This window comes from Cupressus sempervirens, chromosome 3 (assembly GCF_028749045.1).
Source record: "Cupressus sempervirens isolate cs-2001-9-10 chromosome 3, ASM2874904v1, whole genome shotgun sequence".
NCBI classification, from domain to species: Eukaryota; Viridiplantae; Streptophyta; class Pinopsida; order Cupressales; family Cupressaceae; genus Cupressus; species Cupressus sempervirens.
In genome coordinates this window covers 339,621,159-339,693,247 of record NC_143120.1, presented here as the reverse complement: position 1 = coordinate 339,693,247, position 72,089 = coordinate 339,621,159, and the positions used below count along the sequence as shown (strand labels likewise).

At 34.5% G+C, this 72,089-nt stretch overlaps 1 protein-coding gene across 1 annotated transcript; it reads right to left on the bottom strand.

Annotated features, from left to right (window-relative positions):
• Nucleotides 1-24,076: 24,076 nt before the first annotated feature.
• ASP1 (aspartate aminotransferase 1) lies at nucleotides 24,077-53,278 on the bottom strand. Its single transcript, XM_089819750.1, has 10 exons — nucleotides 53,017-53,278; nucleotides 49,746-49,831; nucleotides 49,166-49,372; nucleotides 48,319-48,424; nucleotides 48,076-48,180; nucleotides 47,805-47,977; nucleotides 25,222-25,381; nucleotides 24,953-25,048; nucleotides 24,664-24,758; nucleotides 24,077-24,540 (listed from the first exon to the last, which is right to left on the bottom strand). Exons 1-10 carry the CDS (start codon nucleotides 53,182-53,184, stop codon nucleotides 24,468-24,470), a joined length of 1,269 nt encoding a protein of 422 aa, XP_089675876.1. The 5' UTR covers nucleotides 53,185-53,278; the 3' UTR covers nucleotides 24,077-24,467.
• Nucleotides 53,279-72,089: the final 18,811 nt, after the last annotated feature.

The following is a 72,089-nucleotide window of genomic DNA, read 5'->3' as shown; positions in this document are numbered from 1 at the left end:
CTATGGCCTCAAGATTTATCTTATGATTTGCTTCACACCTTCTTTCCTGTATTGCAGAGACTCTAGTTGCATAAATGGGAAGCAAGGTTCTGAGAACTTTTCTTACAACTGTTTCTCCTTTGATGTCACCTCCAGCTGCCCTGATTGCACTTACACATGCTTTAACTCTTTCAACATACTTTGCAATGTTTTCATCCTCTCTCATCCTCATTTGATCAAATTGTCCTCTTAGACTTTCTACTTTTTCTCTTCTCACATTATCATCCCCTCCATAGATCTCCTTTAGCTTGTTCCAAATGTCTAAGGCAGTTTTGCAGTCCTTAATGTCATTAAATTTTTCATAGCTGAGAGCAGATGCTATTTCTATCATCATATTGTTGTGAGTCTTCTTTTCAGCAATATCATTAACTAACAATGTGCCAGAAGGTTCTTCATATTTTTCTTCAAGGTATTTTAGTCCAGTATCACCAATAGTAGCCAGATGAAGTTTCATCAATTCTTGCCATGCTGAGAAGTTATCTCTGTTAAGTTTTAGAATTTCTCTTTTGTAAGACATCTTGATCTTTGTCTTAGAACCTTGAAATCCTTTCCTGCAAGCACCAAAAAGCTCTGATACCAATTGTTGGAAATGAGAATGGAGTAACTGAGAGGGGGAGGGGGTGAATCAGTTACCACAAAAACATTTCACAGTCCCTTAGATGTCTAAAATCTTGATCTTAGTTACAGATTACTGAAACTTGATAATGCAGCAAATACTAATAATTATTAAGAACTGATAACCAAAACAATTCAGCAATCATGAACACTAGAGACACCAGATTTAATGTGGAAACCCAATATGGGAAAAACCACCAATGTAACTAGTTACTATTTTTCACTCTTCTGAAGTGAGCCCTGTTAAGAACCAACCCTGTTAAAGGTTACAAAACACATTGTTAGGTGTGACCCTATTAGAGGATTTAATCACCCTGTTAGGAGTGGCCTTGCTAGAGGTCTTTAGAACAATTCAACTAAACTATCACCTTGTTAGAGGATTTATAGTATGGCTGTTAAACCAACTCTGTTAAGAGATTTTGAGTTCACTGTTACAATGGTTAGAAAGCAACAATGAAATGACCTGATATAGTGTGCAACTTATCTTTGTTGATTGCAGATCTCTGTTATGCTTGACTGGATCCTTACTGATCAAATACGACTTTTGCAGCTCCTTTAACACATTTGATCCTCCATCAGACTTTTCTCAACATTCGCCTCTTCATACTATAATTCGCATTCATAACTTTTTCATAATCACACTTCTTTGTTTTTTATTTGCAACTTGAGTGGCCATATATACCTTCCAGATTGTCTTAGTCAGCTCAAATCACTGACCAATAATCAAACAATATACAATAGTCGGCTAGAAATAATTAAAATTACAAACTAGCAAATCCCTTTACTGGCCGACCCTGCTCAGTTAATATTGTTAATCGACTGAGCTCGGTTAATACAGCGAACTCCGTGACAACCCTTCAATCGTCGGGAGAACTCAGTAAGTACTGAGTTTTCATAGATGACCGAGTGAGCTCGGTGGAAATTGTCTTGGTAATCACTGAAACCTTCATTTACCTTCCTGACTCGGTAAACACTAAATCCTTCATTTACCTTCCTGACTCGGTAAATACTAAATCCTTTGTTTACCTTCTTGATTCGGTAAATACTAAATCCTTTGTTTACCTTCCTAACTCGGTAAATACTAAATCCTTCGTTTACCTTCCCAGCCTGGTAAACACTAACTTTTCTTCGCTTACCTTCCCAGCTCGGTAAACACTAACTTTTCTTTGCTTACCTTCCTAGCTTGGTAAATACTCTGTCACAGTTTCCTTCAATCACCGAGTGAGCTCGGTAAGTACTGAACTTCCTTCGTTAACCAAGTTAGCTCGGTAGAAGCTATCTTTATAGTGTAATATACAGCAATGCTCGGTAGACTCTGTAAACTACTATGCTTACCTTCTGAGCTCGGTAGACTCTATCTGATAACTAATATGAAATTTGTGTAACATCAAAGACAACACTCAATTAACCAATTGTATCCAACACCTCAATGGTGGGGAACTCTCGATAGGTGTCAAAGATAGAGAAGATCTAATACCATCCCCTCAACTTTGAGAGAATCAAAAAGATAAACTCATCATCTCTCTTGGTTTTCCCACATCCCTATAAAAGTGTACGCAAAGATTTGAACTTCATCAAGAAGTCCTCAATGGTGGGGAACTTTCGATAGGTGTCAACTCTACATCAAGATGAAGTGCCTGGAACTCATTCACTATGCCAAACGAACACTCAAATTTCATCCAAATAGCCCACAAAGTGGTCAAACCACCCAAGTGAAACAGAAGACTATCTGAGATGTTCAGTGCAATCAATCCCATGGCCTCATCCATTTTATTCCTATGTTAAAGAACCTCAAAAGAGCATGTTAGAGCAAGTTGGTTCTCATCTAGACATGACCATAAGCCTCTTGACATGAGAAGCCTTATCATTTGTGCCTTCTAGTTGTGATAGTTGTGTGGCATTAGCCAGGTCACAGAAGGATCTGACATTGAGAGAAGAAGATGGAAGTAGAAGGGTCTATTCTAAGGTAAATTGTAGAAAATAAAATGCTCCCCCCCATAATGTATAAAGATATCCCTTAAATACTAAAGAAACAACTATAGAAAGCACAAAAACTGAGAAAAGAACCTGGATTTTGGATGCAAAGAGGGAGGAAACTGAAGCCTTTACTTCAACACCAAAAATAAGAGCTTTATATTACTCCAAACTAATTCTAGATCTAAAAAGTAGACAATAAATTATGCACTTTAAAAAAAAAAAGCATTGCAATAGGCGTCCATATGAGCCCAAATGAAGCCTTTGAAGGTGCGAAAAATGAGATTTTTGAGTTGCAAAAAAATTCAAGAATAGAGATGTCAAACTTCCTGCACCAATGTGTAGATCATGAGATTCTACCCCAAAACAAAAAAAAATTCTCAAAAAAATGAGTCCGTGTGAGGGAGATATCATTGTTTGAAAATCACCTCTATAGTTATTTTTTCTGAATCGTCATCGTTGCACCTCCAAAAAAAAAAAAAAAAAGCCCAAAAAATGTCAGATCTATTATGTCAAACCCTCTTTCTCCTTTTTCTCCAAATACTGAACAAGCTACAATAGATCTGGCTCTGATACCATGTAGAAGTTGATGAAAGCCAACTTCATAGTGTGCTAAGATCACCTGCATGCAAATAACTTGTTGAAGGGAAACCAAAGAAGGAAGGAAAAAGAGCTTGAAGCAACAAAGAAAAATTATATTTCAACAATGTGAAAATGAGATTGTTGTACTTATGGTTTTGAGAGAGTCTCTTGAAACATTTCTGGTGGAAGTTGTCCTTGGGGGGTCTTGTTGAGGCCTTCCTTCCTTCCTTCATTTTTTCAGCATGTTTGTACTTACCTCTTTTTGGGGGAGGGTTTTTCCCATGAGGTTTTTCCTCTTTTCCCATTTTCAAAGTTTGCATTTCTTTGCATTGCACATGGCTAACTAACATAGCCTTGTTGTTTGAACCCATTCTGCATTTCATCTTAGTTTTTGTGAGCTTAAGGCATTTCCCTAAGTTGCACTTAAGGGGGGGTGTTAGAGTAAATAATTATTTATTAATTATTTATTCTTTTACTTAAGTTTACTTAGGTTAATGCATTTATTTAATAGTTGTAGTTGATGAGTTGTTGACAACACAGGAGTTTGTTCCTATCTAGTCATACTTATCCTCTCACCTTGATCAAGGATATTCCACCATTTGTGGCCGTATGCTTAGTTGTCAACCTTATCTTCTAGCACTTTCCAGCTTGTTCTACAAGCTTCCTTGAGGCCTTTATAGTTAGTCTCTCTTATTGTAAATTGATATCATATTGTACAACAATTTACATTTTATCTGAGAATACAATTTTCTTATTTTCAGACCAAACCCTTACCTCTTCTTGTCTTTTTCTTCTCTGTGACAGGTTTTCTACATGCAGGTGATTCAAGGGCTTGTGGATTTGATTTGCATATTTGCTCAAATCCAACATGTAAATCAACCTGAGAAACATGATGAACCAAAACAAATAGAGCAAGTTGAACCGCCTGAGGAGACTAGATATGAATTTAGACGTAGATTTTTTATATGTAATGAAGTTGGTCATATGAAGAGAGATTGCATAGGTAAGTCTTTTAAACCTATCCCTAATTTCTATTGATATAATTGTCATGGCTTTGGACATAAAGTAGTAGATTGTAAGAAACCTAATTTTGATAATAATAATAATGGAAAGAGTAGAATGTTTAGGGCTACTAACCATGTAGGTAATGAAAGGAGGAGGTTACAAAGTAGATCCAATGATGGAGAAAGACCTAATAGATTAAGGAACAAGATTGTATGTTACAAGTGTAACAACCTTGGACACATTACAAAGAATTGCAGAGAACAGATAATCAGAATGGAACAAATCAAAGAAAGAATGCACCTATATGTCAATTATGAAATAACTTTGGACATAGAAAGATTTTGTAGAATGGATAGAAGGGATTTCAATAGGAATCCTAACTACAGAAGGAAAAATAATAGAAATGGCAGAAGAAATGATAATTGTAGCAATAACAGTCAAAAGAAAGGACTTAAAGAGCATGTTGAAGAATTCAAGAAACTATTTGTAAGAGCAAACGATCTAGAAAGTTCACATATAGTTTTAGAAGAGCAATTTTTTATGCACCTGAAGAAAGAATTAAATCAGCCATAATGTGTAATTTATCTTATTTGAATTAAGCACCTTATATCAAAGAAAGAGTATTAGAAAGATTGAACAAAAGATTAAAGTTGGGTTGAGAGTTGCAAAGTTGACATGAGGTAGTAAAGATTATAAGGAAGCTTTAGTGAAGAGCGCAAGTCGTTTGGTAGTCAAATGAAGGATAACGAAGACAAAGAAGTTTGTTTTAAGAATTCTAGTAGATGCATTATTAATGTAAAGTTCAATTTGAAAGATTTAAAGGATGTGAACAAGATTTTGAGTATCATTCGATTGTGTGAAGATTTAAAGAGAAATTTAGAGTGATTTGACAGCAAGTAAAAGTGAAGTTGAAGCATTCATAGTGTGAAGTGGAAAAAGCCCTAGTTTTGTGAAATTCAGGTATTTTACAAAGCTATTAAGTGTTTGAATTAGCTGAAATGGAGAATCTCACTATCACTAATGTTAGTAAGAGGTCGAGATATGTGTTTAAGAAGCATCCCTTCATATATCAAGTAGATGATCCTTTAGGATAATTTTTGCAAGTTCCAAAGAATTTTCTTCACGTAGAAGATATCAGGTCATACATTCACTTTAAATTTGAGAACATTGGAAACAATGACATTCATAAGGACGTAGACCTAGTGTGCCAACAAGACTTGTCATTGAAACAAGAGTCCGCACACCTGAAGGAACTAAACATAGTAAATCATATGTTCTTTATGGATTTTGACAACCATGAATGGAGCAGAATTATCTTGGGTTGCATTCACGAAGGAATTTTTTGGGTTGGAGATGTACCTATTATGATTAAAAATGACATGATTCATAAGTTAACTGGTTTATGCAATAAGGGTAGAAATCTAGTTAATAAAAAGAATGTGAAGATGGTGGAAACCAGTCTGAAGATGCAAATCAGATGGTAGGAATATAAGGATTGTATTCATTAAGCAAATAGATGTGAGAGTTATCAGCAAGATCATTTTCTATAAAATGAATTATAGTTCAATATTGAACTCAGTACCTGTTGGTTTCCTGCATGCAGCATACCTAATGATAGCTAAGAAAGAAAAGATCAATATATGTGACATTCTGAGGCTTCAATTACTGGAAAACATAGAGAAACTAAAGAAGTCAAGATGTGTGGTGTCAGGTTTGAGTCACTACTGATTCTTCTATTCTTCCAAGTTATTAGGAAATTCCATGGTATGCCCAATAGGGAATGGGACAACAAGAATCAGTGCACCATGAACCTAGTGACATATCATTACAAAAGACAGCCTAAGGAGAAGATTGTTGAAGACATAAGCAGAATGATGAAAAGATTTCAAACTGCAATGAAGCAGAGATATAGGATACCACCCTTACTAGTGGAAAAGTACAAAGAAGACATGTGTTTCATTGTTGAAATAGAGGTAACATGCATGGAAGTAGTTGTGCCAAGAGTTAAGTTCATAGACCCTATGGGCTATGAGTTGAGAAAAGAAATTGAAGGATATGTGAAGATTTTACTAGAATCTAAGGAGGATAAGGATGCTCCTAGATGGGGAACTTATGTAGAAAAAAATAGAGAAGTAGAGAGCCAACTCTACAGTAAGGAAATTAAGAAGAATGTTGAGAAGAAAATTGAATCAATTCTCAAAGAATTTGGAATGACCAAATGAGAATTCAATGAGGTAAAAGGTATAGCCTTGGAGATGAAGACTAGTGGGCTAATAGGAGTATTGTAACCAATACCTATTACCATTTTAGGACTTTCAGAGGGAGTAACTGTAGTAGGATCTACTTCATAGATGCTTACGGTCCCTTATGTCGCAGTAGCACAAGTGCAACCCATTGTTGTGCATTCGCTGAAGAAGATTGATGAAGAGAAGGTACAAATAGTAGAAGGTAAATCATCCACTCCTCCAACCAAAAGGAAATCAAAGAGACTCACTGAATGGAAACAAGAGGTTAAGTCACCTAGCAAGAAAAGGACAAAGCAATTTTCAAGTGGCCCTGGAAAGAGAAGAAAGACATTGCAAATGGTTGAATTTGATGAATCTAAAGATGAAGAGGATAGAGCTACAGAGAAAGTATTTGGAGAAGCAAGGATAGCCACTAGGAAGAAGCCTTGGAAGCCAAAGGTAGAGAATTTAAATATGCAAATCATCAATGATAACAATTTCATTCAATTGAATAAGTTTTATAGTATGTATAGCAATATGGATAGAATCCAGTTAGAGAATTTAGTAGTAAGGAATATGATTTTAAAGAATAAAATATTTGAAGATGTACAAAGACATATACCAAAAGACCTATATAATAGGTTGATAAATAGGAGAAGAAGAGTTGTAGATGAGGATAACAAGATAAGAGAGAAAAATGATTAAGAAGCTTTGCGAAGTCAATAGTAATTAAGACATGCAACATATAATGAAGGGTATTGAGCCCTTACTAATAATGAGCTTAAAGGAAAGTGCATAGAGGTAGAAGTATTGGCAAATCAGTTAAGTCAATATGGTGTACAAATTGAAGCAATTGAACTACAACTTAGCAAGACATATGATGAGATAAGTTTGATGGAAGACATGAAGACAAGGATAAGAAAGAGGTCCTCACTTATAAGAGAGCACATATCTGTGAAATTCAGCACAATTGAGCGTCAATTAGAGGAATGCTTGTTCTATTAGTCTTTTGATAGTTTTTTTAACTCAGATTTGAATGCAATAGAGATAGCATCTTATGGATTGTGTGTTCTTATCAGCATTTTAGGAGTAAAGGATTAATGGGAAAAGAACATGAAGAGTCTTGCAATCAGTTTCGGTGACTATATTTCTTCCTTGTCAGCTTAAGAAGAGGTAATGAAACACAATTTTGACATGTAAATAAGTTTTGACACCTTTTTCATTAATGAAAAATGGGGAGAAGTATACAAAGAAATTTGTATAAAGTATAAAGTAATAGTATGTATAGAAAGGAAATAGTTATATGCTAAGGGGGAGCAATGTTACTTAGTATTATAGTGTATTAGGGGATATAAAGAAAGATGGTATAACTGTAATGATCCACATATTTTTCCAATTTTGAAATTTCATAAAGATTTGAAGGCCAATTTTGAAAAGTTCTTTTGTATAACATTTTGGGACTTAGCCAATTTTTCCATATGTTGCCATCAATGCAAAAGGGGGAGATTTTTGGCAATATGGCTAGGTAGGATGAGTTAGGGTTGTCATTTATGGAAACATATACGTCAAGATGAGATGGCAGAATATATAGCTGAAGATTCTACATTCAAAGATAGAAAATTGTCTAAGTGTTAGATAGATTCACTAGCAATGCAAAGATAATTTTTGTTTTTTTAGATTACAGTAAAAATAGGTTTTGAAGGGATGCCAAAACCCTTTAACAAAAGTAGAAAAGATAAAACATGAAGTACAACCAGGTTTTAGAAGGACCTGAAACCTACTGTTAAAATAGTATCAAAATCAGGTTTTACAAGGACCTAAAACCACAAAAAATATCCAAAAATGAACCCAGGGTTTACAAGGACCTGGAACCTAGTTTAAACAACTGATAAAATACAAGATATCACAACCATAAATAGAAACCAATTACAAGGACCAGTAACTAGGACCGAGACTAGAACAAAAACCAGAGACCAATGACCAAAAAAAGCTACTGTTGTAGCTCTTTGATCATTTTGACCACTTCTTTACCAATCTTCGCAGTACCTTGAATGGAATTAGCAGTCAATCCACAGCAACCTCCATAGCTCTCTTCCTAGAACTCTATCTGGTTCTCTTACTAGGACCCCCTAGTGACATAATTTCTTCATTGGTATGCTTTCCAAGACTTGCAGTAGCAGCACAGATATTGGATGTTACCTATTCCATTTTATTACCGCTTTTCTTGATAAGCAGCTGAAGGTTTTGTTCATAGTCCTTGAGTTTGTATGGTATGTTTCCCACTTGGATTTCCATTTGACTGAGCTTAACTCAGTCCATATCCTGATTTTGTTGCATATTTTCTACTTTCTTTTTTAGACTCATTAACTCATTATACATCCATGAGTTAGCTTGCAGCATGGTATCAGCTTTTAGTTTTGCAATGTGCAAAAAGGAGAGCATAGAATCTCTATGAGGTGAGCCATTTTTATCCTTCTCCACATCAACTCTGGCAGGAGGCACCACCTTATCAGTCTGTTCCTCTTCCCTCCTATTTACAAGGTCCTCCTTAGCCTGCTCCATCTCCTCTTTGTCATCCCCTACTTCTTTTGAATGGTCACTCTGGTTTCCCCCATCATCAACATTACCCATCTTTGTATTCTCCTCGCTATTCTCTTCCTCATCCTCCTTCCCGCTTTTTTCCTTGCCATCTGGGTAGCCTTCTAATTGGAGCTAAAATCTCCCTCATTCGTGTTTTCTCCTTCCTCCATGTTTTTGTCCTCCTTATTTTCTAAGTTCTCAAATTCCATGGCCTCTTCCACATTATGTTGAGGAGATTGTTAGGTTTCATTTTTTAGACTCCTCCTCTCACCCTTAACAATTTCATTACCCTTACTCTTCCTAGAGTAGATTTCAGTGGCAGAACCCTTCTTTTTATCTACCGAAGGAGAAGAAACAATGGCCACATTTTTACAGTGACCTTCTATGAGAAGAATCAACCCTTCATGCAATATAGGACATGACTCTTTCTTCCTATGAGCTTGCAAACTGTTTAGAAGAGAGAATCTCAAATAAAAAGGAAAAGAAAGTATATCCTTATGCCTAAAATGATTAAGGAAGATAAAATGAAACTTATGCACTCATTTATTTCTACCATCCAAGATAAAATACTCATGAGTACATGAAAGCACATCCTGCCATATGGTCTTTATCTGGTCCAGTTCATAGAAATCGCCATTTTTCTCCAAGTTTTCCTCCTCTTCTTTTGTTTTGGGAAATTTCTTGAACACAGCATTTGAGATACTTGTTTTTTTGCTAAACTTAATGCCTTTCATGGGTAAACTCATAATCTTCGCTATGAATTTCTCTGTCAATTGCACAGTGATGCCATGCAGAGTAACTGTGTCCTCTGTCCAATTTTTGAAGAAGGTTGTGGTAACATGGGGTTTAAACCCATGGAGGCACTCCAGGAAATTAGTCACCTTCCCCTTTTGCAGAATCTTCCATACATCCTCTTTGTCCTTCCAAGCTTTGCAATTTGGTGGTTCCTATTTTCGTGGCTCTCCTCCCATTTCCAAAAAACTCAAAATGCTATAACAAACCAAATTCAGCAAAAGGCAAAAAATAGAAGAGTTAAAAAAATGCAATTTGTTCATTAAAACCAATAAAACCCTCTTTATGCCAGATACGTGCATTGTCAGGATCGCAATCACATAAATGTACTTCCTTGGGGAAGGAATTTTGACAATCGTAGGCCCACTTCCAAAAATCATTAATTTGCCAATCTTGGCATATCTTTCCCACCATCGCATGAGTAGCATCATAATTAATGAGTGCTTTAAGATCCATATTTTTACTAAGGTCACCATTCCATGTCATCTTGTATCCCATTTGAATTGCATAGTTGGTAACCTAGTCAGCTACCCCATTACCTTCGTGGTAAGTGTGGGATATAATCATTTTTTCAAATTTGTTTTTTAAAGTTTTAATCTCCATAAAACTTGCCTCAATTGACCAAGTGATTGAGTTTTTATTATTAAGCATATTTATAATGTTTAATGAGTCACCTTCCAAACAGAGGTAAGGGTGGCCAGTTTCAGCTGCTAACCTTATAGTATATAAAGCAGCAATAGCCTCTGCTATGTGGCTATTTGAATTTCCTATAGGGATAGCAATGACATCAATTATATTACCTGTATGATCTCTTAAGACTCCTCCCCACCCTACTCTGCCCGGATTACCCTTAGTAGCACCATCGAAGTTTCCTTTGATCCAACCAATAGGAGGATCCATCCATCTGGTAGTCAATCGTGGGTTATCTTTTTTCAAATGAGAACCTTGTGATCGCATCAGAGTATCAATTTGGAAAGTTTGATCACTTTTCCTCTAAGACTTGAAATTTTCCTTTATGGCTCTAACAATATTTTGTCCAAGCACCCATCCTGCCAAATCTTTGTTTCTAAAGATTTTGTTATTTCTTTCTTTCCAGATACCCCACCAGAGATGGGGAAGAGTAATTTTCCATAGAAAATCCACATCAGGATCCTTTGAAGGACACCTCCAACTTTTAAAACAAAGTTCAATATTATTTTGATGGACCCAAGTTATATTCTAGAAGGTGAGAATGACATTTCACACTTGTTGACTATAAGGGCAATTCAAGAACAAGGGATGCATGTCTTCAAATCCATCTTTACATAGTGTGCATCTGTTAACTACATTAATACCTCTTTTTTGCAGATTATCCTGAGTGAGGATTTTATTTTGAAGCAAAATCCAATAGAAGATGTTTATTTTAGGAATAAGACCCTTTATCTAGGCTTGAGACCATAAAGGTTGGATACCTTTATCTTTTGAAGTAAATAAAGAGGAGACTTTAAACTGACCACTAGGATCAGCATTCCATATCATCTCATCCTCATGGTTAGGATATAAAGAAAAAGCATTCAGACTTAGCTGTATATTATTAAAACCTTGGTCAATATCAATCAAGTTCACCCAAGTGTTGTCATGCCAGTAATGTCCTACTAAAGTACCAAACATTTGCTTACATCCATCTACTTGAGTGGTGTCTTGAAATTCATCAATTAGAGGATGATCCAGTAACCAAACATCTTCCGAAAATCTCACTTTTTGCCCATTTCCAATTTTCTAAGAATAGCCCTTACCAAGAATGTTCTTAGTTCCCTGAACAGCTCCCTATATAGCAGATGGAGAAAGAACATCTAGAGATGAAAGAAAATCAGCTAAAGAATTAGCATTAAAAAGGTATTTATGTTTCCAAATAGTGCTCCATTCCTTATCATCATGATAAGTTCTCCAACCTTGTTTTTCCAAAAGAGCTCTATTCATACTTCTTATAGACTTGATTCCCAATCCACCATCTCTAATAGGATTACAGATTTGATCTCATGCAATAAGAGCCATTCTCTTCTTTTCCTCAATACCAGTCCATAAGAAATTCCTCTGAATTTTATCAATAGTATCTGCAAATTTGACTGGAATTCTAAAAAGACTCAAAGCATAAGTAGGAATACTGTTAGAAATGGAAAAAGAAATATGTAAATAAGCAATACCAGGAAAGAATCTAAGAGAGTTAATGCATGAAAAGATATTACCATAAGATAGGAGAGAGAAAGCTTCAAGATCCAACACCATGAGACAAGAATATACAAGAGACTTTAATAATCATTACAGTCACAATAATCATTGCAAAGACTTTTTTTTTAAAGCATCCCATTCAAGAGTTTTCTTGCCGTGATGCCTTGGCCTTGAACGAGAATTTTCCAAGCCAAATCATGATATCCCAAGCACAGCTGAAATGAGATGTTACACTAGCAGTTTGCTAAAATTAAAGGCTGTCGAGTTGTTGGTGCCACATGTAATGATGAACAAGAGCAGTTTTTAATTGGTATCATTTTTCTTCTTCCTTTATTTAGATGTTGCAGTGTCTGTTGTAACGTCTCTAACCTCTCTCTTCATTTATTCTTTTTTCTAGATTCTTATCTGCCAGATCTGAACTCTATTATTATTTACTAACCTTTTTTGCAAGGTTAGTTGTAACAAATTTGATATTAATCATATTCTTTGATATTATGATATTTTGCTTTTTTTTTGGAAGAACTCCACAATCGAAAAAGGTAATTATGTTTATTTTCTTTAATTCATCCTATGCATTTCATATACATTATCACTGGACAATCTTAACAAACTTTTTAAAACATATTTATTCTAAGATGAGAGCATAGATCATGTTTTAAGGCCTTGAGGTAATTATTTCAACTTGATATCATTTGATAGCACTTTTAAGAGTCTTTTATTCAAACCTTGTCTAAATTTTTTCCATCATTGTGAGTTATCATTTGAGTTATTTGAGTATTTATTCTCTAAGGGTATATTTATTCTAGTATATATGGGTGCACACATATATGCTCAGATAAATATACAAGTGATGATTACTAAATCGTATGGGTATATTCTTGTGCCAAATAAATATATTCAATACTTCAATTCATAATTTTAGCTAAGTACTCATGTTTACCCTCAATGGAGTTTTATACCTGATATACATATTTTGTTTATTTATTTTTTCATTGATCATCCTTGGATCTCTGCATTTACCTTAATTTCGATTGGATTATGGGTTATCTTACACATTTGCCTTCAATTGTATTGTGTCATTTTTGATATGCACATAGTTGCTCTATTATGCTTTTATAGCATCGTTCTATGCCCATGTTGGCACTTTGTGGTTTTATACCATTGATTTACATAATTTATATGATATTCTTTTTTGAGTTGCATAGGGAGCCAATTTTTCAAGGTTAACTATGTAGGTCCCCTCAGTATAACTGATACATAGTTTCCTTATCTGGCCCATGGAGTATCCCTCCATCTTATATTGGTGTGCACTCATTTTATATGGAGTTTCCCTCCATTTGGTTCTATTGGTTCCACTTTGAAAAATTTATTTATATGGAGTTTCCCTCCATTTGATTCTATATGCTCTACTTTGAAAGGGTGATATTTATGGAGTTTCTCTCCATGTTGTTCCATTTTGTTCCTCAATGCGAGAATGTTTTTTATGGGGATTTCCCATTTCAATCTCTGTCTCCTTGGTGTATGCTCCTAGTTTTGATTTATTCATGGTATGACTTCCTACACCTTGCTCATTTTTTTTTGATAGGTGACGAGGCTACCATATCTTGGAGCACTCCAATATTGGAGACTCTATTTGAGAAAGTTGTTTTGACCCATGGCAATGATGTTGCTTGTCCATGATGGTTTTCCAATTTGAAGGCAATATGTTGTTACACCCTCATAATCCATTCGTTTGAGTATCCTTACAAATCATGATAATACTACTTTGATCAACATGTCTCTCCTTTTACTTTATTTTTATATATTAATGTGATAATGATTTGCATACTTTATTGCTTAGAACATGAGTCATGCATGTTATGGAGGGACGCCCCCATTAACTTGCAGTGAGATGATTCATTAGTGGACTGTCTATATCCACGTGATTGATGCAATGTTGATGCAAGTATCATTAGTTGGCCTTGTCTGTGGTCATTTGTGCATTACTATAATATACTTTTCATGAGAGCATTGATCAAGCTTTTTACTCAATTTGTCCTTGTTGACAATTTTTTGAGCATATAATTTATCTTGATATCAGGTTATCTCCATTGTTTTGTGGTAACATGTTTTATTTTCCTCATTGTTTCTCTATGAGAGTTTTATTATTCAAAGGATTTCTAATTTGAATATAAGATGAAATTCTACTTGTGGATAGTTGTCTTGTTTTTTGTTCTCTTTTTTTCAGGTGATCCATCAAGGAACCTTCTCGATTTTTCACATATGGAGATGTGTCTATGCTTCCACTTGATCACATTCAAAGGACTCATGTACTTCTCTTGGATCTGCAAATGTACCATATGGCTTGAAGACAATCAAATTACTTCATATTGAAGATTAAGTTGCAAATTTTTGTAAATTATGGGTTTAATACCCCTTGTTATAATTTACCCCAAGTAAAGATTAAAGAGGGGTGTTAGAAGTTGTAATCTTTCCTTGGTGTGTTTATAAACCAAGGTTAGACCTCCTTTCCTTATTTTTATAATAGGTATCCTAATATATTTCTTTTTTGTCCTTTTTCCACTACATCTTATTTTGTCCTCAAGTGGAATATGTGAGGACAAATATTTATTGTAATTTGTAATTTAGATTATTCCTCCTTAAGAGGAATCTCACACTTGGCCTCACACACTTATGAATGGTGGCATTCATAGACATGGGAGTTACATTCTAACTCCTCTCTCTCCTCTCTATTTAAGAGATGACCCTCCTCTCTCATTTCTAATGAGGTTTCTTCCTCTTCTCAATTATTGTATGAGTGATTGCTCTCTCACTCTCTCTCTCTCTCTTCTTAGGCTTTTCATGCCTCATTCATAATGTCACAAGGGGTTTTCTTTGCTTTCCCCTTTCCAAATATCTTGTCTCATGGTGTTGGATCTTGAAGCTTTCTCTCTCCTATCTTAAGGTAATATCTTTTCATGCATTAACTCGCCTAGATTATTTCCTGGTATTGCTTATTTACATATTTCTTTTTCCATTTCTAACAAATACTTTGAAGACAGGCTTTAAGAAGATTAATTTTACCTACTTGGCTTAGAAGATTTCCTTTCTAGCTCACCAACTTCTTATTAAACTTAATAATGAGATCCTCCCAAAAGGAATCAAGAACCTTCGGACCCAAAGGAAGACCCAAATAAATGGACGGAAAATATCCTATAGAGCACCCAAGAATTTTGGCAATTTTGTTTTGTCTGAGGATAGGGGTATTAATAAAAAACACAGCACTTTTATTCCAATTAATCAATTGTCCCGAGGTTAAAGAGTACAAATTAAGGGCTTTCTTGAGGTTTCTAGCTTCATTACCTTTAGATTTACCCATAAAAATGGTATCATCTACAAACTAACCATGAGAACAAGTAAGGGGTTGAGAGGAAGGCTGTAGACCTTTAATAAATCATTTTTGAACCAAGTCCCCTATATATCTCCCCAAATAGTTAGCCATAATAACAAAGAGAATAGGGGATAAGGGGTCTCCCTATCTCAGACCTTTAGAAGGATTAAAAAATTGAGAACTATCATTAACTAGGACAGCTATGGATGAAGTAGAGATCAATTGATAAATAGCTCCAACAACCTTATGATCAAAACCAAAGGCGTGTAAAATTTTAACAAGGAAGACCCATTCAACTCTATCATATGCTTTTGCAATATCAACTTTCATAATAAACCCCTAATAATTAGAGCAAGACAAAGAGTGAATATTCTCATGGCCCGCAATAACTAAATTAAGAATTTGTCTACCTGGGATGAAGCCATTTTGTTGAATAGCAATAAGAGAAGGAAGCATGAGGAGCAACCTAGAAGTAAGGACTTTTGAAATAATCTTGTAAAAGGAATTACACAAACTAATTAGTCTAAACTGGTCTGGAGAGTCAGCCCCAATCTATTTTGGTATCAGACAAAGGAACGTGGAGTTGATTTCCTTTAGCATTTGTTTTGCTCCAAAAAATTCCTGCATAACATCACACACATCTTTTCCAACTAGTTTCCATGACTTCTGGAAAAAGAACATGGCAAAACCATCTGAACCAAGTGCTTTGTCTCCTCCTAATGAACACACAGCTTTAAAGGTTTCTTCTTCATTGGGAATAGATCCTAACAATTTATTCTACTCCTTTGTAACTAAAGGTGGGATCACCTTTAAAAGATCAGCCTGGTGAAGAGGATTAATGTTTAGATCAACAATCATTAAAGAAGAGAAGAAGGAAACCATTTCTTCCATAATATCCTTATCCTTGAAAATCTTCAACTATCCCTTTTTAATGTATGAAATACGAGTTTTGGATCTATGCTTTAGACTAGAAAGATGGAAAAATCTGGTATTTTTATCTCCTTCATTCAGCCATATCAATCTGGATCTTTGCCTCCAATAGATTTCTTCTTTAGTGATAATGTCATGATATTGGGCCAATTTTTAATTTTCCTTAGTAACAAGTTCTGGGGTGTATCCTTCCTTCTGTATATTATCCTGAATGGTTTGAAGTTCTTCCTTTATATCTGTTTTAGTCTCATCCAAATTTTAACCATTTTTTTGACATTTCTAAGCTTAGAGGCTACTCTGTAAAGAGCGGTACCTTCAACATCTATGTTCCACCATTCAGCCAATTTTCTTTCAAACTGTGGATGCTGCATCCACATTTTTTCAAATCTAAAAGGGAAGTTTCTCTTAATATTAATCTTTGTAGCAGTAAAGATCAGAGGGAAATGATCTGACCCAATTTTCTAAAAAGCGTCTAGCTTACAAATAAACTCTTTAGTCCAATCAGGTGAGATAAGAGCTCTATCAAGATGGGCATGAATACAATCAATGCCAATTCTCTTATTGCTCTAGGTAAACTGAATTCCATGAAGATCCATATCCATTAAACCCTCCTTATTAATAAAATCCATGAGATCCAGTCTGCCTTGCAACTGACTCACATTTCCTCCCTTTTTTTGATGTTCATAAAGAGGAACATTAAAATCTCCCATAATGATCCATTGCCCAAAATAGCCATTACTTTTTACATGTGAGAGTATCCCAAACCTTTTTCCTAAGGTTCTTAGTATTGGGAGCATACATATTGACAATATACCACTCCTTATTGTTATCAATACTAGTAAATTTAACCACCATTAGATGTTTACTAGCATTCAAAACAGTTCCTGAGTAATAATTATTCTTCCATAACATCAAGGTTCCCCTTGAGGCTCCTTCTGAACTGCTAGCTTTTAAACAATAATCTTTAAAAGATTTAATTTGTTCAGCTTTCTCTTTTTCCATCTTTGTTTCTTGCAAAAGAAGAAAATCCAGCTTCTACTTTCTAACAAAATTCCTAACAACATCAAGTTTGTGCATACTATTCAATCCCCTAATATTCCAAGTAATAATTTTCATTTCTATTTTTTAGGAGTAAAATCCAGAATAGTTGCTTGTCTACCATCAGCAATATTTTGCATACTTTCCATTTCTCTGGTTTTCCTGGAGGATCTTCTTCCAGGTTTATCCAGAGTACCAACATGTGGTTTAATCTTATCTTGCTAATCCCCTTTACTGCTCCTTATCTCCACTCCCTTGGGGGTTGTATTTCTCTTTTGTTCAGCTTTTTTCCTTTGATTCGATTTATGTTTTGGATCCTTCCATTCCTCTTTTGTTTCTTCAATATCTAGATCGTTCCTAAAGGGAACAATATATTTACAATCAGGCATCTCCTGGGACATTGAGTCAAGTTCATGATACTCAGTCACATGGGTATTTTGGGATTCTCCCTTTTCCATCAGATTTCCAGAGTCGGACTGGATTTCCTCTTCCTCTAGAACATCCATCTCAACTAGATCTTCCCATCTTTCATCCTTCTTTTGATAAATAACCATTTGTTTCGTTAAATCCACCATATCTTCTATATTCTGCTGAGGCATCACAGAACCCCCTTTTTTTTCAATATTCTCACTTTCTTCTATAGTCACTTCATCTTGAGAAACCAACTCCAGATTCCCCTACTTCTCTTTATGAGCAACTTTAGGTTTCCACACTTTCTTTTGAACTTTAGTCTTCTTCACTTCCTTTTCAATGTTTGGATGATTCTTACTTTTATTAGGACAATTTTTGACCAAATGACCCTATTTTTTACGGGAATAGCAAGAATTTGGAAGATCTTCGTAAACAATTCCTGTATTCTTTTTCCTAACTTTGAGATTAATTCCACCTTTTCTGGCAACGATAATTTTTGTTATTACGAGGCTATAGATATATTTGGCATGTATGCAATTACAGACAGGTAGAAGAGAGTATCATGATGACATACCTAAGTGTGCAAATTAGTACAAACAACACAAACGAAGTTATAAGTAAAACACCAATAAAGGCAGTATGCACAGTAGAACATAGTACAACAAAAACAAGGGAATAAAGTGTTAAGGAATTATTTCAGTTATGAAATAATTACTTAAATTATGTAGGGACGACATCTTAGATGTTTACCCTAAATTAGCATAACATGTAAATGCATCTAACTGATTGCACAAGAGCTTTTGTGAAAGAAAAGAGTATAAGTTAAGAATCATTTCATGTTAAGTATGTAGATGTTGTGAATATGATGTAATGTGAATGTGAAGTATATGATGAGTATGTGAACTATGTATATGACATGCAAACTTGTATTAGAGATTCTTGATGCGAATTTTGATGTCAGATCAGAGCTATGTGAAGTACAACAATCAACAATAAAGAGATTTTTTTATCTATCTCATTTTGTATAAAGGCACTATATTGTATAATTGCATGTTAAGGGCAATTGGCTCTTCTTGCATACAGTTGTAATTGTACTACCAACTCCTAACAAGGTCGAAGCAACTCCTAACAAGGTTGAGGCTTTTAGCAGGGCCTAGTCCTCTAAAAAGGACCGAGATACTGTATAATTCATGGACTCCTAACATGGTCAATATCCTTAACAGGGTTCTTTTGTTGAATGGATATAACCATATATTCTACTTGGTTTATTTTATCATATTACTTATTCTACAACTTTGTACAAACTTTTTAATATCTTGTTTTAGTTGTGGCCAATACTAGTGCTCCCTAAGCAAAAAAATGGTTTTATCTTGAGCAAAATGTCCAACTAATCCTTCACTATGCTTCTCCTTTTTTAGATTCTCATATATGAAACTCTCCAAAATTCATAACTGGATATCTTTGAATAAAAGATCTTCTTGGATTATAAAATCCAACCACTTGGTCTCATCTATAGTAACAACTTATGTACAAGCTCTCTAGGCCTCGCCAATATTAGCATCCGTGGTATACAAACTCTTGAGTTATTGGAGGCTAATAACTTTGATTCGCATCTTTGTCAACGAGTTTTGCCTCTTGCTCAAGACATTGTAATTGTGCAAAAGCTCAACCCATTTAAATGTCTTCCATTCAACTTTACTTGGCTACTCAAAAATTGTGAGCTTTGATGATCAGTGAGTAAAAAAATTCAAACACAAGATAATGTCTCCACTTCCTCAATGTCTAAACTATAGCATAAAACTCATGATTATAAATAGAATAACTTTGTGGGAATCAATAACTTGTCACTAAAATAAACGATGAGTTTACCTTCCTAACTCAAAATAAGTTCTTATGACATTACCACTAACATCATAATCTATCTTGGAGTACCTTTTAAATTTTGGAAGTGTTAAAATAAGTTTATAATTTTTATTTTCAATTAATCAAAACTCTTTGTTTCTCATGTACGCATCTCTGAACTTGTCTCGAGAGCACTCTCACTCTTTTGTCACACTCATTATTGTTCCACTATGAGTCCCTTGTAGAGGCATTTAATGCACTTCTCTCAAACACATAATTATAGTCCTAGTGCAAGTTGCCTCATATTTGATGATCTATCTACACTCTTTTTTCTCTAATACCACTTGTTGATCTCTCCTTACTAACTCAGACACACCCCATATAGTGAAAAAATAAAGTCAACATTATAAGAGCTAGACAATGGCAAGAACATAAACACTTGTTTTCTATCATCCTTAATGAAAGCACATTATAATATTTAGATAACCAACATACTATAGCCACATGGAAATTTTCAATAAATAATCTACAAGTAATCATCGTATGCACCATTAGAATTGCCCCAGATAACCCTATTTGTCTTCTTTATATTGGGAAGTTTAACTACCTTGGAAGGTTTTTGGAGGTCAGCCACCTTTACATTTATTTTTCTTACATTAGGATATGTCGAGTAAATTGCTCCAAGTGAGTCTTGACAGTCATTAGAGTTTTTGAAGAGTAAAGCAGTGCAACTCCTAGAGGCCATATCCTATGAACCATGGACCCAATTGGTAATTATAACTACGTTTCAAAAACCTCTTGAAGTGCTCTAGAGCCTCAGTTTTCTAAGTGTCATCCAATTAAAGTTTGGCTACCCTTTGGAGCCTCTAAGTTCTTCAAAACTTGATTCAACATTTTTACCACCCCACCAAAACCAAAAATTCAACATCTTCAAAACCAAACTTAGTCTAGGAAACTTTACAAATGTGCTTACCTATCTAAAAATGAACTACCTGAAAATTAATTGGAATAATTTGAGCTTAAATAAACAACTTACTAAAAATAATAAACTTGTCAAAAATGATAACACTACCCAAAGATAGCTCTTATTGGAAAACATGATAATATTTTTAGGTGATGCAAGATTAATTTGCTAAGTGAACTTGTCACGTCTCATGTGTTTAAAAGAAAGCAAAGTGGACAACCTCTTCTTTTGATAATCATGATGAATCTTCAGCATGTCTTATTTTCCATTTGACCTAGTACTCTTTGGATGTCCTTTTCCTTGTGCTTCTTGCAAAATGACTATTCAAATTGTCTAGATAATATTTTTAGGTGATACTAGATTAATTTGATAGGTGAACTTGTAAAGAGTCATGTGTTTAAAAGAAAATCAAAGTGGACAACCTATTCTTTTGATAATCGTGATGAATCTTCAATATGTCTTCTTTTCCATTTGACCTAGTACTCCTTGGATGCCATTTTCCTTGTGCTTCTTGCAACATGACTATTCAAGTTGTCTTTTATCTCCTTTGTTGTTGAAGTATACTAGAATATTCTATTATGCTTCTTCTATCTCATTTATAACAAAGATCTCAAAAACTACTACCATATACAATCATAAATGGTGATTTACCAGTGCTCCAATTGACAGAATTATTGTATGTAGATTTTGCATGTGATAAAATCAAATCATAGATCCCTCAAATCATGATGTGGTGTACCAATGTGTCCAATGAAAAGTGCCCTATCATTGAACTTGTGTTCAAGAAGATTGACCAAATCAAATCGAGGTTAGGAAATTCTCCTTCATCACCTCTCTCACACCACCAAAAAATTTCATACTTGAATACTATAGATTTATTTATATGCTTGCTTTTGATGCTATAGACATTACTTAAGGAAAAAATAATAAATCCATAGAAGCTATTATATATTTTCTTTAGGGTGATAGTCTTATTCAAACAAATTATTTGCATTAAGTAGAAAAAGACATGGATATTGATTTGGGGAAGCCTAGGATCTCACAACTTTTTAACTATGGAGTACATTTTTTGTTTTTTTTAATCACTTAGAAGTGTAATGCATATAAATTATATCAAATAATTCAATTTTGTGTTGAATTTTTTTTTTGTCTTACGAGATTATAGAATTACAACTCTTGAAAAATATGCAAAATTTTCATTTTGAGAAAACAAACTTTAAAATCTTTTTTATATTTTTATTACACAATATTACTAATTAGTGTTTGTTCTATCATAGATTGTATTAATAATGAATAAAAAATTTATGATTTGTCTTTTTTTTTCATTTGTAGAATAATTGTTTTTTATTACGGAAAACAAGTTTTGAAGAGTGCCTGAAACCCTTTACACAAGATTTTCAATGGAGCCCAAACAAAGAGACTACAGACAAAAGAAGAAATAGGTCCCCAACAAACAAAAGGGGGACTAGGGCAGCCCTACAGATAACACAATGTGTTTCTGTCACCTATTACAACTCAAAACAATTAAGACCTCCTACCCCCAAAAGAGTGAGATCTAAATAAGACAGTCTGAGGAATATTGAGAATGTTTATAGTTTTTGCCTTTAACCTTTGTCCAACCTTCCTCCACCTAAGAAGCCTCCTCCTCCCAAACCAAAGCCTCACCAATTGAACTAACCCATCCGAAGTAGAATAATTGTTTTTAAGCCTTCCTTTAAAAATAATTTTAGTGAGTTAAAAAATTTACTTATTGTTTTATGCACAGCCATCAACTTTCTTAAATGTTAAAAGTTCAAATTTTTTAACTCAACTAAACCATACAACTCATGGGACTGCCTCCATCAAAATATTTCTAAAACATAGCAAGCATCCCCAAAGTTACTTTCTAAGAAGTTCCCTTCCATCTGACCCGAGCCTTATGTAACATCTCAAATTACTTTTTAAAATTATGTTTAGGATATAAAAAATTCTTACATATAAAAGATATTTTTTCCCTAATAGTCAAAATATGCTTTATAAGAAGGAAAATAAATTCAAAATAAAAATATTGATAAAACTAATATATCTATATTGTGAAAAATCTATGTAACAATAAGAGACAATCCTTCTCGCACCTAAAGCTCTTAGTTTTCAACTCAAAATTTGCCGATTTTTACGGTGGACCTCAAAAAATGAGTGAAGAGCTTAAAACTACCTTTTTGGCTTTCTCACATTTACAAAGTTCCCTGTAGTGGTCTAAAAGTGACATTTTAAAACATTTCACCCGAACCCTGCCACTAAGATGTCCCAATAGACACTCATCCAAAAAAAGTACTTTTGCACAAATGGACCAATCACCAACCAAGAAAGCTAAAAAAATGACCAACTATTAGTACATGTGTGATCGACTATTAATACATATAAGATCATTTTGGGAGGCTTTTAATGAGTGGTGATTGTGGCTCATTCCCCCTAGTACTAAACGATATTTTGAAAAATCTCTACTAGATATACAAAATATTATACATAAAATTTAAATTTCCCCATTGGCTCACTAAATGAATTCAACTTATGTTAATATTGTATATATAAAAATAGAAGCCAACAATTTTATTAAATGCACTATATTTTATTTTAGGAAATATTTATCTCTCAGCTTATTTCACATAGACTTCACAAAATATAGGTAAATTAAATGTATAAACTACTTCCAAGAAAGCAATGATTATCACCAAATTTTAGAGGAAACTGATGTTAGAAATAATCACGAATTTGACAACTTAACACAGGTGTACGACGAGTTCTAATAGTTATAGGTAATACAATCTATGATTTAATGTTTAACCAGAGCTTGTTTGCCTTCAGCGTCAAAAGTTCCTTAGCAATGTTATCCATGATGACGGGAACATGTTGAACAGAATGATTTATCTGGCCTTGTGTCTTCAACAGAGGAGTGATTAATACGAAAGCATTTAAATGTCTGCAGCTACTAATGATAAAGGCTGAAAGAGAGAGTTGAGAATACATCACTACAATACAGTTTTTAGCCTACTGCAGACTGGGAGAACAAATCGTACCGGATTATCAGCTATGTAAAAATGAAGCAAGGAGGCATAGGGTACCAAAATATAGTCTACGGAAAAAATGAAGGGGTAGGGTTCCAAAATATAGTCTATGGAAAAAATGAAGGCATAGAGTTCCAAAAAATAGTCTATGGAAAACATTAGCAAGAAATGCGAGGACTTGTTGGCAGTGTCTACTTTTGTTTCTAACTTGTCAGCTCCATTAAAATTTCATGTTTTTCCAGCGGCTAATGGAAACAGTATTTAATCAATGCAGGAATTCATCTGTTTGCATTAATATAACACTTCCTAATCTCCTTCTGAGAACCTGCCAGCTACATTGCTCGCTCCCACTTTATTGAATATACGGTATGCTTTTCACACAAACTATTGGGAAAAAGAATTAATAACATTACACTCTCACACAGATCTAGCTACTGACACCAGAAAGACAAATAAATAAAACTAATGCATGCAAAATATTATATCTCTCTAGCTCTGGAAATGTTTTAAAAAAATAAGGAAACAATCAAATGTCAAATCATTGATTGTAATCCTCGCAGTAAACATTGCGGGCACAGAAAATGCCTCAGAATATTGTGCCCTACTTCACATGATTATCTGACTGCTCCCCTCAAGTTCAGCATACCAACCACCTATGTTAAAACTTAAGCCGGGGCACTGAGATCTCAGGCCAGATCACTTATTCAATAAATTGGACTGTTTAGTCCATTAGCAAAAGAATGGGACTTATTCTGAATTTGCTATTACTCTAGTGAGACGATGAAAATTGCGACGGTTGTGGGAAAAAAGGAACTCAATTCCTCTGGCTTTCATCCCTTTTTATGAGACTAGGCAGATTTTGTGACTTCATTGATGGCATTTGCTAAATATTCAACATTGCCTGTAGTAACACCTGCCATGCTGTTTTCAAAATGCAATATACCATTCATCATTAGACAATCCCAAAGCCAGCTTCTTAGACACAAACAAGAATAAATAAAATCAATAATTTAACAATAAGAAGCAACATTCTTGAAATAATACCTTATGCGTCCATTTCGCGTCATGTAGATATGAAATTCACTTGTCAAGCGGTCAACTTGTTCTGGGGTCATACCACTGTAGCAGAACATTCCAATCTGTAGAATTAAAACAGCACGTGATCAGTTCATTAAAAAATATCCCTTCTAGCCACAAAATAGGCATCAATCTCACTGACCACAATTATGTATGTACTTACAAAAAATTCCCAAATAATTATACTCTAGCCCTATTATTCATGCTACGGTTGCTACCTGGTAGATATGTATGGAGCAACAAGCTAAAAAAATACCTGCTCAGTGACATGCTTCCAACTAAGAGGAGAACCTAGCTTTTCAAGGTTGCCTCTAAGAGCTGCTCTCATCCCAATAATGCGGTCAGCCATCACCTGAAAAATAAAGAGCGGAACACTTCATTTGGACTCACAAATTGCTGATTTGAGGACATCATAACAGAATTTTGTAGCATCATAGAGATGAGAAAAACAGTTGCCATATCTACAGCCTCTCTACTCACAATAAAAAAATTAAGATCTTCATATAGCTAAAAATTATTAAGTACCTTAACCTCCTTGTGCCAGAGAGATTTAAGATCTGGGTCACTAAGGATGGTGGACACAAGAAGTGCTCCATGAACAGGTGGATTACTGTACATTGGCCTTGCAATCAGCTGCAGTTGGCTCTTCACAGCAACTGCTTGACTTGCATCATCACATACAACACTGTTCCAAAAGCAAAATGTCAAAAACAGCAATCCTAGACCGTGTACAAGTTGGTTGTAGCATTTGAAATTAGAATAGTCTTTAAATATATCTCTAAGATTCAATATAGAAACTTTCCTGCAACATTTAGCTTGAAATGTAATGCAGGAAAACATTTCTCCAGGAAAATAATTTTAGAAGGCAACAAAGGAAAAATTGAAACTTAACACTAATGGTAGAAATAATGGTAATTCACAGGATCTGCCAAGAGGTGGATATTCTCAGTAGAAATTATATTAATCCATAAAATCTGTCAAAAGGTGCTTGTTTACCTTCTTCAGATTGAACATAGTGACAGTTGGCTCAGCATTGCAAACTCAACAAGACACACACTCCTGGGTATTCTATGTGCCTTTAGAAGGCGTAATCTGAATTGCAATTCAAATTTTTACTCTCTACCTTCCCAGATAGGAATTTACTTGCAGAATGCACCATACAATATCACAGTAGCAGCCTTCAATTTTGAAATCTTGAGCTCTCCTGGTTTTTCAAACCTCTTTTACAATTTTACAGGGATAAATAAAGTATGAGGAACATTTTCACAATTTTACAACAACTATGACATTAATTTATTATAAACTCTAATAGGACAGACCAAACTATGAGACTGACAATCGTGTTCAAAAAAGTGTTAAGATAAAAAACCTGCACACCACGGTGTTGTAACAGCAGAACATTAGATTAAATGGAAGAAAATAAATGCTTTGATTGTTCAGAGTTTATGATGATATAAAATTGAAGTTAATCGAAATTAAGACCTTATAATCATTCATTTATTGCCTTATATATCACCAGGCCCAGGTCCGCGAGTTGCGCGGACCTGGGCGGACCCACAGTCCCAAACAGGGACCCTGCCCTGACCCGTTGCCAACCCGAGCGAATCTGGAGGACCCACGGCTTGTGGGGCCATAAAGTGGTCAAAAAACAAAAAAAAAATGAGTTTTTTTATTAAAAAAATTCTTCCAACCCTAAAGGAAGGCATATTAGATACTTTTCATGCATCTAATCTCTCGTTTGCTTTCTCATTTTGCTCTCTTATTCTGGTGTGGCCATTTTGCAAGTTTCTGGAGTCTCAAATCCTTCATATAATCAGTGTTGAGTGTTCCGGGTATGCATTTGTTCCTTCCTTTTGCTTCTTTCATAGTTTGTTTTTAGTTTTTTTATTGTTCTAATTTTTAATCAAGTTTTGTAAAAGTTCCGAAATATTTATTTTTTAATTTTGTTATAGATTGCAAGAATCTTAGAACAAGTAGTCAGAGTTCAGTGGGTGCAGAGGGATTCCAAAGATTTAAAATTGATGAAATTTCTCCTTTGTGGAAGTATACAACAAGAATTGAGCAATGTGTTGGAGGGGGAGGGTATATATGGAAATGCAATTTTTGCCAAACCCAATATAAAAGCTCATATTACCGGGTTAAACATTATTTGATAGGCCCAGCAGGTCAAGGGATTAGCATGCGTGAGGGGCCCCAAGAGGAAGGTAAAAAGGGGTTGCCAGCTTCTCAAATAGCAAGCATGATAAAAGAACAACAAGAGGCTGATAGGTTAGTGTCAAAGGGAAAAAAAGATGGATCAAAGCAAAAACAACCAACAACACCCTCTAAATCAACCACTAGACAACATCCCTTCCTACCTACCCCATCTACAGATGAAGATGAAATAAAAACACCCCCATCCCGCAAGATTAGATAAGACATTTCAAAATGAATTGAGAAAAATTGCTGACATAAAGGTTGGGCATTGCCTCATTACAAATGAGTTTCATTCAATCTAGTGAGATCACATTATTGGAGAGAGTATTACGAGGTAATTGGTAAATACTTGCTTATTATTAAGAGAGACCGAGAGGTCAATTTATACAAAAGAATAAAGCGGAAAGAATAGAAATATTCTATTCTAACAAATAAAACAAAAAAAATGAAAGCTAACTAAAATTAACTAAATATTTACAATAAATAACCATTAACTAATAATAGACGTCTTATCTATTATTGTAATACCCTCCTTTAATGGTTAATCTATCTAACACACCAAGCTGTCCTCTGAATTTGACAAACTTATCAGGACCAAGAGGCTTGGTGAGAATGTCTGCAGTCTGATCGGTGGTAGGAACATACTGCAGATCTATAGTCTCGTCTTCAACCAGCTATCGTATATAATGACAATGAACATCCACATGCTTGGTTCGTTCATGGAAGACTGGATTCCGTGCTAACTTGATAACGCCTTTGTTATCAACAAACAGAGTAGTCGGTCCTGCTAGTGACATCTGCATATCCCCAAGCATCCGACGAAGCCAGACAGCTTCACATCCTGCCTTAATAGTCCCTCTGTATTCAGCCTTTGTAGAAGAGAGAGAAACTGCCTGCTGCTTCTTGCTGGTCCATGTGACTGCACCGGATCCCAAACTGAACACATATCTAGATGTTGACTTTTTATCATCAACAGAGCCTGCCCAATCTGAATCTGTGAACCCACTGAGTTGAGGATTAGAACTCCGAGAATACAGAAGTCCATAATCGAAAGTGCCCTTCACATAACGAAGCACACGCTTTGCTGCCATCCAATGATCAGCCTTAGGAGCTGTCATAAAGCGTGAAATATAGCTGACTGCGAAGCTGATATCAGGCCTAGTAGCAGATAGGTAGATGAGGCTGCCTACTAGTTGCCTATACGTAGTATCATCAACGGAAGGAGAATCAGACTTGGCTGATAACTTGAGATCTTTCTCCATAGGTGTAGATGCAGGTTTGCAATCCTGCATTCGGAATTTGTCTAATAGGGCCCTGGCATATTTGGACTGAGAGATGAATATGCCAGAAGATTGTTGCCAAACTTCAACACCTAAGCAATAATGCATGAGCCCAAAGTTAGTCATATCAAAAGACTGGCATAAGTGTTGTTTGATTCCCTGAATCAAAGATGCTGAACTGCCAGTGATGATCAGATCATCCACATAGATAACCAGAAGGATGATGTCACTGTCAGTAGTCTTGATGTACAGATTTGAGTCTGAAGAACTCCTCTTGAAGCCTTGATCACTGAGGTACGTATCAATCTTGATGTACCATGCCCGAGGGGCTTGCTTCAAACCATAGAGAGCTTTTACCAATCTGAGAACCTGATGGTCTTTACCAGCAACCTTGAAACCAGGAGGCTGCGTCATGTAAACCTCTTCATGGAGATCACCATTCAGGAAAGCACTCTTTACGTCCATCTGATGGACCTTCCAGCCAAACTATGCTGCCATGGCTAGGACTAATCTAATGGTGCTCATCTTTGCAATAGGAGCAAAGGTCTCCTCATAATCAATGCCCTGATGCTGAGAAAAGCCCTTTGCCACTAAACGAGCTTTGTACTTATCCAAAGTACCATCTGATTTGTATTTGATTTTGTAGACCCATTTGCAGCCAATGGGTTTCTTCCCTGGGGGAAGATCAAAAAGGACCCAAATGTTGTTCTTCAGCAGGCTCTGGTGTTCAGATGTCATGGCCTGTTCCCACTCTGGAATTCCTTTAGCCTCGAAATATGTTTGAGGTTCAAACACACTGTGAATGTTGGCCATAAGAGCACAGAATCTGTAGTTTTGCTCTTTTTCCGAGCAGTTCTCCCATCAATGAGTTCATCATCATGAAGATCAGCAAGTGTCTTAGCCCACCACTTAGGTCGGAGAGGAGAATGACCAACAGTAGTACTAGAAGATGCTTGATCAGCAAGATCCTCATCAGAAGAATCTGGATCAAACTCAGGTGAAGCATCTTCAAAACGAGGTGATCCTGTAGGAGAAGCCGAAGGTGTCTGTACAGGTATCACTGGCATGACTGGAGCTACAGGAGCTACTGGAGCCCTCCCATCAGGTGGACCTAATGGAAGCCGAACTCCCAAATCATGAGCCTGCATAGGCTAGTCTACTAGATCAGGAATAGGAGAAACAGGCATGAATGGTCCTCGCTGCTCATCAAAGACTACATCGAGGCTGTATATGAAACGAGATGTCTCAACATCAATAAGGCAGTAGGCTTTGTGAAGACTGCTATATCCAGCAAGCATCAATTTCTGACTCTTGGCATCCGACTTGGTGCGTGAAACATCAGGGATCCAAACAAAAGCAAGAGAGCCAAAAACCTTCAGGTGACTGATTCTGGGCTTGCGACCTGACCAGGCCTCTTCCGGGGTTTTACCTTTGACCGCCACTGTGGGTGACCGGTTCAACAGATAAGATGCAGTGTTAACTGCTTCTGCCCAAAACTGCTTCGAAACATGTCTGTGTTCAAGCATGGAACGAGCCATCTCGGTGATTGTCCTGTTCTGACGTTCAACTACACTGATTTGTTGTGGCGTGTGGGGTGTGGTGAACTGGCGTTGGATGCCATGTGTATCCAAGAAGCTAGAGAAAACATTAGAACAAAATTCCCCCCCATTGTCTGATCTAAGAGTAATAATAGATTTCCCAGACTCTTTTTCAACTAAGGGTTTAAACTTCTGAAATACAGTAAATGCATCGGATTTCTTTTTAAGGAAATACACCCACATTTTTCTACTGAAATCATCTACAAACAACAGAAAATAGTTGTACCCAAGAACAGAAAGAGTGGCCATAGGGCCGCAAATATTAGCATGAACAAGCTGAAGTACCTGAGAAGCTCGCCAAGAATTGCCACTCGGGAAAGGTGTGCGATATTGCTTCCCAGCCTGACATGCGTCACAAACTCCAAGGTGTTGCGTTTGAATCTCTGGCAAACCAAGAACAAGCTCATCCCGAGCAAGTTGTGAGAGATAATGCACATTTAAGTGCCCATATCGCTGATGCCAAAGTTTGCTGATGGAAGATCGCCAAGCAGCCATAGCTAAGTCCTGAGAATCACCAGAATCAATAAGTCTGAAAAGACCATGATCCTCAAGACCAATAGCAACAGTAGACTTAGTCGCCCAATCAGTGATGGTGCACTGATGTGAACTGAAGGTGACTGCCAAGTGTGGAGAATGTCGCAGCAACTGACTGACCGAGAGTAGATTTAGTTCCATCCCTGGAACGTAGTATACATCAAGGAATATGAGATTCCTCCCAACAGACTGAATTTAAATGTTGCCTTTACCAACAACCATGTACTCTTCTCCACCACCAAAAATAACAGAATCTAAATAAGGCTGGTAGTCAGTAAACCAGTCTCTGTGGTGAGTGAAATGGCGAGAGGCACCTGAATCAATGTACCAGGCAGATGACTTCACATGATCTGCGGGTCTTTTAGCCATGAAGGCGTAAAAAGCAGATTCCGCCTGCTCAATGTGCTCTGCATTGTTCGCTTTGGGTTGCAAACCTGATTGCTTAGACTGGGCAGCTAAGCGTTTCCAACATTCAACCTTCATGTGACCAAACTTGTGACAGTAGTTGCATTGAATGTTCTTCTTTTTGGTACCATCGAATGCTGGAGCAGAAGACTTCTGCTAAGATGGTTGCTGAAACTTGCCCTTATCCTTCTGAAAGGATTTCGCAGCAAAGGCTTGCTCATTGGAGGTGGAACTGGAGCTGCTACCGAACTGTTGTTTCCACCGATCTTGCTGAAGCAGCAGGGTGCAGAGATCAGTGAACTTTAGATCAACACCAGTAGATGTGATGTTGAGAGTCTCGATAAAATGCTCATAGGATTTTGGTAAACTCCGAAGAGTGATTACCACAATATCCTCTTCCTCCATCTTGCGACCGATGGCAAGTAATTGATCACGGATTTCCTGAATCCGATTCAGGTGTGCCTGGAGGGAGGTGCGCTCATCCATGACAATAGAAAACAGAGTGTTTTTCATAAAGAAGGCTCTGCTCTTGTCGGAAGTCTCATGAAGACCTTTTAGATGTGTCCAGATTTCAGCAGCTGTCTTGCCGGATGGAATCTGAGAAAGCTGGTCATCAGCTACGGATAGTTTGAGAAGCATTACTGTCTCTCGATTATTCAAATCCCATGTATCTTGATCAGGACCCGGAGAAATCGGATGCTGCCTAACACCCAGAACAAGTTGATCGGTGTTTCAATATTCGAAGATTGTGATGATGCGCTGCTTGCAGGTTCCATAATTGCGACCATTGAATTTGGAACTATGCTCGAGCAGAATATTTGTCAGAGATGTCATGGCACATTTTTCAATGAAAAACTATGAAAATTTGTGAAGGCACGTTCTTCGAGGCAAAAATACGGAAGACCCAGAAGAGAGCTTGAAAATTGAGGCACAAAAATCGAGGCACCCAGAAAAAACAAACAACCCAGTTGAGCTCTCGAAAAACCCAACAAGAATCTGCAAACAAAATATTTTTTGACCCCAAAAATTAGAGTTTCGAACAAAACCCTAGCCGTCGGATTGGAGATCAAAAAAATGGCAAATTTCTTGAAAAAAATGGTCGAATCTGCTTCCCAGAGCACGATGACAGACTAAGACGGAGCTAAAAAAGTCGTGTTTGACCGCCAAACGATTGGCAGATATGGCAAGAGTCATTTTTTTTAAAAACGCAAAGCTGTAAAACAAATATCAAACGACCACGATTTTCAAAGTGACCACGATTTGCAGAGAATCGTGTTTTATAGCAAGGCCGAGCCCCTCCGCCAAGAAATCGCGAGTTTCCAACAACAAATCAAACGCGATTTGCAGGTCGCGAATTGGAGGAAAAAACGCGCAAGTTCTCAAAATCACGATTTTTCATAAAAAGACCTGGCTGAAACTCTGATTTTTTACAAATGAATTTCTCAAAAAAAAAAAATTCAAAAAACCCAAGTCGAAAATCTGAGGGTTTTTTTTTTTTTTAAGAAAGCAAGAATCACAGAATAATTTCGAAAATTAGCTTTGATAATTTCAGAAAAGAAATTATAATTTTCGAAAAAATTAAGAAATACGCTCTGATACCATATTACAAGGTAATTGGTAAATACTTGCTTATTATTAACAGAGACCGAGAGGTCAATTTATACAAAAGAATAAAGCGGAAAGAATAGAAATGTTCTATTCTAACAAATAAAACTAAAAAAACGAAAGCTAACTAAAGTTAACTAAATATTTACAATAGATAACCATTAACTAATAATAGATGTCTTATCTATTATTGTAATAGAGAGATGGTGCAAGCAATAAATGAAGCACCTCGTGGTTACCGAGCCCCTGGATATGAAAAGTTGAGAACCACCATATTGCATAATGAGAGAAAGAATGAAGAAAACCTCCTCAAACCAATAAGAGATTCTTGGATCCAAATGAGGTTGAGCATTGTCTCTAATGGATGGAAAGATTGCAAAAATCATCCATTAATAAATGCGATTGTTGTCTGCCCCAAGGGGGCAATGTTTTGAGGGCGGTTGATTGTGAAGGGTAGGTAAAGGATGCAAATTTTATTGCCCAGCTTCTCATTGAATCCATAGAGTCAGTGGGAGTTGACAATGTTGTCCAAGTAATAACGGACAATGCTAAAGTTTGTAAGGCTACAGGTGCTTTGGTAGAAGCACGATATGATCATATATTTTGGACACCATGCACCGTCCACTCCTTAAACTTGGTGATGAAAGCAATTGGCACCCAAATTGAATGGATGAAAAAAGTGTACAAGGAGGGTGAGGAGATCCAAATATTTGTGACAAACCACCATATGTCACAAGCAATTTTCAAAACTTTCTCTCGCTTAGAATTATTGAAGGTAAATCTTAAACTTTATTTAGTTTCATTTATCATTTTGTGTCATACTTTACATAATTGAATAAAATGTTTTTAACTTTTTACTTTTTTGTGTTGTTTACATATTTGATATTTGAAATGTGTTATTCTATTAACTTACAATTTGAATTAACATGGTAACAAGTTGCTGAAACAAAGTTTGCTTCACACACAATCATCCTTAGACGACTTGTGATGGTGAAAGAAGCATTGTCCCAAATGGTTATTAGCAACAAATGGGGTGGATGGAAGCAAGCCAATACAGAAAGGGCTAAAACTGTAAAGGATATGATCTTGAGTGATGATTTTTGGAATAGGGTGGAATATGTATTAGAACTCACTGAGCCCATCATATCTATGGTTCGGTTTGCCGAAACTGATGAGCCTTGTTTGGGGGACATATATGATACCATGGACTCCATGCTAGAAAGAATGAAATTGGTAAATTTAAATTTTTATACAATACTTTATCCTTGTTTATTGAGAGATTTTTATTTTTTATTTTAATTAAGTTATTAACACTACATCAAGATAACTTACATGTACATCATTTGACATCCCAAGTCATTCAGAGGAGAGAGCGGGATCCTAAGGAAACCTTGTACAATAAGGTGAAGAAAATTGTTCTACATAGCTGGAACAAGAATGACTACACCTTTACACCTCTTGGCATATGCACTTTCTCCCAGGTATTATAGTAGTGAGATATTTTCTATTCCTGGTAGAGTGGCACTATACAGAGATCCCGAGGTTGCTAATGGGTATAAGAGGGCATTTAGTAGGCTCTTTAGTGATCTTGATGTGGCATCAACTGTTAGGAGAGAGTTTGTAGATTTTGTCTCAGGCAAAAATGCAGACCCTGATGCAACCAATGACCAAAGTAGAATGGATGTCATTGGATGGTGGTACTTGCATGGGCAAAATTACATGTACCTCCAACCTCTTGCCATTAAGATCTTGTCACAAGTATGCATTTAGGTTTTTTTTCCTTTTCTTATGGCCACTTAGCTTGTAGAATTAGCACTCTTAAATTCCTATTGTATTGTACAGTTACAATTTCTAATTTTTTTAAATTGTGTTGGTTGTCTCTCTAGGTTGCGAGCTCTTCTGCTGCTAAGCAGAATTGGAGTACATACTCATTTATCCACTCAGTGAAGCGTAACCGATTATGTTTGAAGAAAGCAGAAGACTTGGTATTTATTCACAACTGGCGAAAGTTGTGGGATGTATTACCCGAGACTACTGAATTGGATATGATAGTCCAAGATATATCTAAAATTGCCTTGCTAAATGTTGAGGAGGCCGAGGAGGATGTGGTTACATCTGGGGCTAGTGGAACCAGTTTGGGTTCCAATGATGAGGAAAATGATATAGATGAGGATGAAGCCATTGATCCCTCATATTTTGATGACCCATTTGACCCTTGAAGGGCATTTGCATCTTTGATACTATGAAACTATGATCATTGATAAACTATTAAACATTTGTCATTCACTCATTTATCACCATGTTTCAAACTTTATTAAATTAAATTATTATCTATCAATTTGATGAAGTGGTCTAGGTTTTAAAATTCCATTTTGTGTTTTGGTAATTCAATGTATGATTTTATTTACAACATTAACATAGATTTATGAGTGAGCATTTAATGTTTATCTTTGACATTTGGCATTTCTCAATAATCAAGTAACATTGATATATTTATACTATGAAATGACTCAGTTAGTTTTACAACTATGCAAGTTTTTTTTTTTTTTACATATATATACATATACATACATACATACATACTATGAAATGACTTAGTTTTACAACTATGCAAGTTTCTTTTTTTTTGCATATATATATATACCCACAAACCCAAATGGGAAAAAAAAATTGCCCGAACCCAAACCCGAATCTGTCCCCGAGCCCAAATTGGCAACTTAATGCGTATGCTTTTGCTATCTTGACAGTAGTATTAAAACTTGGGACTGAGAAGACCAAATGCTGGTTTGATGACTCAACAAAATTCAGTCTCAGGCAAGATTTTAGCAAGAACCAGCTGAGTACTCTCTGAAAGCTCCAACCTGCAACTTGCCCATTAGTAAGTGGTTGAGTAACTCAACTGCAGTTACAACTCAAATTTTAAATCTATGATCTCAACATATATGTCATTATGTCCATAGGGAGAAGGTGGCAAATCGAAAAAGAGGCACTGGAAATGAGAACATCCTCACACATAACATTAAGGGTTTTAATATTTTATGTACATGAATGGCACTACCTTAATAGTTGACAAGCTGAATCTGAGAAGATATTATTTGACTGCAAGAAATTGTTGATTTTTGGTGATTCAATGATGCTTTGTGTAATGACACATTCCTGACCTCAACACCACAAAAATATCGTCTTCTAGATGTTGTTATCTATAGTGTGAACAAAGCATAGTAACAAAACTCACCGTGAGTCGGCCAAGTCATCCAAATCAGTGAGTCAAGTTACCTCAACCAGATCAAAATGACTTGTGACCTAGCTCGGAGGGTCAACTGAGCTGACTCACCTGACTTGTCTGACTCGGCTGGGTGACTCAGCTGACTTGCCTAGGTGACTCGGCTGACTCATCAAACTCAGCTGATTTTCAATTTTTTTGTCTCTGTAGTTACGTAATTGATGTGTGTTATGTATGTGATCAAATTACCTTCTATTTTATGATGTTACTCTCTTTAATCTTTTATTCAATAATGGGTGCATGGAATTAATTTTAATCCAAAAAAATCTCTAAATTTCAAGGGTTTTATCACTTTGCCGAGTCCAAGTTGGGCCACGAATCAAGGTACCCTTGTCGAGTCCGAGTCGGGTCCGAGTCCCATTACTTTGGAACGGAGTATATAAGTATATAACCTAATTCACTTTTAGGTCTTTTTCACATTTACCTACTTATATTTTCATTAAAGCATTCCTAGAGGATTCCCTTATTGCGTCTCAAGTCATTATCTTATGTATTTATGCAAAGGCTTCCCATTCTAGACTAATCACCGTTGTCCCTCTTGTAGTTTCATTGAAGCTCCTTGATCTTAGGTATCTATTTCATAACTAAATCTTAACTCTCACATGGTATCAAACCTTGTAGAATTGCTTGTTGTTAGCCTTTTTTTGGAGATCCACATTCTAGATCTTGTATTTCATTGAAAACCGTGGGTCATGCCCTTTTCATACCTTGATTCTTAAATTTATTGAGGGCATTCTTAGGACATTTATTTTTTGTGTCTACAGTCAATCTTAGGCTATCCTATGCCCCACCCTTGCCTATACATAAATGGCATTCTCATTCTAAAATAATTGTTATTGTCTATTTGCAGCCTTTGATAGAACATAACTATTATCTCATTTTGGAACTCTGTTGTGCTACTAAAGCTATTTTATAGCCAAATCTTAACCCTTACATGGTACCAGACTTTAAAGGATTGCTTCTTGTTGGCGTCTTTCTAGATATAAGTTGCACATCTTATATTTAACTGAGACAATCTTATGTTATGCTAGGCCCCATCTTTGCCTATATATAAAGGCTTTCTCAATCTAAAATTATTATTATCGTCTATTTGCATCCTTTTATAGTATTAGAATATTATAATATTTCTTTAACGATCATCTTAAATGGTCTTTAGTTAGTCTTAGTTTATTAGGTAGTTTCTAATTTTGCCTTTAGTTCACGATTGGTTCTTTTAGTAACATTGTCTTTGTAAATCTATATAAGGAGTTTTCATCTCTATTTAATACAACTACAACAAAATCGATTTATCATATCATGGTATCAAAGCAGCTTGATGGGATTTCATAAAATTTGGCAAATGTTTTATGAAAAAATCGAGCCTCTTTTGATGTGGAATTTTTTTCTAGAAATTTGCTTTTCAATTTTTGTTAATAAAAATCGCCAGAGGTATTTCATGAACTTTAGCAGTTTGTCTTCAAGGATTTTTTTCTAGAAATCACAAGCTTGGCTAAGGGTTTTGATCCCACAATTTCTTGGTTGCAACAGAAGTCTTTGTTATTTCAGGGTTGCATGTACTTGTATGTGTTTGCATGTGCTGGTTTACCATGCAAAGTCTCGTGTTTTGCCGGCCTTAAAAAATTTCTGATGGGTTTTCATAATTTTTCCCTTGAAAAAAATTCTGATTCCATAATTCACAAAGTTGCATGGGATTCCTTTGTGGGTTTATAATTTTTGAGTCTGTTGGATTTTAGCGTCTTTTGAAGTTTTGTAATCTATTATTTGTCTCATATTCTGTTTGGTTTTGATTTATTTTCCAACTCAAAATCATGTTGGGTTTTGATCAATTTTTCACCTCAAAAATTGTGTTGAGTTTGCATCGCTTTTTCTCCTCCAAAATCATATGGTTTTTTGCAGTTTGTTTTGGAGCATCATGCTCAACTACAAAGTTTAGAGGGTTTATAGATTTTTTCTCATAAGCGTGCTAGTTGTTCTCAGTGTCTCTGTCTCCAAAGAAGAGCAGCTTCGTTATCCAACATCAAGTTGTGTATTTTGTGATAGTTTATAGTCAAATGATTTGTTGATTTTGGGAGGGTTAGTGGGAGACTTATCTCAGTGGCAGAGTCATTGGGAGACTCTTGTCTCTTGTTGCAAAGCATTCTAACGGAGACAGCCTTCTCTATTCTTTTATGGACAAATTTTGGCCTCTTGGTCATTAACATTCTGCAGATCCAAGGAGGGCCTCGGTGGCACCAAAATGTTTTGAAGAAATTTGACCAAAACAGATCAGTTGGACAATGACCATTAAGAAAAGGTATTACAATATTAGAATGTTTCTTTAATGATCATCTTACTTTAGTCTCTAGTTTATAAGGTAGTTTCTATTTTTGTCTTTAGTTCACGATTGTTTCTTTTAGAAACATTATCTTTGTAAATCTATATAAGGAGTTTTCATCTCCTCTATTTAATACAACTACAACAAGATCGATTTAGCGTAACAGATAGAATAGAACTATTATCTCATTTTGGACCTATTGTGCTTTCATCTAAGCTATTTTATAGCCAACTCTTAATTCTTACATGGAATCGGATTTTAAAAATTTGCTTCTTGTTGGCCTTCTAAAGACCTAAGTTGCAGATCTTATATTTAGTTGAGATTTTGATTGTGTTTATCTCTCGTACTAAATGATGCCCTAGAGAATCAAGAAAAACTTAAAAGATATGTCAAATTCTAAGGGTTCCTCTTTTTGGGCATTACATTGTAGATGCATTTTGGAGCTTAATAGAACAACTTTTATACAACATTGACCTAAAACTACTCAAGACATTTAGTTTTTTGTCGAATCCAACTTCAGTTGGAGGCTAAATCTACAAGAGCTTGAAGTTGGACGTGCTTGGCAAATCCAACCCGTACCAAATTATTGAAATCTAAGCACTTCACCCCAAGTCATAAAGGGATAATTGTCCCTGTTTCAATCTAATCAAATCGTCAACAAGATCACTTTTACACACAAAAATTGGCAAAAACACGGTATGAAGTTTTTTTCTTCTTATTAGCAAACTTGGTTTTAGGCTCACCTGGGTCAAAAGAGACCACTTGCATAGATCTCCTCCCACTTTAACTAACAAGGCCACATTGAGGGACCAGAATGGCCACCTGTGTTCAAACTCATGATCTCAACGACCCAGTGTAGGCACAAGGCTTGTATACTCAATGGTCCATTGGGGAATTGAATATTTGTGGCCACCTCACAAGGGAGCTTTTTAAAATTTAAAAACAAAAAAAAAATATGCTTGCAACTTGCAACTTGCATAATTACAAGCTCCTCTATTAACATCATATGTCAACTTAATGGCCAAACCTACCAGTGCTCCCTCCAATTACTCCCCTTCAAAAGCACCCCCACATACATAACTGATTCCCAAATTTTTACAGCAATTTTCTGCAATGCAGGCAATTTTTCAATCAGCTTAATCATGTTTAAGAATCTGATAGGCATATATTCTCACTGGCACTTGCAAACACCATCATGATACATAATAGATTCTCCCATAGTTGTTGCACTGTTCCTATTTTGAGACTACCTGAGGCCCCCATTTGGGATTATAGAGACTCCTTTTTAGGTGCATTTTTTTAAAAATTCATAAGCTCTACATAGCAGTGGAATTGGTTCATTTTAATTGTACTCCTAATCTATACTTCCAGTTTTCAGCCTTTATTATCTTTGCAACACATTGAGATCAAATTCACTTGATAATGTTCACTACTGGCTATTGTAGTTGCACTAAATATGAACTCCCTAGATCATATTGCGGTGCGGGGTCATTGATTGAGCAAATTTAAAGGGATCTTGTAGTTGTGCTTGCATTCCTCTTGATTTGTGTTTGATCTTTCTTTCTCGTCATGGAGAATAATTCAGTTACACTTCTAAAACCCTACAACTATTGTACACTGAAATCTGAAACGAATAAATTGCTAAGAGTTAAAAAGTTGTGCAAGATAGTTCATGGGCTTGATGGTGATGTAATATCCCAGTCTGGGTACCTACAATATTTCACCATAAAACACCTATTTCTGAACTACTCAAATTTTGAATACTGTTTGTTGTTTATTGTTCCAGAAATTGCAGACTTGAAATTTTGGTTTGTTTGCTGCATGCGAAAATTGGATTGGTATTGATATAAAGCATAAAGAAGAGAAATAATTGCAGAACACCAGAAAATCGTAACAATGCAAATCTGACCTTATTAGCAGCAATAATATTGGCTTCAGCTCCACATTAAAAATTAGAATACATTCAATAAAAAAGTTATTGATGATCAGCGTTGAAAGTCACTGCCATTAATGCCAGTCAATATACATGTATATATGCCTTACATGCCCAATATTTCAATATCCTTACAAGAAATATTGAGTAAGATGAGTTAACTATAAATATGGTCCAGAAGTTGTACAAGGTACAATAAATTTTATACATGCAGAATCCTGACCACAAGATTGCTGCAACAACTCAAGTGTGTGTGTAAATATATATGTATTAAGAAGTTTATTCAAGCAACTCGAAAAAAATGAAAATTCAGAAAATCAAAAGGAAAAGGTTTCTCCATGGACAGGCAGTATTCTTGTGATCATCAAGTTGTTATTCTTCCAATTTGGTTTCATTTGAAGAACCAGTTACAGCCAAAAGGTTGAAGTACTCTGCATCACCAAGGCAGTGTAGAATACGTGACACAACTGAGCATGAAGGAATTCATAGTGGAATTAGCATTGCAACGTAGAATTACCAGTGGTATTTATTAGAACAGAATCAGAGTTCCATGAGTTCAAAGAAAAGATCAATAGGAAACCAAAAAACAGTTATGAAGAAAATGTTTTGCACCAATATTGGTGTACCACACATGACCTCTCACGTTCAGAATCTACTTGTCCATCACGCCAAGATACCATCAACTTAGTCAAGTTTCAAATGGGATTATATAAAGAATTGTCTAAGAAATGAAACAAGGATGCCAATGAGCACTCAAGGTGGACATCAAAGGGACATGTTGCATCACCATCCGACGAAAACGAGTTACAACGTGACATGGATGAACTTGACAACCAAGACAATCAAGTGGAAGATGAATTTTCACACAAGGTATTGAAAAGACAATCAAGGAGGCAATTGGTTTCAACCAAGGCAGAGAAAGGATAGCAAGCAAAGATCAACATTTGGAAACACTAGAAGAACTACAAGAAGATCATCACAAAGTTGAAGAAGAGGAAATCTTTGGTGTACTTTCATGCATGATACAGAAGGATGTTCTTGAGAGTGAAATGAAAAAGCTGCAAGCACCCTTTACAGAAGGTAATCAATTGGACAAGTTGAACAAGGAATTACAAGATATCACAAATGAGTCCAAACATGAAGAACAATTTGACAAGGCACTACAAGACATTATCACCACCATATTCCTTGGGGGAGGGTGCTGAAAGACCTCATATAAGTGCAAAGGGAATCATTGACAAAGATATCTCAGGACAGACAAGTTGTGGCAAGTAGCATGATTCACCATCAAGGTCATACCACTTGAGGTGCTATTCGATGATCAACATGTGAGGGTATTTGAAGTTCTATTTGTCACTGAGTCCATGGTTTTTGAAGATAGTATTCTTGATGAGTACACACATGAAGAATTGCAAGATGTTCATCAAAAACAAGCAATTGGCAATTCATGTGAAATGAAAAAGTTTCAAGCGTATTTTGCGAGAATATGCAAGCTATATTGAGTGATGGCCTAGTTACTCACATGAAAGATGAGAGTGAAGAACAGTTTGGGTTGGTGCTACAGTTTGAAATTGTTTGAAAAAGCATTTGAGGGACAAATCATTAAAAGAATTCTTGATTTTCAAGGACATGCCAACAGAGACACAAGTATGCATGGTTCATGTTACACAAGGACAAGCCTCCGAAAGCAGCATTCCATGGACTTCATTTTAAGACTGATCCTGCCTTGATCGCTCACAAGTTTGATGCCGATGCTCGTGTGAGGATCCCTCACCAGTTTCGACCTCCTGAAGTTATGGAGAATTTACAAATTGCATCGAAAATAAAACCCACCAGCTTGTCTAGGAATGACAACTTGCTTGTAGATTGACCAAGGCGCATTTGAATAGCCCCAATTATTGATTTTACATGATAAATTTCCTGAGTTTGAGTGCAATGTGACAAAAAACTTCTTTGGCGATATTGAGAACCTTCACACAAGCCTTGTTGCTCTCAAACATTTTGAGAAATCATGATAGATCATGTGTATATTTCGACTTTTTGGGTATTACCCCTTTGGAGTCTTGCACATAGTTAGAGTAGGTTTGTCTTAAACATTTGATTCAAGAAGTTAGGAGAGGTTTTCCTTTCAATTATTTTAGTTTAGTTGCTTTGTTGAGCTAAGTTGTTGGATTGCATTGAGTAAGTTGACTTGAGATTTGTTTACGTGGGCTCAATTAGTTGACTAGTTTGCTTTAGAGAGTTAGAACTATGATTTGCCTTGAGCCTTTTGACCCAAGTAGTTTAGTGATAGTTGCTTGGTCTATTTTAATTTAGGTGTCTACTTTGGTTAATTTTAGTTTGAGGAATCACAAAAACTACTGTAGTTGCTCCAAACCCATTATGAGATTAAGTGCTTATGAGCCAAATTATATATGAAAAAAGGAAAAAGAAAAAGACATGAAAGGATGGGTGGTTGGTCTGGGCAGTGGGTATGCTCCCTATTGACCCTAAATTAGACTCTCTTGCCTTATTTGAAAGTTTATAAAATGAGAAAAAAGACAATTCGAGGCATTTTGGCTTTCGGCATGTGAATATATCTATAGTTCTTGTTTGAAGGAATTTTGTCCTAAGTAGAGCAATGTTTGCGGTGGTATCACAACTATCACCTCATCAGGGCTATGGACACCTAACTAGCAGCAAGGCTTTGTCCAAGATACTTTTGTAGTATGGATATCAAAATAGCTAACTACAATATATCTTAGAAGATGGTTTGTGATCTTGTCAAGTGGAGGATTAATACACTTGCACACACGAGTGATCAAGGATGAAGACTCTTAGCTTTTTTAGTGGTTTCTTCCATTGAGTGCATTTCCTAGTTGTTTGATTGGAAAAAATAGACATTATCAATGATTCTTGATTCCAAACGTGTTTTTTCCTTGAAATGTTCAAGAACATTTCTTTGGGTGGGTGCTAGATGTTGTCAAGTATTCACAAAACCACACCACTGCCCTACTGCAAATGGAGGCCCCTTCTTTTCGCATAGTAATAGTAGTGATCTTAGGTGGTCTTATTTGGTAAACAATTTTCAGGTATCCAAATCTAAGTGATGAGTTTGAGCAACTTAGGCTCACTAGGGGGTCAGTTGACTCAAGGTATGAGGGAGAGTTGGGCCAAGCTACTTAAAAATGTGAGACTGCACTCAAAGGATTTGTGATGAACTGAATTGTAATCCTTGTTCCAGGATCAATTTTATCTTACAAAGTCAAGAAAAGCTATGGGAGATAACATTGATGAAGACATTCTATGGGAGATAACACTGATGAAGACATGTTGATTGCTAAATCTGGCAAAGTATGGAGTCTTTAGGAAACTCCCAAAATCTAAAATATTTGTTATAAGTCCTTGGAACATCCTTGTTCTAGGATCAATCTTATATTACAAAGTCAAGAAAAGCTATGGGAGATAACATTGATGAAGACATGTTGATTGCTAAATCTGGCCAAGCATGGAGTTTTTAGGAAACTCCCAAAATCTAAAATCTTTGTTATTAAGTGCTCTAAATCTAAAACCACTCTCAACCCACCTGACAGCACTCATATAAAATATAACCAGGTATAACAGCTTAAATGATATATATTCAATCAAGATAATTGCCCTGTGAGTGCCTAATCAATTTGAAACCAAAACAAAGACGAATCAAGATAATTACAAGGTGGGAAATCAACTTAATGGCACTATGAGAAGTGAAAATGCAAAGCTTTAGAAGAATTGGATGAATGACAAATGAAGATAAATCAGAATGAGATTGCAAGCAACAGTGAAACTTGAAGTCTAGTCCTTAGTGTTAAACTGGAACTTGGGGAGATCGGGTTCCAGCCATCCTTTGTTCTAGGTAGAACATGAGCAGGTCAAATTCCAACCACCCCTTATACCACTTAGGTTTTCCATCCCAAAATTTCTGCCCCTCTATACCTTGGAAACTTTTCTGTTTTGAATGACTTTGTGACTTGGAAATATGAATGAACAAAGGTGCAAATCACTTTTTCCTAATTAAAGTCAGGTTTGAGTGAGCAAGAAGAATCAAATTTTTAATAATATGTGCAGATCAGTTTTTTCCTAAGTAAAGTCAGATTTGAGTGAGCAAGAAGAATCCAACTTTTGATAAAATGTGCAGATCACACCCAAAGGTACAAAGGATCTGAAAAGAAGGTTACTAAGAAATAAAATAAAATTGGAGATAGGTTGGAATTAAATTGCACATTGAAGATGATGGAGAAAGTCAATCATGAGAAATCAATTAAGGTGGAAAGAGGGGAAGGTCAAATTCCAACCATCTTTAATTCTAGCTGGAACATGAGAAGGTCAGATTCTAACCCTCTCATGTTCCCATATGTAGATCATAGCCTTTGTTTGTGCCCTCACATTAGAGTTAAATTACAGTTTCATGGGCTTGGGGGCATTGGGAGTAGGTAAGACTAAGAAAGTCAGTCTTCACCTAAATATGATCAGGTTAAAAGCTATTAGAAGGCTAACCCCTCAATGGAATATGAAAATCAGACTTGAAAAGTTAGCCAGGATCAGAATTTTAATCAAGCTTAATCCACCAACAAAGCAAATCAAAACAAAAGGAACTGTAAGGCCATTGAAAGTAAGTTAACATGGGTGCTTAGGAAGGTCAGATTCCAACCATCCCATGTTCTAACTGGAACATGAGCAGATCGGATTCCAATCCTCCCATGTTCCCATTCATGGAATATCAGACCTAAGAAAACTCAAACTCTTGCCTTGGACAAATCCCAAACCACCTAGGCATTTTAATAGTTAGAAAAAAGCATCCCAAACTGAAAATCAGAATTATTTCCCCTAAAGTGAATTCTGCATTCTAGAAGTAGATTAGCTTTCTAAACCCTTTCCCTTGCAAAGGGTTTGGTTGGCGGAAGCTAAAGTCGAGTTGATGTCTATTGAAAGAATTAAATAAGTCTCTTTGTGATAACCAGCATATCACATCATAAAGAGCGAAAGCCCATGATTAAGAAGGAACCTTGGGGTTGTCTCATTCGATTACACAATACTACATTTTGTAGAATATGCGCACCCTTATTCAAGAGAGAGTTAGAGGTTTGGTGTTTCATCTCAAAATACTGAATATTTGGATATGTACGTTGCAGTAGAACAACTCATATCAACACAACCATACATAGTCTGCTTCTATAACACAACCAGGAGGAGGTCAGTGATGAAGGTTTGTGTATCCTATTAGGGAGGCAAAAGTTCAAAATTAAAGAGTTGCAGAGTGTATATAAATCTTGAAGAATACATAAGGTAACTGGATACGCATATACAAGAAACCAAACAAATTATGCACATTACCCAGCAAAAAAGCATTATGAGAGTACAATTAAAGGTATCCCAAAGTGTATTGCTTAACGTCAAGTGGAAATTATGAGAAAAACCCATGACCAAGTCTTGAAAAAATTAAGGGAAATCATTAGATAGGGAGTTTTGAGATGAAATTGAAGTGAGGATGAAGAACAGGTGAAGTCAAGTCATTTGCAAAGAGACAAGTAAAAATTGCAAAAGGGAACAAATTCATTTGAGCAAGAAAAAAATGGAAGTAATTTTTGTTAGAGGTTATAACTTGGGATGGTTGGACTCTGACCACCCCATGTCCCTGCTGGAACATAGAGACATTGGAATCCAATCCTCTCATGTTCCCTCTTAGGCCTTCAAACCTAGACTTCTACCAGCTTTTTTACCACTCAGGCAATTTGGCTTGAACCAAAGCTCTTCTTCCAAAGTCAATGAAAACAACTTGAATAATCATTTAAAAGGCATGGAAAATCATGGAAGATAACGATTTCTTAATATAAAATCAAGTTAAAATAATCAAATACTTGCAGATCCGAACTTATACACTCATAATTTCATGGCAATGAGATATCAGATTTTAAAGATGAAGAATTCGATCCTTCATTCAACTTAGGCAAAATACTCATTGAAACTGTCTAAGCAAAATGATTTCCTCTTAAATTTAATTTCTTGGCATTGAATTTGCAAGAAGAAGCTTGGATTATAGTGAGATCAAGTTCGGGACTTCAAGAAAGAATGATGGTTCAAGGTTGAAGATGCAAACTCAAAGAATAAAATCAAGAGCAAGGATAGCAAACAATGTTTGCAAGTCTACAAATGGAGAATATAACAAAACTCAAAATTCTTTTGGAAATCCAAGTTCATTTTGAGGGTCCAAGTGCATCAAGGATCTCCTTACTTCAAGAAGATCATGACCAAGAAAATCAAGATTGCAAGAAAAGACAAGTGCAATGCCAATTATTCCATGAGGTAGAAGAAATTCATGAAGATGAAACAACTTGGGCTGTTACAATTGAAGGTTTTATAATGTTGAGTATCAAGAGATATTTTCTTATCAACAAGAATTTGATCAAGCCTACAAGATGAGGATGTTGAGATGGAAACACTCATCTTCAACCAATCAAAAAGGCTCCAAGTTGCACATGTCCAACCACATTCAATCAGATCATACCAAGTGTACATGTGGAGTCCACATCATATCTCTAACTAACCTATTTTCTAATTGGCTATCCAAAGTATTGTAATTTTCTTATTGGCCGATGGGATGGTGCCTTCATGTAATTGGATGATAGTGATGGCAACCCTAATTAGGGTTTATGTTGGCATAATCTTGGCCCTCAATCTCGAATTGATCTTAGCCCTTTATTGGTTTTGAACTATTAAAGGTCTAGACCACCTCATTTGTAACTCATAAGATTAGAGTAGAGTAGGAGTAGACATGTTGAAATTGTTGCCATAGATATCAAAGTAGTTGCTAAACCATTGTTGGCCTTCAAGATGGATTACTTGGTTCGCTTGGAGTATTGCAAGATTTCTACATTTCCTCATTTAAAGTAGTATTTCATTTCATGTTGGTTAGAAGTAGTGTTTAGTTGAATGGAAATATTTTGGATGCATCTTTGGTGAACTCACATAGACCAAACCAATAGTTGTGTATTTGTTGTAAGTTTGTCTTGCTGATCAAATGGCATATTTATGAGCTTAACTACAATTACAGTTTGCACGTTGATATGCATTGATTAATAGTGTTTATAGAATGGTGCTAGTTTGAACATCTTACATTTACCTTAGAAGATTGCACTAGCTTGGTTGATGTCAATAGCTAAACTAAGTCTACTAGAGTCACAAAGACATTCTTGCATTCTAGAAGTAGATTAGCTTTCTAAACCCTTTCCCTTGCAAATTGTTTGGATGGCAGAAGTTAAAGTCGAGTTGATGTCTATTGAAAGAATTAAATAAGTCCCTTTGTGATAACCAGCATATCACATCATAAAGAGTGAAAGTCCATGATTAAGAAGGAACCTTGGGGTTGTCTCATTCGATTACACAATCCTACATTGTGTAGAATACGAGCACCCTTATTCAAGAAAGAGTTGGAGGTTTGGTGTTTCATCTCGAGATACTAAATATTTGAATATGTATGTTGCAGTAGAACAACTCATATCAACACAACCATTTATAGTCTGCTTCTATAACACAACCAGGAGGAGGTCAGTGATGAAGGCTTGTGTATCCTATTAGGGAGGCAAAGGTTCAAAATTAAAGAGGTGCAGAGTGTATATACATCATGAACAATATATAAGGTAAATGGATACGCATATGCAAGAAACCAAACAAATTGTGCATACCCAGCAAAGAGGCATTATGAGAGTACAATTAAATGTATCCCAAAGTGTATTGCTTAACATCAAGTCGAAATTCTAAGGACCTACATTCCTACACTAGACTGAAAGGTTTTACCAAACTCTCATTCCTCCCTATTTTACAATTCAGAATTGGGTGAAAACAGTCCGGATATTGTTTAGTACACAGTGCTACATTTTGCAAAGCTTCTTCTGTACTATCTTCTAGATCAATAAATTATTAATTACAACGAAAAGTTACTCACCTAAGACAACCTACTCTTTGTCCATACAATCCCATATTTTTTGCAAATGATTGAGCACATGCAATCTGGTGACCATCTTCCAAAAATATTCTGATTGCCTTAGCATCTCTTTCTGTATCACCACTTGCAAACCCTTGGTATGCCATGTCAAAGAATGGAAAATGATTCTTCACCTGTAAGATGTTGGAGCATATCGAACAATAATAAGAACTTAATTTCTATATTAATCAATCCTTTCCAAAAAAGTACATATGAAATGCATCTTCCTGACCTTAAATTGATAAGATAGTTCCTTCCATTGCTCCTCTGTTGGATCTACCCCAGTGGGATTATGAGCACAGGCATGAAGCAAGAAGAAAGAACCATTTGGAGCATTCTGTATATAAAATAAAAATATATGGCACTAACATGTCAAGCAAAATGATAAGAATTTCCAACAGCAGAAGGCCAGAACTTGACATTTGAATGTCTTCAAAGAAATGGTCAAAATGTTTGATTCTGTTATAGATTTTACCTTAACATCATCCATGAAGGCTGCAAAGTCCAAGCCCCTAGTTTCTGGTTGGTAATAGTGGAAAGTCCTCTGGGGCACTTGGGCATCTCTCCAAATGTTGTGGTGACTGTAAATAAAAAAAACATATTTTCCCAATCATAATCACAATTACCTAAACAAAGTTGTCAAATACATTGCTCAGACCATAGCCAATTGAGTATATTTCTCATCGCTAACACTGTAATAAAAATCGCTAAACCCTGGACACAAAAATATCTAAAATTGCCCTGAATGTTTTAAGCTTTAGAAAGAACATCTGTGAAGTGAGAATTATATGAGGAAGATTGACCTGGACAATGACAAAAGTATAAAAATTAAAACACTCAATTTAGCAAGAGTTTCCTGCTGACACACAACAGACACAAATATAGATTCGAACAATAGACATACTTTTTCCACTAACCTAAGCATTTTGGGTAAGGATTCAAATTCCAGTACACCAATGTGACCAAAAAAGTGGGGTTGGATACATCGTTGGCACATTTTTCCAAGAAATATATAAAAGGACATCAATATATACATAATTAACCTAAAAACAAAAATTGAATCCAGATAACCCCACACATGTGTGCATTATTTTGAGGTCAAATTTTAGGTTTAGGATTATGTTGTCATAACAACAGATCAACCATGCAGACCAAAAAGTGAAAAAAGCGGAAAATACTATCAGACACTGCCCAAAGGCAGACCCAAATCCAAAAAGGACTGGAGAAAGATCCTGAGGTTTTCCCTATAAAAATGATACCAAGCAACAAACCATCAAACTACAAAATATTTAGCAACTAGCAATGATAATGAATTAACTTACTTGGCCCAGGTTGGCACAGGTATATAAATTTGGGAATCAGGTCGAAAACGTTTCTGGAACTCTGCAAAGAGCCGGCAAGCACCTGTACCTGAAAGAGCCTGGACAGCTGCCACACGTTTGTCTTTCAAAACCTCTGCATTTTCTCCATATGCCAGCTTTAGTGATTCTTCAACCATCTTTGCACTCCCACCCATGGGAAGATATTCCCTAGAAACACCACAAAACAAATTTTAGCACAGATGCTTGCCAGCATGGTTAACTACCGCTAGTACCTTTTAAATTTTAATAGATCACTTCTTCAATTTTCTAAAAAGACCATCCTAAATTATATTTTCAATTGAAAGCTGTCTTCCACTAGCTGCACCATTGTGCACATGTCACAGTATGCTGGAAACAAACATATCCCAAATCCTCATTCCACAATGAGAATTCCTGGGAACAGTCTTGTTTGCTGATGGTGAAAAACCAAGTGCAATAAGGAAAATAGGTCATCCTGGCATAAAGATGTTCAAAACTGACAACTATTTCCAGTGAGCAAAAAGAAAGATATTTTTGATGTATTGGAAAAAGATTAACGTACATGAATTCTTTGCCTGCAACACGACATTCAGCTTCACGCACACACTGAAGCACTACTGGCTTTCCATTATCATCACGATAGGCACCCTGCTCATTAAAAAGAAGTCTAACACATTAATTGCAAGCATGCATCTTATGGGAGCGTTTCCCCTGAATTATACTATATTAGTTGCTAAGAACCATCCTAGCAACAGTGTCCTATACGCATTGTCTGAAAATGTTTTCCTGAAATTACTTTCAACTGTAGGAAATCATTAACAAGCACAGAAGATTCATGATAAAAACAAGTTTGATGTAAGAGTTAAGAGATGTTGTCCCCTTAAAATATATCATCACAATAATCAGTAATTCATTAAACCCAAAAAATCTGAAACATAAGTTATCAACGATTTCAACGGTTTGACTAACCAAATGACAAATGCATGCTACTTATTATTTCCACATATAGAGGTGGTCTTTCCAATTGCTACTTACAATTATAATATCAGCAAAAGTTTATACAAACTGTAAAAACTTATAAATCATTCAGATAAATTTAAAAAGAACTTCTGTATAATAAATTGATGCATAACTGCTTTTGACTCCTATCACATACTAAAGTTTAAATATATGTCTAAGCAAAGCAACAGCATACTAACATGATAAATGTATAAGCATTCACAAGACCTACTTTAATCTTCAAGTAGCCACTGATATCCTGTACTCAGTCAAAGGTTGGAAATCCAAAAATTAGCACTTCCTCTGCTATCAGAGTGGATCATAAATTTTCTATGCATATTGCAAAAATGATCAACATGCCATTCTTAGACAGCAAATCCAATACAGCCATAAACAACTAGTGCAAATTCTTTACACTGTGGTTTTTCAAGAGCACTAAAGACGAGGTTTCTTTTCAATTTCAAATGATAAATAGAAATAATGAAATAGCACTCACGTAATAGGGATCAAATTACAGAATGCCTTGGTATTATTGTCTTCTAATAAAATCATCAGATCAACCACTATAAATTAAAAGAGAACATTTGAAACCCCTAACCTTGCCATTTCTATCAACCACAACATGGTGGATTAATCCCGGACCTCAAAAAACCCTGATCATGTGTCCCACTCCCATCTCCCTCAAAAGATTTACAAAGGTACTTATCATATCAAATTGAAAAAAATTATTTTCCAGAAGGAATGACAAGATCAAACACTAAGTAACATGTATCAATATAAAACTAAACAAACCCTGGAATCCTCAGGTCCGTAACAATAACAAACTAACTAAAATATGTATTCATCACACCAGCATTTACAAAGAAAACTCCCACTTCATTGGGATCACATTATAGTGTTAAATGCCAAGTTAACCAAATCAGTGCAAAGGTACAATTCAGAGTATACAAACTCCAAAATCTCAAGATTTTATTTTCGTTTTAGTTATTTAAAATTTAGAATTTGCAAATTTCCCAATAGCCATATTTTTGTTTTAAATTGAAATACTTATCAGGAACCAGGATGTAGATCAACATAAAAATGGTCATTCCACTGGGACTCAATTAAAATGTTAAAACTTGTTTAACCAAATGGGAACAAATTGACCAAATCAAAAATAAGAACCGCTGCAACTTAGTTTTGTTTTGCATGAATTAAATATATATCAGAATGGCCATAGACCACTGAACATTTGAAACGTCCATAATCTGTTCCACCTTCTCAATAACATCAGCTCAATAAATAGCATCCAAAATATATATACTCATCACGCCAGCAATTAACATGAAAACATAACGAAAGTCCTAATCTCTCCTATCTCCAGCGATAAAATCAAATTAACAAATGTATCCAATAATTAAATACTAATCGAATTAGCACAACATGAAAACACCCAAGCTGAATGGGAGGAATTCCAGTGTTCGAGGGAATTTGGATACAAAAGATATATCCAATTTGCTAATTACGGCATAAGATATGCTCCTCAATGGTGGCGTTTAAAATTAAGGCCACTTTGGAAGGAGCGGGCTGGAATTAACCAATCAAAGAAAAACACTTGTGGCCGCCATGCCGATGCTCCCCCAACAATGAAAATGATATGATATGATATGATAGATTTTAATGACGTCCACGACACTAAAGTAGTCTATGGGACCCATGCAATCACCCTCCCGAGTCAGGAGCCAAACTAGTCAGTTGCAAAGTTTTGGTTAACTTGTCTCTTCTTCTCTGAATTTTGATAATCAAATCCGCTTTCTCTTCACTTGATCTTCCTCGAATAAATAGTTGAAGTCCTTGTTCTGCAGAATTTTTGTATAATCAGATCTGATGTCGTTGCAAGTCAGGCATTCCTTGATAAAGTGTTGCTCTGTCTCAACTGTTCCCATATTGCAGAATAAACATGTTCTGTCTGCCCACTCTTCCTTTGGAACTTGCCATCTACCAGATAATAAACAACGATAAATAATCACTTCATTGCAATCCAATTAGATTTGCCAATTTCGGCAAGGCACGGTTTAGTTTATAATAGAAAATTTGACCGGATCAACCACAATGGGTAGCTTTAGGCCCCGTTTGTTTGCTGGAATTAACCTGGAATAGGGAAACGGGAATAGGAAAATTGGAATAAATCTATTCCAATTTTGGCCCAAAATAAGAATAAATCAAATTCTAATTTTTTTTTGGAATTCGACTTATTCTCATTTTGGGCCAAAATTGGAATAGATTTATTCCAATTTTCCTATTCCCGTTTCCCTATTCCAGGTTAATTCCAGCAAACAAACGGGGCCTAAGGAACCTAAAAAAATCCCCTATCTCTTCCCTCCATCAGTAATATCAGAACCAAATAAGCACAATCACCCAATATAAACTCCAAATATAAGCGTCCATAATTTTTGTTATCCTAAAATATCGAAACAGATCCGTCACGATTCAACCAGAACCTTAAAAAAACCCTACAACCAGAACCAAATGGATGCGATCACCCACTTCAAGCAATATCCACACACGATGGTTTTACTTTATTAATATAAACATCAGATCAACACCCATGGATACTACAGAAGCTTTTACAATAGGAATTTTTAAATGCTGGAGACCTGGTTAACCAAATCGCTACAACCAACACGTTCAAACATTGCAAATTCCAATAGCATGGTTTTGCTTTTCATACAAAATGCAACAGATCAATCTCCATAGACTACTCCAAAACGTTAAAAAATGCCCTAACCGCACCCTTGCCTCCATCAATAACATCAAAAAAAAAAAAATCCATGACAGCAAAAGCAGTTACTTACCACGCCAACATTAACCTTGCCCGGATGTGTGTCAGACAAATAAGCTTCTGTAACACCAAGAATAGGGTCTTTTGGAGCAGGCTCTACATTTTTCCACCACCCTGAAGTGGACATCAACCTTATTCCCAAGCCCAAATTTCCCCTGCTAAGATTCCTTGTCAAAGCCATTGCCGTTTGCTTCTTCTCAGACACCCACAATACCGAACGAACCTAAAATTTTACCCTTCCTTGAGATTTTTGGAGCCCAAAACGTGAGTCAATTGGGTTTGTCAATGTAAGAGAAAAAAACCTTTATAGAAAAATGGAAACATAGATTTTTAGTGGTCGCTTCAATGCCATGTGTAAAGCCGCCTAGTCTATTTCTCCGAGGGTGGGCATCTAGAATAATGGTATATTTGCCAACATGGACACATTTGAATACAGAATCGAAAAAATAATTTAGTATTATTACTATGATTAACTAATATGAACTATTGTCGTTTTTGGCATGGGAAACGGTTATGAATGAGCTTGCATTCCCACGTAAGCACTGCAAAAGTTCCTCAGGGATGACGTGTATTTCATCACTTAAAAGTGCCAATGGGAAGCGAAGTCATTGGTAATTGTGTTGTCCTATGTGTGTTTAAATTTTGATCTCAAAAAGTGTTCTACTTAAAACCCAGCATTATTAACATGGGAAGGCGACAAGCGAATCTTCACAGTAATTTAACATGAGGCCTCGACAAATTAAATGGTCGTGTTAAGTTTTTTTTCCACTACCTCTCTTTATATGACTAGGGAAACGATCCACTAGTGTTTTGGCCAATTTTGTGCACGTATAGTTCTTAATTTTTACATCAAAATTTGTCAATTTTTTTAAAAAATTTGTTGGTGAGTGAAGAGTTTAAAGCTAAGTTTTTGTCTTTTTTGCACGTACGAAATTTTCTATAGAACTCATAGAGTCCAAGGTGGTCTAAAAGTGTCATTGTAAAATGTTTGTCTGGAACTCGCCACATCGTTATCTTTTAACACAAAAAAATTTATAATATATCCAATTACTAATTGTTTTTGTGTCAATAAATGTTCACTTATAATGTGAAGTTGTGTACTAGGTAGAAAGGGTGGTGATGGGGTCATTTTAATTAAAACACATTATCTATAGTGGTAATTGAAACCCCGTGTTATTACATCCCTCCATGTACCCCACTTAACCACAGCTGATCCTAAACCCATGCACAGTGACATGTATAGATGTTCACCAAATGTCATGTTACCACCAGCAATTAAACTAATTAGTAAGGTGAATTTGCCTAAATCTATTCATTTTCATCGTGTAGAAGTCACTCATAGAGCTCCCACCAATGCTTTATGTCGCCTCTGCCTCTGTCATTTAGCTCAACCTTGCTCTTCTTCTGCATTTGAGGTGAGGATTCACAAAGTAGCAATATGTCATTGTTATTTATCATTCACATAGTGTTTCCATGATATTCTTGCAGTTTTCGTCATATGTCTTTTGGGTTTCACCATGAAATGACTTCATGCCATGTGAAAGAAAGTAATGAGTTGAGAAAATGATAAAGATTTAGTGTAGAATGTTGATATAATCATTGCTTTTTGTTGTGATTTTTTGTGAATGTTTTAATTATCTTGAAAGTTTTAGCAAAAATGTGAGATTTTGTCTATGTTTATAATTTTCTTCGACATATTTACCAAAATTGTTGCTTTTAGTGTGTTACAATCATTCTATAAGGTTGTGTTGAAGCTAGTAACGTCAATGAAGGAAATCATTATAGGAAAAGGGAAATGAAAAAATGGGGTTAAGGGTTTATAATGATTCAAGGGTTTTTAATCATTGAATGTGAATTTTTGTTTCGTAGAAGAGATTTTGGGATGATTCAAAGGTTTTTAACTAGTAAGGTTAAAGGTTTTATTTAAGGGTTTTTAATAATTTAGTGCACAATGATAGAAACAAATAATTAGTCTAAATGGTAAAGAAATAGTGTAGAATGTTGATATAATCATTAATTTTTGTTTTGTTTTTTTGTCAATGTTTGAAGTAGCTTGCACATTTCGGCACAAATATGAGGTTTTCTGTGTGTTTACAATTTTCTTCAACATGTTTACCAAAATTATTATTTTTAGTGTGTTTCAATCATTTTTTAAGATTTTTTTGCAACTAATAATGGCAACGAAGGAAATCATTACAAGATAAGGGAAATGAAAAATTGGGGTTTCAAATGGTTTCAAAAAATCTAGATGAAATGTAAAAGGGATTCTTTTAAATGTGAATTTATTTGTGGTTAAGGGTTTGTAATGATTTCAAGGTTTTTAATCAATGTCAATAATGGTTTTGTAGGTGTATTCGAGGGTTTTGGGATGAAGTTAAGGGTTTTGGGATGAGTCTAGGGTTTTTAATCATTGAGGTTAAGGTTTCCTTTTGTTTAAGGGTTTTGAATCAAGTAATGTACAATAATAGAAATAAATAAATACTCGAAATAGTAAAGAATTAGTGTACAGTGTCGATATAATCATTGCTTTCTATAGAGTTATTTTTGAATGTTTGAAGTACCTTGCAAGTTTTGGCAACATAATGAGGGTTTGTCTGTGTTTATAATTTTCTTCAACATATTTCCTGAAATCATTGATTTTAGTATGTTCCAATCACTTTCTAAGGTTATGTTGCTGCTAATAATGTTAATGAAAGAATTCATTACAAAAAAAGGGAAATAATTATATGGGGTCTCAATTAGTTTCGAAAAAATTAGATGAAATGTAAAAGGGATTCTTTTAAATGATAATTTATTTGTGATAAGGGTTTTGGGATGATTCAAGGGTTCATAATCATTGAATGTACATCCATAGAAACAAGTAATTAGTCCAAATGGTCAAGTAATTCTCTACAATTTTCAAAATAGAGACCAATTTTATGTTGTACCTTTCTAATTCAATTTTTCCATAGTTTTAAGTTGTAATCTTTCCACCTTCAAATCATTGCATGTAATGTGAGAGAAGAAATAAGTAGAAGAAATGATAAAGAAATAGTGTACATTTTCGATTTAATCATTGCTTGATATTGTACTATTTGTGTGTGTCCATAGTTTCTTCCACTCTTCATCTAAATTATGGAGATTTGTCTGTGTTCACCATTGCCTTCCACAAACTATAATTCTAAAAACATTCAACACCCACTCATGCTTCTCATCACCCTCCTTTGCAATAGTTACCTTACTTGTGACCTTTCTTAATTTGTCATTCATTTGTTGGACACCTCGAATATAATCATTTGCATACATCTATTTGGTTGCATTGCCTCATTCAAGTAACCACATGCATTATTAGGCAGTCATCAATGCATGCATTATTCAATTTGTAATACCCCTCCATTTCTATCATTGTAGACTTAGTTGTTAAAGTCCTATATGACTCTTTTATAGATGTGTTAGCCCTTATTTGATATTTGAAAAACAATACTTTGATATGTTGAGTAATTGATTGTGTCATGTTGTAACAATTTTCTACTTGTAGTGATAATGCTTTAATTTATCTTAGTTAGTCAATGAAATTGCTTTTATGATGATGTCATATGGTGTGTCTTAGAAAGATGTTTACTATGTTGTCACGATGATGAAATATTCACGTTAGAATGTGATGTTATTTGAATTTAGGTTTTTTATGGTAACTTACCCCACACTTGCATGTGTATGGTGTACATGTATTTTTTATTTTATGTTTGAAGTTTCTGATGTTGTTGAGGGAGGGACTCATAGTCACTTACTAGTCAGAATCTACATGATGTACCACTCCTCTGTAGTGCATGCCCCTAGTTCGCATTTCTGTTATCATTGTCAAATTCCTTAGGCTGATTTTACGCATTGATTAGTTTTAGAGATACTAGATTTGCAATATTATGATATTATTTCATGACTTTGATTGCAAATGTATCATTTATTATTGCTTAGTTGATTTCATTCATGTGTTGTTAATGATATTTTGATGATCCTAGTTAGTAAATGTGGTTTCTTTCATAAAAATGTTAACAAGATGTCTTTAATGATGATTATGTTGTATTGATAGAGATACATTATTATATGTACGCATTTGATATTAGACTTGTGATTTTTACGATACTTACCCCATACTTGCATGTGTATGGTGCGCGTGTTTATTTTATCTTTTTGTCTGACGTGTTTGATGTGGTTAAGGGAGGGAGTCATAGTCACCTGCTAGTCGGGATCTACATGATGAACCACTCCCCGCCATTGTCTATTTAGTTTAGATATAATTATATACATGTACATGCTCGTCTTTTATGCAGGATGCAGGTACCGGGCATCAACTTCCCTGAATTGTCAGGATGAGCGTGCCCTATTACAAATACTCAAATGGTGAGAATGGGAAGATAATGATCAAGTCCAATCCTAGCCATAAACCTATAATACTTGTCCTGCAAGGAGGACTCGTAACAGACTGTCTACCCTTTTTAAAACCCGTGAGTATTTTGTGTGTATGTTATTTTGTGAGTCTTTGATGAATTTTCTATTAATTAAGTCTAATTTAAAGATTAAATTAATGATTTAATTTAATGGAGAATTATTATAACATTTTAATATTTAATTATATTTAATTAATTGAGAAATTAATAAATAAAAAGAATGGAATTCGAAGATAAAAGTTTTAAGAATAAATTTAGAACATGATAATATTTTTTTAATTTAATAATAATATATTTAGAGTTCATTTTTGAATAAATGCTAAATATTATTGTTATTTAAGTTAATAAATATTTTATCAATTAAGTTTCTAAATATGAAATTAAAAGTGAAAAGATATTTAATTATCATAAAGATTATAGTTCGCATGAATTATGCATGAGTTGAAAATAAAAGAGAATAAATTAAAAGATTAAAAAAAAACATGTGAACTTGAATAAAGATATTTTATTATAGTGCACATGAGATTAAAGTTAATAAATTAATTTAAAGAAAAGTAAAGTGGAAAGTTAAATAAAGTAATTTAACAATTCACTTAAAGTGCATGAAGGATTAATAAAAGAATATCTTAATTAAAAAAGAAAATTAATTGTGCATGAATGAATTAATTAAATAAAATTATTCTAATTTAGAAGTGGTGGTGATAGAAACCCTAAAAAGTAATTAGATTCTATATTATAGGGTTTTGGGGTCATTATTTGGGGAGAGAGTTTTGCACACACAGGTTTTCAAGGCACACACAGGTTTATGGAGAGCAACTCGAAGGGTTTGGAAAGAAAAGAATTTTACGTGGCTTGAAAGATTTTTGCTTGCGGTAGGATATTGCATCTAATTGTCCGAGGTTAGCATCAGATCCAGGGAGGATCTCGTGGTTTAATTGTATAGTAGTTTTCGCTTTTCAAATTTCTGTCTGCTCCGTGTCTTTTGCATGTGTTGTGTTTTGGGTATGCAATATTGTTCTTGTTTGAGAAACATCTGTACATGGCTTAGATGGATACTTCGTTGAATTTATTTTAGAGGATTGCATAAGATTGAATAAAAAATCAAACAAATATGAGAATCTATTGGATAATTGAAATCGGGCCTGAGATTTAAAAGATAAACGTTATCCTTTTTCAATAGATTTTAAGTACGAAAATTAATTTGAGGGATAGTTTGAAATAAAAGGAAATTTTTGAATTAGAAATTTGATAGGTTAAACTTAATTTTCTTGACGAGATAATAATGTAAATGTTATATATGTGTGTGTGTGTGTGTGTGTGTGTATTATTTTGGAGTTGTTGAAATGTAATTCATAAATTTTAAATAAAATAAAAATTATAAAATTATTAAGTAATTCTTAAATTTCACATATAATAAATCATATTAATTTTTAAGAAAAATAAAATAAAATAATAATAAACAAATATTATAACACCACTTACCTATTTCATTAGCCGGCGGACCTGCTGATGCAGCGAGCCGCACGGCTTGATTAATGTTGCGGCATTAAAGCCTGCAAGGCTAGCCGCACGGCTTCTTTCAAAGGGCCGATTGTTTAGTTGTTAATAATATATATATTAAATAATACATTTGGGTGGGCAGGGTTATACCCCACCGCACCCCTCTTTCCATACATCTAATGTCGCCTGCAGTACGCAATAGGCCTGTATCAGTCGCACGGCCTTATATATGAGTCAGCGATTTTAAATCACTTTATAAGAATTGACTTGTACTGTAATATATATGTTAAATTTTAAGATTATAAAATTGTTAATTAGTGTAGTTAAATTTAATTTGTATTTAAATTTAGATCCTTAATTATTATAAAATTATTAATATATAATGAATTTAAAGATTATTAAATATTAATTATTAACAAATTGTAATTATAAATTATTAAATATTAATAATTTTAATTATTCTTTTAATAATAGATTTTGTTTATCAGTAATTATTAACTTTGGCAAATTATCAATGATTGGTAATATAGTTAGGTCTTGTATAATTATTAATTAATTTAATTAATATTAGTTTAATTGAATTTAATTAATGATTAATTTCGTTACTTCATTATTAACAATAAAATTGATTTTTTAAATAATGTAGTATTATTTAAATACCAATGATTATTATTTTAATAATTTAAATAAATGGGTATACTCAGACTATTCTTTTAGGAAAAGTGATCATAATTTTATATATATTGAGTCGAATAAATGAATGGGTTATTGGATGGAATAAATGGAGAATCTTATAACTTGTAACGTAAACTAAAACTTTACTTGTAATCAAATAGTGTATTCTCAAACCAAACCCAGACTATGAAACTATATTGTGCTGCTTGTACTATCTATGCTTTTGAATTTTGGTGTTGATTAGATGTTGACCAGTTTAGGACGTACACCAGAGGTTTTATGAAATTTCTTTGATACCAATTATGTGGCTAGTTGTCATGATGTGTTATGTGATTCAAATTGAGATTATATTTGTGAGATTTACTTGTGGAGAAATTTATGTGTACTTGAATGGGAGAGCCATCTTATTATTAGGTTGCCTGTTAAAGAACCGAGTTTGATCTTTAGAGTTGTTGTGGTATGGGACACAACTGTGTTTTTATGTGCTTAGGAGAGGTTGTCTAGGTACGTGACTTGGGAGTGGCTTGCATAGGGGTCCGGGACCCAAAGTGGTCAGTACCAGGGTAACCTAATGCAAGTTATGTAATAAGTGATAATCTAGTAAGTAAAATTTATGGGGGGGAAAACACACTAAAAAGATAAGTTAGAGATATTTGATCTACCCATGCCTTTAGTGCTTGTATAGACTAAGGATGGGAATGAGATGAGTGCCTTGTCTTCTTGAGAGGGCTTTCTAGTTTCCATATGTGTGATGTTGAGGGTCCGGGGTTTAGAGAAACTAGTCCAAGGTAACTCGACGCTTGAGGGTCCGGGGTCTATTAAGAGATCAGTCCAGGGTAACTCAAGCAGCCATGTGATGACACTCCCTAGTATGTAGCCTGAGTCTCCTCTATATATTTGTGTACCTCTGGTGGTGTACTTATTGTTGGTGGTGTATCTATTGTCGGATGTGTTTATTATGGTTATTTACTTTCATTGATGATGATTGGTGATTCATGGATGATGTACTTTTGACATGTGACTTTTGACTTGAGGTGATTGTCTTTTGTTGACTTTATCTTGTGATCTTGGTATTTGGTTTATACTTAGTTTGTGTATGATGTTTGGTTATGTGATGTCGGTATTGGATGGAGTGTTCTTTCTTTCTGGATTATTTTATCTTCTTGAGTAGCATGTGTTACCTTTGAGGTAGTTTTGGCTATTAGGGGTACCTTGCCTAGGAATGTTTTATGTTTGTTTTACCGTATGAGGATTGTTCATTATCTTCCCTGCACGGTGGGAGTGGAAGCCTGACTAGGTAACCACGCGGTTGGGAGGTAGTGCCTTCTTACCATTTGGGTTCCCCTTTACATTACCAGCTGTTGGATGTTCGTTGCAGAAGATGTACCTTTATCATTCTTATTTCTTATCTCAGAGACTTCTTTTCAGATGATGTATATATGTTATCATATATCTTGGTGTATTGTATCTATTTTCACATACCCTGCGATATGTGCAGTGGATGTTATTGATTGAATGTACTCTCATTGTATTGTTTATACTTATGCATTTGCTTATGCGATTATGTATCTGTTATTTTTTTATGATCTTGAGACATTGTACTTGGAACTTAAACTAATTAATTTAAAATTACTAAATGTGACTCAATGTAAAGGAATCCTTGAGGAATTGAAACTGTATCTATATTTGCATATGTGTATTTGATGTGTATGTTCATATTGCTTCCGCATTAATGTTATCTTGATGTTGTTTAAACTTTATAAAAAAAATAGTTCAGTAAACATTGTAACATGTTAGGTTTATTTCTCTTGGGTTCCCGAGCGAGGCGTTACATCCTCGCCATTGCCTATTTAGTTTAGATATATATGCATATGGACACGTTCAGCTTTTATGCAGATTACAAGTATCGAACATCAACTTCTCTGAATTGTCGGGATGAGCATGCCCTATCGCAATATCTCAATGAAAAAGAGGGGAGATAGTTCTCGAGTCCAAATCCTAACCTTGAGCCAATTGTCCTAGAGTCTAGGACAAGTATTTGAAGTATGTACCCTTTTGAATTCATCAAGTGACTTGAATTCAAGATTTTAACCCTGAGTTTGATTTCGTACCTTGCCTTTTAGATGGGTTTTCTTATTTAGTTTGTGAGTCTGTTGTGATTTTTAGTTATAATTAAATCAAATAAATATATTATTAAATGATTTAATTTAACAAAAATTTAATTATAGTTAATAAATTAATTAAATAGAGGAAATAAATTTAAAGATTTAATTAAAAGTCTAAATTTGACATAATTATATTTATTTAATTTAATAATAATTAATTTAGAAGTTTCATTTTAATAATTAACTCTCAATATTTTTAAAAAAAATTATCGATAAATGAGTTAGGCCTGAATTAATTTTTTAGTTATAATTATGTGTTGAAATTAATTATTATTAAGTGTTAAGCTTGAGTAGATTTGAACCCAAGACCTCCCACATCAGAGGCTCACAAGTTACTATTGTGTTGCAGGCTCTTGCCTAAACTCTCAATATTATTATTAGTTAAATTAATAAATATACTTTCTAGATACGTCTTATTTTATTTAAAAAATCAACGTGAGAATAATTAAATAAATTGTATTATAACTAGAATGCATAAAGTACAAGGCAAGAGCCTACAACACAATGGTAAATTGTGAGCCTCTTATCGAAGAGGTCTTGGGTTCGAATCTACCTATGCTTAATAAAATAATATTTAATAACAATACATAATAATTAATCTTGGCTCCAACCTCTTACCGATCAAAAAAAATGCATAAAGTATGCACAAAGAATTAAATAAATAAAAATAATAAAAGAAGAGGTTTTTGCATGTTCGTAAAACCAAAACCCTAGGTTGAGAAATTCTTTAGGAGATTAGAGCTCATTTCTTAAGACATAGGTTTTGGGGAGCAAAACTTGGAATCAGAGCAAAAGAATTGTTGAAATTTTTGGAGGGTTTGGATTTGTATGCATTCAAATGTTGTCTCAGATTTTAGCTATTGTTTTGAGGTAGGGTTTGAAAACCCATTGTAGAATTTTATTGAAAGATATGTCTACTTTGTGTCGTCCTAGGTGCTTGCAAAATGCTTATTAATTTGTTGTATTAATATTTGGATAGAGAATTATGTTGTAGATTTTGAAAAAGGAAAAATTATTAATCAAGAAAACATGACTAAGGGAAATTGTAGAAAAATGGTGTAAGATAAAACTCCAAGGCTTGTTTTCACACCCTCCAAGAGACTTCACTTGCCTCTTAGTATCCTATTTCTCTATAGGATCTTCCAATAGGCTTAGATCATTAACTAAGACCTATTCAAAATCTTCTATAAGAGTCAATCTCTGAAAACTTCACCTTGAATGATCAACACCCTAGTTTTGATTCACTTCTCCACACTCCCTTAGAAGGCTCTAAGTGCCAAATCTCTATAAGCATGCTCCAACATTGCAGGGGTCTTCTCCATCATGTAAAAAATCATAATATTTCCCATTTGAACTATTTTGGAAGGATCTTGAATCATCTTGCAATCAGCTTCAGCAATTCATCATGTAGAGACCTTAAAATAGGTTTATTTCCTTGTAGTCTTCACCAGTCTGTTTTTCCCCTTTTTAGTAATTTTTTTCCAAACAACTCAAAAAACTAAAACTTGATTTGGATACCCTTTTGGAAGTTTTAAAACTTTCATTAAGGGTTCTGGGTCTGAAAGTGATCGTACAGGGGGTTCCTATAAATAAGGACAAGATGCCTAATAGGCCTGATTTCTAGAACTGAACTGTGGTTTTGATAGCAAACTTGCTCAAAGTAAATCCTAAATGACTGGTATGACTCCTATATGCATAGAATGGATAGATATGATGTTTATCTTCATAAAAAATTCCTGGAGCAGTACAGATACGTACAACCATACAATGTTTCTTCACTCTTTTCACCTCTAAACCTCTAACCGGGTTGCACAAACTCGCCTAGGGCCTAGCATAATATATAGTTCTTCATGCTTTCACAACTCCTAACTCCTAAAAATATATACAAAAATGACTCCTCTTCCATTTCCATCTATCATGAATGATTATCCATGGTTAGATTTCATGGAGGAGTCATGACTCTCTAAACTACTCAAAATAAGCTGAAAATAGACTGCCTGGACTAAAACGCCCAAAACCAGTACTTAGATGAACTCAAAATGACCTGATATCCAAATGAAAAAGTTCATAAACAACCTATAGAACACTAATCAAGAATTATATTTAGTCGTTCAGTCCATTAAATATGACTGTCAACACAAACACCTGTAAAAATCTGTTAAAAATGCTTGTAGAGCTCTCTAAACTTTCTCTAAACTATTACAATACTTCCATCATACTTTGTGTTCGAGTATTAGGTCTCATTAGATGCAATTTCCTTCATTTTAGGGCCTATTGGATGCAGCATAACCATCCTATAACTTAGGGAATCCAAAGATACCTGAATGGCATGCACTCTTTTGCAATAATTGCAAAATTGAAGACAACTTCTTCTCAACACTTGGCAACTTTGTCATGTGCCTCAATCCTATATTCTAGGACTCATAACCACCTATTTTTCATGGATCCAAAGCCATTTATGACCTTATGGAATCTTTACAACAACCATTATGTATTTAGAACACATTTAAGACTCCAACTCAAGCTAAGCTCCTAACACTAGGAAATTGAAATAACAACAAACAAAGGTTAATTAGTGACTTTAGTCCTAGTGACTAATTCACCTAACCAACATAAAACAAGACCTTCTAAGGTCCTCAACCAAATTACACTAACTTCTTGACTTGGCTAGAGTCAAGTACAAGCCAAAATTGACTAACTAGTAGAGGTTAGCCTAGGTGCTCCTGCACCAAAAAATCAATAAAATTATTGTGACTGTATTCTTTTAAAACCCTTTTTAATTCGATTATAGAAAATTGGAAGAAAACAACAAATTGAACAGCTAGGATTTGAACCTTAAATTAGTCGTGTGATTATCATTAATTTTCTAAATAAAGATAAATATTCTTCCTAGATCTAAAATAATTTAATTATAAAATTTATTGGAAAAGCATAAGATTAATTCAGAGGAAAGCATGTTGTAGTTAAACTTATACATGCATGTGAAAACAACTATACTAAATATAGAAAACTAAGTATATTATGGTTGCATGATTTAATAGATCAAAGGCATACAAAATACTAATTGAATGTTTATTTTTATTTTATAAAAATGTAATTTAATTTTAGAATTTATGTGTGTTTTTTTTTTTTAAATTTATGATTAATTATTAATTTTGGAAATTTTTAAAATTATTAATTTTAAAAATATATTATATATGTATTTTAAAAATTAAATAAATAAATACTACTTATTTTCTTATAAGTGGGTTTATAATATTAATTCTTTTTTAAAACTATAAGTGGGTTACAAGTTGTTATATATTTATTAATACAAGTGGAGTAAGTTCATAGATATATATTTGATATCTATTTGTGACGTAGCTGTATTTTAAGAAGAGTTATAGTTGAGTTAACTTTATAGTCATCTAGTTATGAATATTTAAAAATTATGAGAGAAATTGTAAATAGTCTAATTATAATTATAATTATAATTTCAAGTTTGAGTTGTCTCGAGTTGCATTATGAATTAAGGGCTCGTTTGGTTGCTGGAATAAGAATAGAAAATTTGGAATACGTTTTCTATTTTCCATTTGGTTCATCAATTGGAATAGGGAATATGAATACATATTCTCATTTTGCCTCTAAAATGAGCTTATACCCATTCCAAAAAATAGTTGTTATTGGACTAGTCATTCATATTCCCAATATTGCATTCCTATTTTTTATTCCTATGCCTACAACTAAATGGGCCCTTGGGGAAAAGTAAATATTAATATTATATTTAAATAGAAGTCAAATTAATATTTTAGAAATGAAATTGATATTAAGATTTAATCTAATCATATATATTTATGTTATTAATTAACATTCATGATTTAAGATTATTTAAATTAATAACATGATAATATTGCATGATTGAGAACTTTTATCCAACAATGAAAAAATTATGAAATGAAAAATTGAATTTGATGTAAATTAATTTTTATGGAATTATATTTAAGGTAATAAAAAAAAGTAAAAATGACTAAATAACTACACTTATTTTAAATGCATGTCAAAATGTCATGTTTTATTTTGTGGTGGGTTTGGGGGAACCTAGTAGTTTGACTAGATAGGCATGTTTACCAGAGGCTTAGAAAGTGGTTGTTTTTATGATGCTTTTATGTGATGTTGTTTTGTCATGATTATTTTATTCTCGACCAATGTGCTATATCCATGTGTTTGTGTGATGAGATCAAACTCTTTTTTGTAAGCTCATGTATTGTGATTTTCTTGGTGTAACCTATGAGGTCTTTGATCAATTATCTATTGGTGCTTTCCAATTGCTTGTATAGGACTGAGTTGAATATTGCGGTTTTACAAGATATCCTTTTTATGAGCTTAGGGTAGCTTATCTACATGTACATTGGTAAGTGGCTTGTGATGGAGGTTGGAGCCCTAAAGAGGCTACCTGGGTAACCCATTGTAAGTTGTATTAATAAGTGATAACATTTCATTAATGGGGTTAAAATGAATTAACAAGAGTCAGTGTATTACCTCGCTCATGCCTTAAGTTCTAGTACAGGCTAGGATGGGAGTAGAGAGGATGCTTGGTAATGACCTTGCCTCATTAGTGTGTCTTGTCTGTAAGAAATGTTATTGATGTCGCATAGAACCACTAGGGGGTTGGAGTCTAGAGAGACTGCTTGGTATCCTTAGAGTTGACTAAAGTGATGATACTTGCCCACATACATATTAGGTTTCCTACGTGTCTTTGTTGCCACTGGGATTAGATGTTACTTATGTACTTGGTACCTTTGAGATAGATTGCTATTAGGATTCCTTGACCTAGATTCTTGTTTCGACCTATGGATTGTTATCCATTTGGGACTTGAGATTATCTCCTTAGCACAGTGGGAGTGGGCCATTTAGGTTCTATGAGGTCAAATGGTAGTTTCTTATACCATTGAGATCTAACGGCTGGATTCCATTGTTGGATTTACTTGTGTAGTTGTTCCATTCTTATAATCTTGTGATTATGTTCTATGGTCATTATTTGGGATCCTATGAGATGTTGTATCTTATTATAATGTATATTCTTTTAGCATTTCATACCCTGTGACTTGTACAAAGGATGATTATGCATCTTGTTTATATTATGTGGCATCTTATGTACTTGTATATTATTTCATTTGATTTTGTACTTATAGTTATTCTATGATGTGGACTTTGTTATGTATCAGATTTGATCTTAATAAAAGTTGTGTATGTGATTTGACGTCATTGAACCCTTGATAGATGTAGTTGTTATTGTATTGCTTTGTATGTATGTGAGTTATTGCTTCCACTATGTTATCTCTTGTTGTTTTAATGTTTTAAAAAATAATGTTTGGCAAACTTAGTGACTTAATAGGTTAATTTATTTTGGGCTCCCTGGTGGGGCATTACAAAGTTGTGTGTATTATTAAGTTAGCATTGACTATTTTAATTGCTAAGTTGATATTGACTACATGCCCTTTAAAGTTGACATTAACTGAATGATTTGCCAAGTTGATATTGACTCTGTGCATTCATTGAGGTACCATTACTTGTATTCATTTTTTTGCTGAAATCCATTGTATGCATATGTATAAGAGTGAATCCATTATTCAACTAGAATGTGTATGTATGAGAGTGCACCCATTATTCAACTCACATGAATTCTATGCATTAATCTAGTTTTTAATCTGCTACTTTCCATTCTTCACCTTACATACTTTCCTTAACAAGTTTACATTGACTTGATGTGTCCCTTAATCTATGTATAGTGTCAAGCATTGTTGTCCTGAGTTAAGTGATAAACTTCATTTTCTTGTCATTCAATAATTATTTCAATTGAATATCATTTGTTGTTACAAGTATGTTTCACTTATTAAAGTTAACTTCTTTAACAAACGAAGGCTAATGTTGTAAGGCTTGCCAAATGAATTAGATTAAATAAATGGAAGCATAAAATAGAAAGAACTAATTATAATATTTTGGACTCAGGAAATCATCTCATGAAGCTAACATTATTTGTAATTCATTGTATGAAATGACCGATCACTTCCACCACAATTCAAAATTTCAATTGACAAACCATTTCTCCTCTGTCAAAATTCCTATAAGAATGATACAAATTCCACGTTAATATCTCTAAAAATTATTTGTTTGAATGCTCTCAGGTTATTCTTTGTAGTCTCCATATTCTCTATGCTTGTTCAGGCTAGTGACATGTTGTTCAATTCCTATTTATTTCCTACTTGAGTGGTTTGATTGCACTTTTTTTTTCCCAAATCTTAGTACTTGTTATGCATGATTTTTTTCCAATTTGACTACTTCTAAATCATGTATTTCATCCAATTCTACTGCTTTGACTACTAAGTGAATGCTTCATGATCATTACTAACGTATGTTGTAATGTATATGCACTATTTCCCTTTATTTCATCCTACTTGTTCCATATTATCGCATTCATAATGTAGGCTTTCATAAAATTTAATGCAAGTATTTTTATTTTTATTTTTGCAATTTCTATTGCAAGATTATTTTAAAGTTGTGGTTCTTTGACTGCTTAGTGTCCATGCTTAATGAATGCTTTATAGTGATGCTTAATATATGTTATAAAATATACGCCTTTATTATGTCTTTGTCATTTTATTTATTTTTACACTAGATTGTCACTATCTACATTACTAAATCAAGTTTGTATAATGCACTTTTAGTTATGTGATGTATTCATTGATGAAATGTAGTTATCATTCTGCCAAGTTGTATTCATTGTACACCTAGAGTTCATATTGCTCTCTTTATTGTGTAATGTTGTCAACGCTGTCTATGAAGTAGTGTTCTTATAAGTTACTCCCATATTTTACAATGTTGTCTTGCTTTTCTAATGTTTCAATGAGTATAATGCAATTCCATTTTCATTTGTATTGTGTTGTGATGAATACGTTGCAAAACTAAATGTACATTCTAAACAAATAGTTAGGTGATGTATCGACTGAAGAAATGTACTTAACTTTACATTGAGCACAAATAGTTATCAGATGTATTCACATTGCTATATATGACTACATTACAATAATAACTTTGTATAGTACACAATTAAATATTTAATGTAATAAATGAATTTGTGTACTTGTTAATCTAGTTAAGCTGTGATCATTGTACTCTATGATTTGAGCTTGATGTCTACATTTTTGTAATTTAATAACATAATACAAATGGTTAATGTTTGTTATTTTGTTTTAGGTCTTCTTTATGGACAAAATTTCAGTATTCAATGTCAAGCCTATTGTTAGGAGTCATTGGAAGATCAATGCTCCCAATTATTTATCGCACAACATGAAGACATACATAATTCTACTATCAGTCTTCTATAACATAATGTACATGACCCCCATCTATATGATGGGGTCATCTATGAGCTTGTCTTTTCTGCCCTTCTTCACAACGCTGGTAAAATTGACTGGGTATTAGACTCCTTCACCCAAGTTGTGATTCCATCAAATGGGGCAAAAGTTGTTGAGGGCGTTAATAATATTAATCATGATGACATAGTTGGAAAACTTGGACATATTTTTTATTTTCAAATAGAGGGTTGTGAAGATCTTGTTATCAAAATTTGGGAGATGTTGAGAATGTCATGTTGTAGGGATGACTATAGATACTTTTCAAGTTCATTGCAAGAAATGAAGATTTATTCCCAGAGTCTAAGAAAAGTGTAATTCTACACTACCTCTATGGAGTAGCCCTTTTTGTGAAACATTTTGTAGATGTATAGACATTTATGTGGGCAACAAATCCTACTTGAGAAACTATTTTGAAACATGGATAATTATAAGGTTTTTTGAAGGATTATCAAATTGCATTGTCTTCATGGTTCAATGTTGAGCATCCTTACATTGCTTATGCATTCATTGAATATGTTTGAACACTCACACCATATGGTTGCTTTTGTTTTTAATGTATGAAATGAACTAGATATTGTTGATGATTCACATTGTTAAGTTCATTTTGCAATATATACACTAAATACATTATAAAAAAAACTAATACATAATTATGCAACCTTATATTTGTATTGTAATCTATGAATACCTTACAAAAGTAAGTTTGGACACTTTTTTCGTTTTTTTATAATGTACTCAAAGAAGATGTTGCTTAAATTAATTTGTACTGGTCTACAAAAATACATTAGAAAATCAATTCAGCCAATTGGTATCATAGGTTTCCAATGTATCCATTGAAACAAAATGCTAGATAAATAAACATACTATATCTAATTAGTAATTGAAATTATGTCAATGAATGTTCACTTTATAATGTGAACCCGTACATTGGCTAGAAAAGGTGGTAATGGGGTCATTTTAATTAAAACACATTGTCCCTAGTGTTAATCAAAACCTCATGTTATTACATATATTCGGGCACTCCAATCAACCACAACTGACCCCAAACGTGTTCCCCTTGGCACATTCCCATGTTCAGCAAATTTCATGTTACCACTTGCAATTATCCTAATTACCAAGGTGAAGCAACCATAATCGGTTCATTTTTTTCATGTAGAAGTCACTAACAGAGCTCAACCCAACACTTCTCCCACCCCCTGCTTTTGTCTTTATCATTTCACTCAACCTTGTTCTTCTCCAACATTTGAATTTAGAAATCACAAATTGGAAATAACTTGTTATTATTTATCATTCACTTATTGTCTTCATGAATTTAAAATGGACTTTTTTTTATCAATGTAATCCTTTGCCAAGCTTGCATTTACTACATCCATTATTCAGTTGACATTGACAACACACACATGATATTGATTGTATGTAACTCTCTAACTCTTGTGGAATCATATTTATATATATATTAATTTGTGTAACTTCTATTGACATAAAATATATGCAATTGTATTAGGGGCTATTGTTCAACAATGAAATTACACCTAGAAACTATTGTATTTGGATTCCATTTTTGTAAGAGGATCGACATTTCAACAAGATAATGTCGTAAGATTCTATGATGTAATTCTTCCAATACCCCTCTTATCTACACATGCAAAATTGTATCGGCGAAATAATTGGGCTAGAACTCATTCACAACTCAAGGATAACCATTTATTCATTGCAACTAGTTTCTATATTTCCATCATAGTGCATGAACTTATTGTAGTCTAGTTCTCGCCTGTAACTCATTGCAGATAATTATGTTAACAAGTTGTTCCTTGAAGGGAATACTTTGGAGGATGTCATAAGGTCATACAATCTTTATAGTGGTGAGACTTATGTGGTAGGTATTGTACCACAATTAACGCTCAAGGATGATAATGAGACAAGAACAATATTGAGAATGGTAATGGATTGTGTAGTGGATTTTCATGAGGACGATGTCAATGCTTTGTTTCAAAAGCATGTGTCCATAGTGCCACAACACATTGAGAACAGTTTAATGAACATTGCAGATTTGATTAAATACCTCTTCTTTGATGCCTAATTTTTCTCTCTTGCACGTAGGACCTGTAAATGTTGAACATGCAAGATGAATAGATGTGTTAAGAAGGACAAATGAGATAGTGTCAAGAAAGAGGGATGTGATAGTGAGAGATAACATTTTGTAGATGTCATATTTAGTTGTGTTGAATTTGCAAATAATGAGGGGACTTAACCATTATACTACCCATTTTTTGCTATTTCAGTTGTATGGACAACAACTAACTTATGTTTATTGCTTCTTAATTAAAATAGTCAAAATTGTTGGAATTACAAGTGGGAAAGAAGTAAACTACTAAGAGGGGGAGTGAATTAGAAGTTTGAACTTGGACCCATAAAACTTTTCACCTCACATCCACTTTATGCATTCAATAGATAAACTAAAACAACATGTAAAGTAAATGCATCTAAAACATGTAAGCAATTAAACACATACACACTTTGACACCAAATATGATTACCCAGAAACCCTTCAAATGAGAAGGTAAAACTGGGGTGGGGATGACACCCACAAATCTTCACTACTACAGCAAAAAAGTTTAGCCAATTAAGGTTACAATGGTTTGACCATAAATCATGATCTACCCTATTAAAGGCTTACAAAGATTGTTAAGTCTTACCTTGTTAGAGGATTTCAACACCCTATTAGAAGTGTGCCTAGTTAAAGGACTTTTGATCACTCACTTGGAATGTTACCCTGATAAAGGATTTGATAAGGCCTGTTAGGACCACTCTACTTAGGAGAATTATCTAATATCACCTATTAAGATGTTTTAGCATAGATCTTGTGATTGGCTATGGATTTCTTGATTAAAGATCAAATCTGCACAATATCCTTCTTGATCCTTTATG

Coding starts and splice junctions, on each gene's coding strand:
- ASP1 (XM_089819750.1), bottom strand. CDS start 53,184: ATGGCTTTGACAAGGAATCTTAGCAGGGGAAATTTGGGCTTGGGAATA. Junction 48,425..49,165: donor CCTGTGCCAACCTGGGCCAA/GTAAGTTAATTC, acceptor TTTTATTTACAG/TCACCACAACATTTGGAGAG. Junction 25,382..47,804: donor CAAAGAGTAGGTTGTCTTAG/GTGAGTAACTTT, acceptor CTTTTGGAACAG/TGTTGTATGTGATGATGCAA.